This window comes from Pezoporus occidentalis, unplaced genomic scaffold (assembly GCF_034315485.1).
Source record: "Pezoporus occidentalis ecotype Australia unplaced genomic scaffold, CSIRO_AGI_Poc_V1 ctg156, whole genome shotgun sequence".
Taxonomy (NCBI): Eukaryota; Metazoa; Chordata; class Aves; order Psittaciformes; family Psittacidae; genus Pezoporus; species Pezoporus occidentalis.
Window position 1 is genome coordinate 134227 of NW_026913383.1, and position 72089 is coordinate 206315.

Here is a 72089-nt window from a genome sequence, read left to right on the forward strand (position 1 = left end):
TTGTCTGTATGTGAATAAATGCTGTACATTTTTGCAGTATCCTTGCCCAGTGTTTTAGAATTCACAGTAGTTGTGTTTGAGGTTTTACATAAACACTGCGATGATACGAAAAACTCTCATAGGTAACGCCAGCATTTAATTTGGATTATTACAGCTATTAAAATGCAAAGAAAGGTGGTGGGGTTTGTTTTTGGCTTTTTTGCTTGTTTTTTTTTAGGAAAAGAATTTTGTTACTAGCAGCTGTGCTTGTTCCATCAGCAGAAAATTGTCTGATTTTTTTTCCTTGAGATCCTTAAAGAGCTGTTGCTTACCTCAAATAGTTTAGTTGTTGATGTCTGATGTCCTTCCAACAGCCATCATCTTCATACGTATCCCACTGAACAGGAACCTGAAGTTTCTGACCTGGAGCTCTTCAGGATTAGTGTGCTGAATGTACATTCACTCTATGAACTGCCTCTCGTCAAGCAACACCGACAGAATGTTTGCTGCTGCAGCAGGATCTTGAGGAGACAGTAAAAAGTATGCAGGGCTTCCTCTAAACTCAAGCATGGAACAGACTTGCAGCAGAGCAAGTAAAGGGGAAGACTGCAGAGGCGTATGTCTAGTAATACATCCTGAAAACCAGCTGTGGGCAAGTAATTTTTCTCAGATCTGTACTTGTATCACATGCAGTCCCACCGCAGGCACTGCGAGTGGCACCCCTCAATACGTTTCATAGGATGAGGATTAAAGAATGACTCCACGAGGGGTTACTAGTACAAGCTTATCAAGGTGTGGATGAGTCTGAAAGATGTTCTGGCAGCTGCTGTATGGATACTGCTGACAGCAGCCTTTCTGAAAGGCACTGCGCTGCTGGGGTGACACGAGTAAGGCTGGGTCAGGCCTGAGGACAAGCTCTGGCTTGGTGCAGGAAGGTACAAGGCATTTGTGAAGACCTTCAGTTTATCTCACCTGTCAGTTTATCATCTCACCTATTCCCTAGAATCATCTCAACTATTTCCCTAGAAAATTTTCTTACACATAGTCAAGAACAAAATTTTACTCAAGGGAAACAATATCACACTAGAGAATCTTTAAAATGCTTAGAAACTGGTGTTGAGTGGAAAAGGAAGATAGGGGAAACGAACTTTAGTGACAGAGTGACAAGAAATACATAGATAGAAACAAATGTAAAAGAACCAAGACAGATACTGCACAATTACCTGAAACAACCTAATATCATAGGGGAAAGAGCAGGACTTCCCTAATAAGCAAACCTCAAATTTTACTTCCCTCAGCAGGTGCCTTTCCAAATACAGCTTGTGAGACACATGCCAGCAGCCTCCTCTAGAAGCTAAACAGAAATGAGAGGTGGTGGTGGCTGACCAGCTTCATTTGGCCACAGTCCCTTTTGTGGTTTGGACAGAAGTATTTGGTCAGTTTTTAGCTTCTTAGAGGGATTAGGCAGAGGGGAGGGCAATCTTTTTCTTTCTTGTGTCCTCTGCCATAATTCTGCTGCCCCTCGACTATTAAGTGCTTGTGTCATCACTGCATTTTGTATTTTGGCAAGTAACCATTACACAAAAACTAGACCACCAGCTGAAATGAATACACCCGTAACTAAAAGGGAATGAAATAGATTCCTTCTGTGCTTCAAGGAACAAATGCACAAATAATGTTGCTCAAAAACTTACCTGCCATTTCGAGCTGGGTTTCACTTCCCAGCTAGAGCCTCTATTGAAGGTGTGATGGGATGAACAACTCACACAAAACCTTCCAGATGGGCTGTCATTTCAGATGTGCATTATGCAAATGGTAAAAAAAAAGGCGGTTGGTATCACACAGACGGTTGATTGATGACAGTCTCACTGCAACAGACATTTGGAGTTTCCAGACAATGTGTCCATGTTGCTTTGAAAAATCTTGGAAGTCTTTAAGCAGAATTATAGATTGCAGTTGATACAGGTACAGGTACCAAACTGACAAAGCACTAGGAAAGAAGTGTGTACAACTGCAGGACAAGGTAACTTTCTCTGTGGAAAGTAGAAATTCTTCTTGAGGTTGCATCCATTTTGCAGGCCCTACTGAAACAGCAGGTTTTCAGGAGGTGGCACCAACTCTAACCTTCATGTGATGAACAACCTGTGTTTGTCCTCTAAAATGTGAATGGTGAAGATCCACTGTGACAGATGCATGGGTTAGTCCAACAAAACAGTTTTTGTGAAGCCCTGGGTAAGCATTATCCACCAACTGAATTAGAAGTTACAAACCAGAATTACACTCTTCACGTTTAAGAGGAAAGAACAAGAAACTACATTACTTCAAAATCAGCACCTATCAAATGTTTATACTATATGCTAAAAGAGAAAACAGAGTTCAGCTCTCATTTTAGAATGTTACTTATGAAGTTTCTCAACTACCAAAGAAAAATATGTGCGCAAGAGGATTACCACATACTGGCATTTCTAGAATTTAAATACACCGTTTCAGAATGCACAGAAGCTGGAAGACCACCAGCTTTGTGCTGATTGAAGTAACAGAGCACTCAAGTTCCCAGACAAGGAGAGCAGACTAATGGACAAACAAGGAACAACTGTAAAATAGTAATGAGCAGGAAAAAACACAACTGAAGAAAGATATGGTCTGAACAGCATTTTATTTACAAACTTTTTCAAAGAGGCATAAAAACAAACTGAACCAAAATCTTAACACTGGAAGGTAAGGAAGGCATTTCGCAGCTACATTTAAGTCCTTTAAATGACATTTTGTGGTATTCTTCCAATCTTTAGTATGCCTACAGATAGAGTATCTTGATCCACCCCTTTCTTACCTAAATAAAGTAGGAAATGTTTATTTAAACATTTAGATAAAACATTAAGAATGGTTTAGATTTAGATCTAATCATTTAGGTTAAGCATTAGAACTTTAAGTTTTTACAAGCCTTGCTATGCATTTGGGCACCTCTTTGAAGGAGGGACATTCCACAGGCCTCCTGCCCAAGCTGGATGGGGCTTGGAGCAACCTGATGTAGTGGAAGGTGACCCTGCCCATGGCAGGGAGTTAGAACAAGATAGCTTTTAAGGTCTCTTCCAACCCAAATTGTTCTATGATGACTTCAGTGCTTCAATATGAAGTTTCTCCATCAATCTTCTTACCTCCAACATGGTGTGAAGAAACAATGCAGGTGTTTACATATCTTCCACCTCCTTCAGGGGCGCAGCTTTTTTCTTCTGTGCTGTTACGAGGCTGAGCTGTAACTACAACCCACCAGACAGTTTTGTATGTAAGTTTTTGTAAGATCAAAGTATCAATATATCTTCAGTACGGAAGGTGTCATGAAGGAGAGGGAACAAGTACAGGTAAGTGGGCATTTGGGGAAAGCAGCAGAATTCACAATGCACTCCATAGATGACTACTGCTTTTGTTTTATTTGAGATCCCAAAGAATTCAAGATTATCAAAGATTAGGAAAAGTACACTTTCAATACATCTACATAGAATACACAAAGTTTAAACCTGTGCAAACATTAGCCTGTATTTTTTATGTTTCTTACTGAATTACTATTATTAATGATTACAATTACTAATAAGCTAAGCTTATATATATAATATGTATATATAATAATTACTATTACTAATAAGCTAGGATTACTATTCTTTGTAGTCACTGAACTAACCACAATAAAAAATTAATTTCTAGACTCCCTAATAGTGCAGCTCTAGCCTACACTGGATCTAATTTTACAGGTAAGCTGGATACTGTAATGAGAATAGGCAAGTCAGAAAGTAGTCCTCAACTGACAGGTTCAGAATACAGAGAGGATCTGCCATTCTGAATCTCAGGAAATACACGCGTAACTGTTTAGTCTTATGAGAGCTAAAAGAGAACAAACACCTCCTTTCAGATCCAAAAGAGTGGACATGCTTTTAGCTGTACTCCTGGAGACCTCTTTTCCCAGCCTTTAGTGGGAACAGTGCTGGTATGTCTTTTTTGGGGTGGGTTCAGGGGAAGAGGAAGGAGCTTGGCACAGAAGTCTTTCAGTCATTACAGAGAAGCTTTGCCTGAGAGCAGGCAGCAGTAACCTCTGCCAAGCCTGAAGAGGGCAAGGCAGTTCTGAAGACTGGTAGCAAGATCCAGACAACAATTTGGCTGCTAAACATCTTACAAATCTCTTTGTTACCTTTCAGAAGGAGACTGCTAAGGAATAGTTAATTATCAAGGTTTTCAGGAACAGCAAGATCTCTTCTTATATCACCAGTTGACCTTGTTATGACAGAGAACATCTACAGCCAGTAAACACACCTTAAGTTATGACAGTTTGGCAGATACTTGCTGCTGTTAGGGAAAATTTGCCTTTTGTCCTAACTAGACAATTTGGATCTACCAAGCATATTTTGTCTGCAGCTCACATGGGATTCCCTTCCCTTAAAAGGCTGTAATTTGCAAATGAGTTTCCTAAGTCACTGTAAAAAAAAAAAAAAAAAATCCAAAAAAAACCCAAACCAAACCAGGGGGCAGGAAGACCACATTTACTTAACAGGAGACCAACCCGAGTTACAAGTTTGCTTGGCAAATAAGTGAGCCCAGTGTACAACCCCCTTGTGGGATTTGCTTCAAGTATAGCTTGAATAGCATGGAAAAAGAATGCTGGATGTGGAAAAAAACCTACCAAATGTCCAGCAGAGGAAATACAGAATTATAGTAGTATGAGGTTTAGATAATTAAAGACCAAAGTTTCTCTCTGAGGAGAAGACTTTTCATTCCAATATCCCTAATGTCTAGAAATACTGACCAGTATTGCTCAAACAGAGTTGTAAGAGAACTGAAAAAAGAAGGCAGCAACAGTTCAGCTCATTAAGTGATCACAGTGATGCCACAAGGAGGATGTGGCCCTAACAGACATGTCTTGTCTGAAGGTTTTAGAATTACTGAAACATGGACTAGGCATGTTCACTATGGCAGTGAGATACATAGAACATCCCCTTTCTTCTCCTGGCCTAGAAAAAAAACCAAGTTTTTTCTAGTTGGTCTGCACAACTTTCAGTATTTTTGACGTTAAGTGCAAGAGATCTTGCACTTACTGTAGGTAGCTGACGCTGACTGCAGTGAGATGTACTCCTCCAACAATCTCTGGGGCCACAGCTACTGGAGACTACTAATGGAAATGCAGGTGCACAGACAAGATAATTCTGAAGTTTACATGATGCAGGCTGCAATTTGATGAACACTGAACTTGTCAGCCTGCAACTATTTCACACTGTTTCCATGCACTCTTTGTGCAGCCACACAATGAATTGGACCATTGAACTTATCTGGCTGAAAAAAGCAGAGAATTCCCACAAAACAGCTATGCTGCCTCCCATTTTTTATAAAGGCAGTTCTGTAGCCATCAACCCAAGGCATGCTTTGCTTTGTATCAGACTCCCAAGAGACAAGTGTAGACATCAGTGCAACATTTGCTCTTTAGCACGTGAAACCATCATTTGTGACTGCTGCAGTAGGTAAGCCTGCTTTATGTAAGCAGGAGATGGGTTATCTGTCAGAGGTTTTATTCCTCTTTGTTAATTTGCTCCCATTTCTGAAGATGGAAATGATCATACACCTTCATTCACACATTTTGAACTACACAAGCTTAATTTGCATCAAATTTGTTTCCATAAACAAATTATACTGTCACTTAAACATCCTGTCAGAAGGTGGCATTTAACTGAATATGCATCAGTTTTGTCATGATGCACCCAAAACACAAGCTTGTTGTTAAAACTGTATTAGTAAGAATGCACATAAATGATCACGTCTGCTTCAGGAATAATACAAAATGGTTATTTTTGTAATATTCAGTGGAAAGATTTAAATGCACTTGGGTAACATGGTATTTATTTGTTCTGTACCTTTTGAGTTGCCGTAGCTGCCCTCTGTTCTGCCTGGTTTAGACGCTTTTGAAGCCTATTGATGTATTCTCGATATTCCCTCATTAATTTTTCATCCTGTGGAATTGAAATACCTCATTACAAATGCAAAGTTCTTTTTACGGGATCCATACATACTGCAGTGAAGAAGCTTAGAACAAGAGTAACCTCATAAGTGGAACTGTTCACCACTTACAAGACTTCAGACATACAGCTGACATATTATATAAAGAATTTCCAGCCCAAGTATCATATCCTATGACTTTTCCAAACATAGTGATCTGCAGAGAAAGTTTTACTCATTCCACCATCTTGAAGATGCATAAAAGCTGATATTTTAATCCAGGCAATTTAATTCGCAATATCTTAAAATGTGTTTTATTTAGCTATACTTCAACTATACTCAAACAGACAAAGACTACACTAGGTAATACGCATGAGATAATAAACTTGATACAGATATGTTCTCTTCAGCAAAGGGTCTGTATAAAGTCTTTCAGAACTATATTTTACTTACAAAAATCTATCCTTGCATCAGCCCCATTTTTCTTCTCTAAATAATCTAGCATTACAAAAAACAACACTGCAGGATTTACCCTGATTAGAACTGCATGTTATCCCAGGTTTATGAGGCTGACAGGATAGCTGTTTTCTAAAGTGGCCATTATTTACTGAACAATGCAATTCCAAGACAACCCTGCCATTAATCTTTAACGGATACCGCTATATACATATATGCACATACAGTGTAAATTCTACTATAGTAGAATTCTCAGTATGCTGAGAATGTGGTATCTCTGCATATACTACATTATCCACAACACAGTGCCTTCTCCTTTGTAGAGGTATGTGTGCATAGGCAGGCAAAATGACTTTGGAGATATTTCCTGTACTGTCTAAAACTGCCAGATTATGAACCCTGAAAAATGATCGCCTCTTTATCTTTCCTTGTAATTTGAGAGTGAAGGTCATTTGACCTCCTGCAATATGAACATGTCAGTTGGCAGAAAGAGCAGGGGTTTCCTATTATGACTACTTCTGTCAAAAATCCTTAGTTTTTAACAAGCTAACAACATAGCTCACCTCAATAGGTTTCTGTTATTATCCTAATGTACATGCACCAGCTTGCAACTGAAAGTATTTGTCATATCGGTCAATCTTACCTCGGTTGCCTTTTCATTTGCAACTTCCAGTTGAGAAATGAGCTCCTGGTTACAAATTTTTTGTTGACTTAGCTCTCTTCTATTAATCAAAAGTAAAGATGTTGATTAACACACATTAGGGCATCAGTTATTGGAATATAATTTCATATGTTACTTTCTTGCAGTTTAGGCCTTATGGTATATTTTTAATTACAGAATTGCTCTTAAAACATTGATTTCAAAAGCACTACACAGCTAGAATTGCTTCACGATGCGATTCAAAACTATAATGCCAGAGGAATGGGATGTATTCAATACAACTTTGTCAAGAGCATTTGACATTTTACTTTTTCTTTACTGAATCTTATTTTGCAAGAACATTACCAAATATATTGTAAATATAAGGTATGTTACAAGAGTGCATCCAATATTTAGAGCAACATGTTAATTACTGTCCTATAAGCAGACTTCAGTACAGACATTATTGAAGGTGGCCAGCCTGTCTGCCTCACACTGAACACATATTGAAAGAAACAAGTTTAACCGTGTCTACATAAGGAAGTGTGAATGCTACTGAGCCAGTTGATTCATACTGATTGTTAACTGTCCCCCAATCATGAGACTTTAAAATTAAAATTAAGCAGTAACCCCAACTGCTGAATAATCACATCAGGCCCTACTCCATATTGTCTTTATTATGTGAGTAGGAAACAAAAGGTGAGCTTTTAGTATTCTGGCAGACAGGTGATAAATCTGTCAGCTGTATCAAGTACGTTCTGCAAAGCTCTCATATAACATATATGACATGTGCCAGCTGTTTTTTCAGTTGAATTATACTATGCTTCAGTTACTCTTAGTAATTATGAATTTTGTATACTGCCAGTACCTGCAGCTGTCTCTCATCCTGTTAATTTTTTTCTTTAAATGAACATCTTAAAATAAGCAGCTATAGCTGCCAAACATTACAGAAGTATAGCCAAGAATAACGTTTTAGAAATGGAAGAAACTTCTTCATCTCAAGATGTTGTGCAACTCAGTGTATTGTACAGGATGTTGGGAGGAGAAGGCGGCAGTGCTGGCCAGCACTTCATGCACAGGCACCAAAAAAGGTCATCCTTCAGAGGCAGATTCTTTTCACTTATGGAAGAGATAAAACTGAGAACTCCAAAACCCACACACGGCTACTGCTCAGTCAGGGACTAAATGTGACACAGAAATGTTTCACAAGCAGAAACTGGAACAAAAAAACCCTAAACAGCTGCAAAGATGACATAAGCTAAGCAAAAGATTGATTTAAATTTAAAAGCAATGGGGCAAGGATTCCCTTTTTGTAAGTACTGACAATCATAATTTAAGTGAAAATAAAAAGAACCCCAAAGTCATTCAGTCTAGTTGGTTCAAACATAATGGATTCATGTTACCACAAACATTTTGAATTCCCCCCCCCAAAAATAGTTCTATCTTACTGCTAGGGAACAGTGGCACATGGGTAAGATTGTTACTTTACTGATTTACTCATACCACGTACTAGTACTCAATTTTATTACTTTTTTATTAAAGAATTAAGATTTCAGAAGCTCCTCAAATGCTTTGTTACATGGAATTAACTTCTATTTAGTCTCTTTCTCATTTAAGCCTACATTTATAAATTCGCTTGGGTACTGTTTGTTTTGTAAATTTAGTTTCTATTTCTAAAAAGAGAACAGACTTCTCTTACTACCCCTACTCAGGCTAAATGTACCTTAGTTGAGCAACCACCCACAGGTCTAACAGGGCAAAGTAATATTCACAGCAAAGTTGACAGAACTGTCAATTTCCTGTAAAGTTTTCAAGTTTCAAGGATCTACCTTTTTCCCATCTGCAGTTTTCCAGGTCTACTCTACACAAGAGCATTTTGTGGATAATTCAGTTATTTGATTGAATATGAGACTTGGCTTATCCATGTGAATCTGGTTCTGATCCTTGGTACAACCAGAATCATGTTCAACAAAAAGATGCTCTTGGTGTTGGCTACAGGTGAAGAGTTTGGTAAGGGCTTAATGTATAACCACTGGTTACGGGCAAAATCCTCTCTCAATTGCCCAGGTTCTTCCCTTCATTCTCAGGATTAAAACACAGAGATATATGAAAAATACTAATATGCCAATTCAAAAGGATTAACCATCTATTACCACCCGTATTGCAACCTCTTTTCTGTTTAGTTGTTTAACCTACTTACATATAGATGAGTCAAAGTGGACTTCACAGAATGAATGATTTGCCCTTATATTTAAATCTGCATAGAGTCTTTTACATTTTCTTTTAGTAAATGCTGGCTGATGCGATTACCCTGTTTTTTGCTTAAATAGTGTTGTCAGAACTCTCTTTCTCACCCCTTCTCAATCTATCCTGTATTCTTTTGCTACTGAGGTTTGTTTCCTTTCAATTTAAAAATTTCCTAAACGTTCCTTTGGTTTTGCTGATTTCACTTTCTCTCTGTGCTCTCATTTACTCAGCTGAAATCTGAAGAACTATATCGCTTTATATATGATTCTGTAAAGGTAACAAGAACAGTCCTACCCAGTCTCTTCCTCCCAAATATAGCCACAGGAATAAATTTTCTAGATTACAGTACTTGAGTGAAAGCAAGAGCCTTTAAAAATATATGCATGTATTTCTCAATTATTTCAAAAGTAAATTATTTCCAATGACAAGAAACGTAAAATAAGCTGCAAACAGTACTGATTTTTTTTTTTAATTTTTTTTACCACAGCTGTTAAAGGCAGATCACCTACGTCCTTTGAAGTTTTAGGACATTCAAAATGACAGTGATCTAAGAGCTTACAACTTCACAACTGGAAGCTTTACAACCTGTAAATCAGCACCAGAAATGTGGATGGCATGTATCTCATCAAATTCACACAGATTTGCGAGGAAGTGACGCTGAAGATCAAAATAACTTATTCAACATTAAATCTAATTCTGATTTGGTTATTTAGATGACCTCAATAACGTTCCAGATAGAGGGGGAGAAAAAGAAATGGAAACTCAAGTATGTGTCAGTTACTAATTCATGAACTATATAGTTGTTAAATTATTCACCAAGATTTAAAAGCTTTTTGTGTTATGAAAAAATTACCCTGAGAAATTTACTAAATTTATAGAATTTCTGTACTTCTCTCCTTACCATTTTCCATTTAAACCCTTAAATGAATGTGAAAGATTATTTTTTGCGTCTCAGAAGCTCACTTCATTCTACTTATTATTCCTAGTCAGAACTGAACTGGTGGTTCAATCTCAGATCCTTGCAGAGATACAGCTATTAAAATACAAGCCTGTTGAAACACAGCAAGTAACCAAACCAATTCAACTAAAATTAAATGTTAATATGCAGTTTTGTCTCCAAATCCACATTTCTGTCCTTTGGTATTGAGGTGGCTTGACCCAGATGGCAGGTGAGCCCTCACCCCCTCACTCACTCTCTTCCCCGCCAGAGGACAGGGGGAGAGAACTAGAATGGTACCTGTGAGGAAATTACTCATGGGCCACAAGAATGACAGTAAGTAAAGGGGAAAAAAAGGATGCAAAAGCAATCAGTCCTCACCAGCAGAGCAATAGCAAGCCAGTATGAACACAACAGCTACCTTGAAGCACTTCCACCCAGTTTTACTGGTGAACATGACATCATATGGTGTGGGATATCCCTTTGGTCAGCTGGGGTCAGCTATCCCACTATGTCCCCTCCCAGCATCTTGCCTACCACTACCCTCCTTGCTGGGGGAGCACAGTGAGAAACAGAAAAGGGCTTGACCCTTTATTAGCACCGTTCAGCAGCAGCTAAAACACCACTGTTATTGACACTACTATGGTCACAGACCTAAACCATGGCATGCACTACAGAGGTTGCTATAAAGAAAATGAACTCCATCCCAGTCAAACCCCACACAGGTCTTCAAGAAGTATTAAATTCACCTTGATTTAAAATACAAAATTCCCCCCAAATTAATCGGACAGTAATGATTTCTATATGTGTTCATAAACACATATAACCAGTTCTAGATTTTTTTACATACATGCACACTCTTACAGAGGGAAACAGCCTAAATTCAGTAGAAAAACCTTGGGGCAACCCATCTTTAAATAAGTGCTACACTACCTTTTTACCTTTAACAGCAATCACTCATTTAAGTAACTATTTTATAATTGTAAATATTTGCTATCTCAGTTCACTTCAGTAAATGTCATTAGAACTTACAGTACATCTAAAATGGATGCAACCAAAACCCAGAACAGCTTCTTTTCATACTCCACCAGACCAGATGCTTTGCAGGAATAAACAGAATAAACGTTAGTCAGGAGGTATTAGCCATGCTGCCAAGAGCAACATTTTTCTTTGGAATGAGTACCTATGTTGCAAGAAGCTCTGACCTTCTTTAGTTACCTTCAAGGTTGACTTTCAGCACAAGTATATTGAAGCAAAACTGGTTCCTTGCCCTCTTGCAAGGTGAAGGTGAGGTCTACTACCAATAAATCCTTCTAAAAGCCTCTTAAGATACTTAGAGGGAAGAAACCTCTTCTCATAAATGAAGACTGCAATGTATTTTTTATGAAGAAAATGGTGGAATTTAGTCTACAAGTATTCAATGCACTGCCAAGCATTGTTTTTTAATTTCAAGTTCAGTCTTACAGGCAATGATTATGTGTTTGATTTGAACTGTGACCCAGAGATCCAAGAAAGCACAGAATAATTTTCAGTGAAGCCTAAAAGGATCAATTTATTTTTCAACACTATCTACAGCTTTTTCACTGATCTACTACATTCTTGTATTATTAAAAGAAATAAGAAACCCATCACTCTGCAGCTACAGGTTGCAAAATTTGCTTTTCCTTCTTATGCCTTCTTCCTTTATTTAATTAAAAAAAAATCACCTAACACTCCCTGATGTTGCTTCAGTTCTTAGAATTATTTATTTAATGCTTCCTTTATGCATTGGATTACACCTCACAAAACAAAACACTGCAGACTTAAAAGATGACAAAAGAGAAGCACAGAATATGTGAAAGTTAGCTGCCGCTGCTGGGAAGTTCATAAAGAAGCCAAAAGGTTTCAGACACCTTCACTTGGAAAAAGAAAGTAATGAGGATAGAAGTGAAAACCAGCAAGAGATCACGACTTTAAGCCAAAAGAATGGGAAACAACTACAGTAACAAACAGGACACTGACTCAATGCTTATGAGAGCTGCACTAACTGAAAACTTCTGGTGAAACGCAATATAAAATGTTTTATGTAAACTACCACCCCAGTATACCCATATATGACTTTTTTAGGAAGTTTCTGAAACTTTCCTGAAAAACCTTCACTTATAAAGTGCATTACTATGCCAACAGTAACAGCTTCCAGAAAAGGAACAAAATTGCACTTACTCTAGCTTTCTGATCCTAGCTTCTGTAGTTTCAGTAATTTTGTTTGTTTCTTCTTTCCATCGATTTGTTGCTTTTTGCTGGGCTAATAACAGACATGTAAGTTCAGCAGTAGACTTCTGATTGCTGTCTTCCATTTCCTTAAGTCGAGCTTCATACCCATGTTCTCTCACATCACGCTCATGCTCCATTGTGCTTATCTAGAAAAAATACAATTCGGGCACAATCAAGTCTCTAACTTTTTTCTTCCCAACACTTAAGTTCAATTTATAAACATCTGTTGAAAGCATGTAACAGAATAATTAAACGTGTAATTATATGCTCAAAGGCATACATGCTCCCAAGGCCAATTCAAGCAAATAGTGTAACTGACAATGAATGATAATGAGCCGTGTATGCTTATTTTTGGAAATAATCTTTATCCTTCTCTCTTGAGTTTTCTTCAAAGAAACACATTCTTTCTTTTTCATCTAGCTAAAATGTATCAGGAATTTCTTAACTGCATCTAAAATCCTTCGTATGTCACAGGAAAATGAAAACAATAAATCTTATCTGTGACTATAATGGGAGCCTGTCTTGATTACAAAAAGACAAAGATCTGGTATATGTTTTATAACTGCCACAAGACTGTTAAAACTGTTTGTAACTATTACAAAACTGATTCTTTGCTTTTAAACTACATTTGACTTCAGGGTTCTGGAGCTGTAGCAAGATTCCCTATTTAATTTGTCTGCTTCCTTTATCTTGTGGTACAAAGTGGAAACCAGACTTGAGATGATCCCCACTCATAACTTGTAAAACTGCTTACCGTAGTCTTCTTAATTGCTGCAGGTTCTTACATCCCTCTGCAGTATCTTTACACTTATGCAATTAAGAGCAGAGGGGAAACTACTAGCTTTGTATGTCTAGAAAGCACACCAAGGTTAAAAGCTGTTATTCACTCTAGAAGCTAAAGGTACAAATGAATCTGCTGAGCTTACTATTAATTCATTCTAGCACCAGCAGTCTATTCAGGTGCATTTAATGGAACACATTCAAAAAGAATAATCTTTCAGGTAATTATCTTGTTTGCAACTATTCATAAAGAAGAACGTTCTCTGTTCAGAAAATACAGGGCCAATGTTTGACAACCACAGTATTAAATTATTTATTAGCTGCACACTGCACTAACAATATGGTGGACATACAAATAGAGGAGCACTCTAGACTGAAAGTCGTACAGAGATTCGTAACACATTACAGACAGATAAATGAAGATCTGGAATTGGTGTAAATGAAATCACTTGAAGGGTTATTATTTAATTATTATATTATTTAATCTTATCATCTTAAACAAAGAACATTTGGGATCTTATACATATTAAACCAAAATTTAATTGGCAGAGATTGAGTTACCTAATAGATTCTGAGGAAACATGCTACAATGAAGTTGATTTTAAGCAGAAACCAGGAAGCATCCTTAAAACTTTCTTCCTTAAGATAAACTTTAAATGATTTTCTCTCAGAACTGCTGCCTTATGAAGTAATTATCAGTCATGTTAAAATAAAACTAACATATAAACCATACCTTTATGTTAGCTTTTCGTTGAGCCTCTATGACCTGTTTTCTCAAGTCCTCCATTTCTTTCTGCAACTGTTCATTCTCTTGCTGAACCTTTAGACTTTGTTCACTGATAGAGACACTCTTTTCTCTTTCCGATTTCAAAGTGCTTTGCAAATTACAGACAACTTCCTGGGAACGGGATTTCTCCTCCTCAAAGCTGAAACAGAAGAAATGTCTTGCTCAAACTCAAGAGTTGAGCAACCACCACACAAGAGGAAAAAAAGTAAAATAAAATCTGGGACAGATCTTAGGTCTGATCCAGTTCAGCTGCTCCTGTTTCTTTCTGAAAGTTTGTATCAGCTCAGCATGTTTAATGGTTGACAGCTAGAACTATACACAAGTCAGCAAAGAATTTTGTCCTGATGGAATTCATAAAACCAATCTAATGCTGTTAACAATCTTAGTAAAATGATGTAAAACAGAAGATTTTAATTTTTACCAGATTTCCAGCTGAGGATTACTCTGGCAGAGGGGCCTACAAGATGCTGGAAAGGGACTCTTCATCAGGGACTGTAGTGACAGGACAAGGGGTAATGGGTTCAAACTTAAACAGTGGAACCTTAGGTTAGACATAAGGAGGAAGGTCTTTACTGTGAAGGTGGTGAGCTACTGAACAGGTTGCCCAAGGAAGTGGTAAATATTCCATTCCTGGCAGTGTTCAAGGACAGGCTGGTCAGAGCCTTGAGCGACATGGTCTAGAGTAAGGCATCCTTGCCCATGGCAGGGGGGCTGGAACTAGATGATCTAAAGGTCCTTTCCAACCTTGACTATTCTATGATTCAGGATGACCAGAGCACAGAAACAACTAAAGCTTCAAGAGAATCCTGTATTTTCATGCTGAAAACTTCCAAAAATGTGTACTGTTAGCTCTGAACACATACCTGAAACTCAGTATGCTATGTAAACAGTGTTCTGCATGTACTAGGAGATACCTCACTGTAGATGAATTTATATTATTATAAATTCTTCCTATTTCATACTTTTCCTACAAACAGTATTTAAAAAACAGAGTCCAAATAATATACTTTTTTTTTTGGGGGGGGGGGGAAGGGTGGGTCAAAAAATTGCTTACAATTCTTATCTCGTAAAGATCTTTCATTCTATAGCACATTATCCCCTTTAATTCTTTTACAGTGATTCATAATTGCCCTTGTTTCAGAATTGTGGTATTTGGATGCTATTCTGGTTAAAAAGATGTAAAAAAACCTAACACATAATAACACTTTAAATACTCAGACGTAATTTCTGTTGTTTTCCATGCCAATTTCTGTTACATCCATTACTTACTTCATTTCCAGCTGTTTCAGTTTATTTTGTGTTGTCTGAAGAGTGAGCTGAAGGTCATCTATTGTAGTCTCTGCAAGTAAGTACTTCTGATGCAGCTGCTCTAGTTTTCTGTTGTCAGATTCATATCCTTCGTCTTCCCTGTAAATCTGAAGAATAAGCTTATACGTAACATCACCTTTATCTTGCACTGGTGACTGACAGTGTAATACTGTGGTACAGCATAGTATTGTAGTGACAGGATGAGAGGTTCAAACTTAAACAGGGGAAGTTCAGGTTGGATAAAAGGAAGAAGTTCTTAACTGTGCAGGTGGTGAGGCATTGAACAGGTTGCCCAAAGAAGTGGCAAATGCTCGTTCCCTGGCAGTGTTTGAGGCCAGGCTGGTCAGAGCCTTGGGCTGATATGCAGATAGACTCCACAAAGTTGTGGAGTAGGTATGCTTTTATTCAGCGCTGAGGCGCATGGGGATTGCTCCTCCAAAAGCATGTGCACCTTTCCTTCGCCACTCAGTTTGTTTATATTACATATAATGATTACCTAAACATGAGATTGCTTCACGCCTAATACATATGCAAAACCTATTCCCGTCTAGTATTATAATTAGTTTTCTAGCATTCGTCCCATTGGTGTGCCTGCGCAGTGCCTCCTGGTGGTGGTCGTTAGGGGGTCGTGAGGATGAAGACCTGTAGTTCCTCTTCATCACCATGAGTAACCTCTTGCTTTCATGCAGACTCAATAGGGTTTCGGCTCCTATCCAAACCTCAGGTTTGGTACAAGCTGGTTTTATGTACCTTAAAGCAGAAACTTGTCAAGTTTGCAAATTTTGTTACTCTGGCTTTCTTTTGTTCCTTTTCTTTCTAAAGATACTATTTAAACAAGAATGTCTTAAATGTTAAGTTATGAATCTTATCTACTACAATTCTGCCTAGCAGCTGTAACTCTTACAATTCTGCTTCACCGTTCTAGCAACTTTGATTCCTATGGCTCTGCTTCACCAAGCACAGTGACAGCTTAAGCAAGCAGACACAATGTTAACCCTTTATTTCCCGGTATCAGGGTGACATGGTCTAGAGGAGCAGGGGACTGGACCCAGATGATCTTAAGGTCCTTTCCAACCTTGACTATTCTATGATTCTATGATACTGACAAGGAGGCTATTTATTCTTCATTGCACCTTATTTTCCAGTCATTTAAAACAAAACTGAATTTAAGTTTTGAAAAAAATTCATTATTGCTGCTACTTGGGAGAAGAAGTTTCCAAAGGTCTGGCATCCATTAATTTTTCTGTCTATTAAGTTTAACTGGAATATGTGGCAACATTCTTTCAGATTATGTCAAACATCTCTCCGTTCAGTTTTTATCCTTTCCAAAGAACCCTCTTTTTCAGTTTAGTATTACAGCTTTACAATTCTTTCTGGATTACATAAAATCCTGAACTTAAAATGACTGCATGAAAATGTACAATTAAGAAAATCTACTCCTAGAATCAAGTAAGAAAATTAAGGAAAAATCAACCATGAGAAATGGGAAAAAATTATGTAGCTTTTCCTTCTGAAAAGTGATCTTAAATGTGATGTAAAAAAGCATGCAACTGCCTTACCTTTTCAAGTTCTGCTTCTACAGCTTTCTTTTCTCTAATAGCTCGTTCAATTTGACACTGTTTTTCTCCACATTCCTGTTTTTCAAAAGTCATTTTAAGATAAATCTAATAAAAAAATAACTCTAAAAATTCAAGAAGTGTCAAAATTTAAAACCAGCCATTGTAAATGTAATTCTTGCTGCTGATATGAATGCATTTGATTATAATTACCTGCTCATTATTTTCTCTATAGGATCAGTCTCATTCATAATACAGACCCAAGACATGTAAAATGAAAGCTTTTTTAAAGAAATTTAACCCATACATTGTGCATATGCACTGAGCTCTTTTGATCTCCCATACAACTTGTTACAAGTGCTTGGTTCATTCAAGAATGTGATGACTGTAACGCACAGACTTTCTCTTAGCATGTTTATCAACTTTCATATACGTCATTTCTACATACCCAACTATAGATATGATATGGTACAGATACTCAGCTTTCCAAGCTTTATCCGTGAAAGAAACAGGAATACCTAAGAAATGCCATCACATGGGAAATATTTGCTAGAGCACAGAAACTCACTGAATTGATGCTTGTGAACTAAACCTACGTCAAGGAATAAACGTACACAAAGAAATGGGTGGATCTGCAGAACTGCATAATTTTATGCACAGACAGTCAAATTTTCAGGGAAGGTAAGGTACGACTGTATATGCATAAGGCAAATCTGTACATTAAAATGAAGTTTCAAACCAAATATGCTTTATACCTAAACATGAATCTCTGCACCAACTGTTATGACACTGCACATGACTGCTTTTCAAGTAATGTGAAAGGCACTCTGTATTTAATGTCTGGAGTTATGAAGGATGTAAAGTGCTATACAGTAATAAAACACAGACCTAGACAATTACCCATTATTCGTATTTTAGTTGACTGCATTTTAACCAGAATTTAGCATTCTACTTCGTCAACAAAAACTAGAAATCACATTCTGCTATCAAAAATACTTTCATCAGTCAACACCATACCATCTGAAGAGCTGAAAGTTCTTCTTCTAGTCGAGAAATCTGCACCTTATACTGTTTCTTTGCCATGTCTACCTGTGATCAAAGCCAAAGTAGAACACACAAACCCATGAACTATTTTTCCATCTTGTTTTTTTATATATAAATATATATATTTATATATATTCTATATGCGCTGCATATATATAAAAATATCTTGGATTGCAATAACTGACAAATCTTATTGTACAAATGTTAGAAGAATGTTTATTATTAACCCATACTTCTTAAAAAAAAAAAAAAAGGCAGAAAGGAAGACATCACAACAAGGCCTTATATAAAGAACACTAATTCTATCAAGAAAGCTGCTATCAGGTGCAAGATATTTGCAATTTGTGTAACAAGACACTTCTAGATCACATAAAATAAGTATTTGTTAATACCTGGAGAAACATGACAACTCATAGTTTAAAATTTTACTTTTTGTGCCTTTGATAGATTCACTTCTACCGAGACAATTTCAAAATAAGAAATAGGGAATTTCTAAGCTTCTAAATTCTATTCAGTAAAGTACTGTCACAACCAAAGTGGTTATCCTAGTTGCTCTTTAGCTCTTGTACTTCCTCTGAAGCACTTACGAAAGTTTTAAGTAATCCATGCAATTTTTGTGATTCTTTCAGGTAACCATAAATGGAAAGCACAAACTGTATCATCATAGGCTCTGAAAATTTAGGTAGTATGCTCCTGACACCTCTTGAAATTAAAGGATTGGAAAGAAAAATAATCCTTTCATCCCTATACAGTACACAGGCACATTGTGTCACAGAGACAAAAGTTAAAGGAGTCAAAATTAACTACACCACTGAAAACTTAAAAAAACGAAATAATTGCTTTACGCTGTTGTTTACTTGCAACAAAAGACATTGCCAACATATGCTTTTATTTCCTCTGGAGCTTGTCTTAAAGTAAGTCTCTCTGACATGCAGGTAATTACTGAGAACCTCCAGGTAGATTAGTCAGCATTTTAACTGCAGACAGGAAGCAACATAGAGAAAATTAATTTTGTGACTAGTCTTTTATCAGAAGAGCTTCAAGATTTCAGCTGCTTATAACAACTAAATCATAAAGAGACTACAACATCATTTTTAGACATTTCTCTACCAAATTCTAGTTCATGACATTGAGACTTTTGGTTGTTAGCTTTACTGGGTAGAAGAGTCTTACTTGCCTAAATAGGGGAATATTTTTAAGTACTGAGATGCCACAAAACTGGCAGTATAACATTCAACAGGTCCTATGACAAGCATCCATCAGCAACTTCTCAAATGAGGCCACGTGTCATTAATTAAGTAACTTGGATAGCAATGCAACAGTGTGTTGACGTGCCACTGAACACAATCTCTGAGATAAAAGAAAGTGCCATTGTTTACATCTTCACAGTACAGCCTTCTCTACACCACTGTCTGCACAAACATCAACACTTCTTTCTTGAGAAATTTCAGAATATCATTTAGTTTGGAAGAATTTATGTCTAGATAACAAACCTGAAAAGTACAGTAGTGTTGGCATGCTGCCTTGCTATCTGTATTACCCAAACACTTGTAAGAAAACTGCTCATGATCATGCACCATCTACAGCTTTTCATGGTGAGGAAAACCAAAAAATCTACCCATTTCTTCTAAACATCATAACTTACTGCTTTTCTAATTCTTGCAGCATTATCTTCTGCGAATCGAGACATTTCATATTTCATTTTTTTAATTTCCTCTTCCTTTTTTTTCTCCCTAGAGAATGCCTAGAAAAAAAAATCACAACTTGAAACAGTACTGGCATTTCAGTGGTGACAAAGCAGCTAGCACTGAGAGAAGAAACCACACAGTCACTGTTCAAAACACCTTTCTTCCTTTTTGCTTTGGAGTAGCTTGACACTAAGACCCAACTAGAGAACAAGAACAGTGAGCATTTTGCATTAAATACACCTTCTTATACATCAGTACCACACAAAAAGTTAGCATCAGTAGATGCCTTTTTCTCGAGACTTATTATTGGACCTTCAGATTTTGGCTGGGTGTAGAATTACACAGAAGAAAGCATAGGAACTCAGAGCTACTCTCCCATGTTCTCATTTAGGGGCAGATCTGTAATAAAAAATACCCATAATGATGCATAGGCAGTTCTCTGTTAGGAAACAAATGAGATACACAAATCTATGGGGAAATTATGAGAAGGAAAAGATGGCACCAAAGGATTTCCTAAATAACTATAAATACATGAGAAGACTGTAACAAGATGATAACCCCTTTCTGTATATAGCAAGAACAATCACAGAAGTTTAACTACAGTAACATGCAGAACCCTAAGCTTTGTCAATAGTTTATTCTGGAAGCAGGCCAGAAGGTAGCAGGATTTTCTTCAAGAAGCTAGTTCCCTTTTCTGTCAGAAAAAAAGGAGGTAGGTCTGCTTCCTTTGTCACAGAATTGAAATCAGGAAGGGCAACACTAACTTTAATATTTAAAAAGTTAAAGTAAAAATCTAGTTTAGACACTCAGGAGGCTCCTCAGGTTTAAAAAGCAACTTCAGACTAAAAGGGAGCATTTCTCTCCTTAATTGCTCAACGGTTCAACACGTTAGTTCAAATAAAGTAAATTCTAAGATTTTCCTGTTTATTCCCATGGACTTTAACTACACTGGGTTTCACTTACTGATGGCTACAGTCATCAGATATGTGTTAAAGTTCTGTCCTGACAGCAAACACAATTCATTAGAGGTCTAAAATTCTGACTGAAACTGAAGCCTAGCATTAAAAAAAGAGCCCATATTAGACAAAAGTTTTCCAAGCCCTGTAATCTATCCCCAAAAGGGGCAAAGAACAGACTTCTGTAAAGTTAAGAACTGGGAAAAAAAGGCTTTTTTTTGATCAACAGACACATCAAGACTTCCTGGATTAAACCCTGTTCTTTAGGAAGTGTTGGTGGATAGTCCTGTCCTGACTTTGACCATTTTCGTATCTACATACTTTTGGCATACCCTTCATGCTATGACAGTTTAAACATGTATTGTATATAAAAAAAAAAAGTTTAATTTTCTTTGTTGACTTCTCCTACACTTCCTTGTTTTTCCTATGTCTTCCTGAAATGGATTGATCAAAACTGCACATGAAGGTGGCACTATGTTTAAAGACATCTTTATTCACTCTGCATTCACTCTACACATTCTATTCATCATATTGAGGACCACAGAGGATTGTGCAAGTATATTCTTTAGAGACATCCACACTATCTCCTAAACCATTTTTTGTCTGGTAAGACTAAATTCAGCAACCAGTATGGCACATTTGGATTTCTTCTGCCATTTTATAATACATGAATAAACACCTTGGCAAATTCTTCCTGACTGCAAACTTCACCCACTGATTGCTCAGACACTTTTTCAGTTTCAATATCTGAACACAGAACTCACTCTCTTGCTCACCTATGCCCATTGTGTAACAAAAAAGTTCCTTTTAGTTTTAGCTTTTCTTTCCTAAGTTAGAAATTCATAACACAACCTTTGTTTTTATTCTGACAGTCCAATTTGTTTATAAGAAACAAGAAACATCTGTTGACAAGAAACTCTGTAAAAATTTTTTGAAAATTCAAGTTCAGGTACAGTATTATCACTTAGTCACCTTTATCCAGACACTCAACATATTCTTTGAAATTTGTACTGTAGAACAAGTCTAACTAATATATGGTCATATCAGAGTTTGTTATCTTACGCACTATGCACTTGTTGTAATTTTAGTACAACAGACATGCAACTTGGTTGTGTATGCACCGCACAACTGTAAGTGATTAAAGTATTGTAATAACTAAGAAGTATCTTCAACATTTGCCTTACCCAACTTTTTTGTAGGTTAGCTTCTTGTAAGAGGTGTATGTAATCTTGGGTTTTTGCAACAGCATCATGCTTCTCCCTTACTAGATTAGCAATCTTTTTCTGAAGTTCCACAATTTGTTTCTCCCAGGCTGCTCTTTCTTTTCTCTGCTGTTGAGCATCTTGGACAGTAATGCTTAATCTACAAGATAGTAATAATTTTACTAATTTAACAATAAGATGGTTAATTAATACACTAATACTTGCAAACTAAACTAATAAGATGTATTCATAAGTTGCCAAAACTGCATTCCTGGTTTTCTGCTTGTTTTTGGACAGAGTCTTTGAGCTTAATATCCATCAAGTCCTAGAAACAAACAGCACTAAAAGAGTTAACTCAGATACCTAATCTTAGATCCTTAGAAGAATGTTGCTATGCTGGGATACATCACTGCAAATGTTCTATGTTAAAACAGAATATAACAGCCCCAGAAGGCATACAGTTTTCCTCTGTGTAGGAAATGGAATAACTGGATGTGAGCAATGAAGTTGCAGCTATACCATTAGAACAAGAAACTACTGGTAATTTTACAACAGCTTGGAAAATCTTGTTTAATTGTTATTGTCAGTAGTGGTAAGCATGAAAAAGAGCAAGAAAGCCTCAGAGGTATCCTCAAAAAATCTCAAAGTTTCACAAGTACTGCTGGTTCAATGAAGTTCATGGTTCTAAATATCCACTGAGAGCACTTCAGAAAACAGAGACAACCATCATATCTTTGTAGAACCAAAGCCCAATTTTTCCAAGACCAAAAACTTACAGAAAACAGTAAAATGAGCTAATTCCTTCAGACATTCTAAAATAAACTTAAGATCCTCCAAAATGCTAAGGCCAGCAAAATTCATCAAGTAGAGGTAGCCTCACTAGCCTGTGCAACAACTTGAGACAGTACTTGACCACAGATTTACAAGGTTGGTTCCCTAGTAATTATTTGGGTTCTAGAGTTATTGAAGAGTCATGCCTGCAAGGCTGGCCAAGAATGGAAGATGAACAGTCACACAATTATTTCAGTAAGAAACTTACATATTCTTAACTCTCAAGTCATTTGACTAATGTTAATAATTCAACAACATGAATTAACTTCAAGTTTGTGATACTTGAATCAAAAATCACTGTGCTCAGCCAAGTGTCTTATCCTTGAAAATGAAAGGGGAAAAAATTCACATAAAAGCACCCAAGTTTTACATCTTCCAGTAGACAGTGCTGGAATTTAAGTTCTACTCCTTAGCTCAAACTTTTGTAATTAGCATTTATTGTTAAGAAAGGAGCTTTAACAATGTCATTATCTTTTTCTGTGTAAATATTGCTGAACTAACACCTCAAAACAAATCCTATCTAACACAGAGGCGAAAAAATCACTTCAAAACCTTCTAGTTTACATAAACATTTTCAAATTTCAGTGTCAATGGTTTTCTTTAGAGTTCCACCCAAAGCTAACAACAGTTGAGTAACTAGAATTTATGTACTAGAACGAAACATATATGCCTCATTTTTTCTCCATTATAGTCAATAAAATCAGATGGCCTGTTTATCATTTTAAAAACACTGAAATCAGAAGCTATTCTGAAAGGTTGCAGAATATAACAAGATTGAGAGCAGCCAAGCATAAGATACCTGTATTTTGAGAAAACAGAGCTGCTCAGAAACACAAAACCCAGAGGCTGAAAAAACCCACAGCATTTAAACTTACTTGCATGTATTGTGTGATTAAAACCCAAGGAGCGATTGTTACCTTGTTTCTAGTTGTTTTATCCTAGTCTGCATTTGATACAAGTGTCTGCCAAATGCTGCTTCTCTTTGCTGGTCAAATAACATGTTTTCTTCCTAGAAAGAATGTATGCATTATCCAGACATCATCTGACCTTCAATGAACAAAGTAAGTATGTACTAACATAAAACAAGTTAGAGAACAATTTGGGATTAATTTTATGTCAGCATTCAGGTAACTGACTAGCCATTCAATTGCAATAGAAAATATTCCTTTCTCTACCTTTCTCTCCAACTGGGTTTGAAGCCTTTTTGTTGATCTGGTCATTTCATCAACCTTAACATTTGCTGTCTGCTCATCTTTTCTGGCTTGCCTGTATAAAGAAAATAGTCTGTGACTCACATTTCAATTATTACAGGGAAAAAAAACAACCAACAGATCAATTACAACTTTGTTGAAATAGCTGTGAAGTGCAGTCAAATTTCATAACACTGCTCCTACAGGGCAGAAAACTTTTCTCCCTTCTCCTTCTTACTGTGTAGCATAGTGAAAGAGGAACAACAGATTCATTAAACAATTGTTCTGTGAAAATGACTTCTTTAAGACCTCTAACAGGAAGGTGTATGTGTTGATTACATATTTGAGAGGACAAGGCAAACAAGAACTTCAAGTCAAAGTCAGCTTAAATATAACCAGCCACAGATACTTCATAGAAAAATCATTTACAGAATTAGATTTCACTTTTTATAGCAACCTGACCAGGAATTAAAAAAAAAAAATAAAAAAAAAATTAACCACTTCTGAAGAATTTGACTGATGTGCTTTGTAACTTGAAGAGGTTTTACATGAGGTTTAGTTAATGAATCAGATTTCCTCCAAAGTAGAAAAACTTATTGCAATGGGCAACCCTCCTACTCTAACTTGACAGCAGAAAGACTGAGTCCTTCACCTGGGGTGTAACCCAATTAATTCAGGCTGCATATCAGGCTAAATTTAAAGACCAATGATAGCATGTATGATACAGTTAAAAAAAAGAGCAAATATATTAGATAAGGTAATGCAAACTGGAGCACCAATAGTAATGAAAGAAGCTAGAAAATATTTAAATAATCAATATGAAGCAAAACAATCCCTATAGTGACTTTGATTTAATGACATAAAAGACAAGAACCTATTATACCTACATGAAAATCTTAAGCAAGCTATACATAATCCCAGCAATTCCATAGCAAATACTTAATTTCAGCTTAATTAATCAGAAAAGCTAATTTTGTTACAGCTTCCTTTAAAAGCAAAAAACAAAGTTAAAAACATTATTTCCAGACATGTGGTCCTCATTGCAGGTCCAGAAGTTTGATCTTATTCCATCTGAATTATGCACCTTTCTCCTACAAAAAGTACTGTGTTAAACCTATGAGGATGTTAAGCTGCTTTCCTCCAGATATTTAAAATGTGCTGTAAACCAAACAAAACCTTAAAATCCAGCAAAAGGAGAAGCAAACAAAGTCATAAAACTCAGAAAAGCTTAAATATAAAAAATGAATTTTAAGGAACAAATTCAGATTCAGGTAAAATTCAGAGGTGTGTGTTTAACAGGCAACAAATTAATTCAAAAGATTCAGATTTTATTCTTCACTGTGCAATAAATCTTTAACATAACCTTGGCAAGTTCCCTGTTTAAAAGAATTAAGATTCTGAAATGCAGGTAGGCTCTAGCAATGCCTGTTTTCTTAGTTTATATATTTTACCTACCAATATTTAAAAATATTTCATTAGCATATAGATTAAAACATTTTTAATATCCTCAGCAAAACTCAACAGTTCAAGCTACCACAAAGACCATTAGGTCACTGACTGTTAAGCATCCACTCTCCAGAGACAGCTGCTAGTAGTTAATTAAACAGAACAGCAATACAGTGAACTAAATGATTAGCTGTATACAACAGAGCTTTGAAACACTAAAGCACAAATAAATGTTTCAGTAAAAATTCTAGCATATAAGCATATAAGCATATTCAGTAAAAATTCTAGCATATAAGCATATTCAAACCTCAATTCTCTACAGAAATACATCAAATATTACACTGTCTCTAAGAGTGGCATATTATGGCCCTTCAATAGCTAGCATAATCGTACATAAATGGTACAATGTAGTACATTTTAAATTCAGTTTATGTTAACATTGATGAGAAGCAATGATTTAGGTCTTAAGCACTTCTTAAGGAGTTTTTGCCCAAATTTCAGTTTTTTATTTTGGGTAAAGTCTGATCAAAAGAATAAAAGCTAACATCAAGCTGAAAATAACTTCCATCAGAATTCTTCATTTTGTCTTCTTTTTCCCAGATTACTTGCCAAATCTTAATCTAACAGTATTCTTTTAGGCACATGTACTGGAAGCATAGCATGACAATATGTCAGGAGCATGCTTAAAGTGTTTCACGGCTACATGTCAGATTGCATACTTTGATATAATTAAAGTATCTAAAGTTTATCAAAACACATTTATAAATTTAGCAGTATCAAAATGTCCAAAATTACATTCAATCTAGGCCACAAAAACCTAAATCAAACCTAAATTCTCTTATACACAAGTTTGTTTTTTTTTAGGTCTACTTTTCTGCTCCTGACTTTTTACTTTACCATCATAAATCAATGTGTATCTATTAAAATCAATCTAAAGGATTGGAATTGTATGTAATATATGCTATATAATTCATGCACACTACATCTATGTAACTTTGTGTTAAGAGAAACAAGTTGTAAAATATGCCAGATTTTTTTGAAAAAAATCACTGCAGCACTTTTAGACCTATACAGAGCTGCTGTCATTAGCTTTACAAATATAACAGCACCGCTTTCAGGTTTACAAGAACTTCTAGCTGCTCTGAGAGGACACAAGTGCAATCAGAGCCCATAATTAGATGCAAAAATCCTCCAAGATCCTCTTTTCCCAAAACTGAGAATGCTATAAGGGAGTGTAACAATGACAAAGGTTGCTCACTGCCAGCCAGATTAAACAGTTCCAGAAAGACTTCTAAAACAGCAGCTTGAAAGGAAACATTAAATCTCATGACTGTGGGTGAGAGACCTTAGAGAGAATTTAGACATTTACTGAGTATCTAAAATAGGTTCAGTTTATGCTAATTGCTTTCAGCCCCACTTATTACATGAGTCACTGTAAGCATGTCAATGCAAGGGCAAAGATTTACAGATGAATAAGAGATCAAAACAGTAATTCAATACTAATATCCTCTGCAAAGAAAGAAATTCCAAATAAAGTAGGGATATGAAAATGTTATTTCCCTTCTAAGAACAGTAGCACAAGCAAATTGCAAGTGATGACTAAGTTTGGAAATATTTTATTTTGGCAAATACCCCAAGTACCATGTTAATCCTTGATTGCTTGTCATAACACTTGTTTTCCAAAACATGATTTATGAAAACAGTTTTCCCAAAGAAAAATCCTGACTAATAAAAATGAGAGGTCCTAATAAGTCCCTCTCAAAAACACATTTTCAGTGACTGAGATAACCTGGCATTTGTAAGCAGGTTCTGGTCCTACATTTATTGTACAAAAGGAAATGTAAAATTAAATATTGTTTAAAACAAGATTTTTCTAGTAAGTAAACAACACTGTACCAATTGGGGTGAAAGCTTAATAGTGGAAGCAGCTAATTTTTATTGCTCTAACAGCAAGAAAGCTTGGATGCATGCAATCTTAAAAAAAAACCCAACTTTTAAATTGGTTAATAAATATTCAACCATGACCAATATTCAACAGTAATAAATCTATTCATTCACCCTCAACCTGTACCTTTAAATGTGGGTTTTGTGACACAGTAACATTAATATCTATGAATAGTACAACTAGACTCATTAAACAGATGCTGAAATTCATGTAATACCCAATCTTTACAGTGACAACCACTCAGCACTACAACAGATAGCAGTGGCTTTTCATGTAATATTTTGGATGGGTTCAGAAGAGAGGAGAGGGAAGGTCAGATGCAGCCAACCTAGGTTTCTCAATACCAGCACTGCTTGCAAAAACTGCATACAAAATTGAGTGCATGCACACAGAGAGCCATCTTTAACTGTTAACATAAAAATAGGAGTGATTTTTATCATTTTGGGGGTGATGTTCTTTAAAAATCAAAATAGAAAACCACCTAACAAAATCACAGCAGTTCAACTATGTTAAATATTTTAATCACAGTACTGAAGGTAATTACAGTATCTAAAAATCAAAGGAAAATTTAACTCCAAATTTAAGCACATTATACATTTTATGCCTATAAATGTAAATGTTTATTTTAAAGAGCTTATTTAAAGTTTTAGGATAATGCTATAAAAGAAAAAAAAAATCATCACTGGTTGATAACGAGTCCATTTCTTTTTTATTGTCATTCGACAAATCCACTGGTTACTAAAATTTTAGTTTTACCTCAACCACCACTAATTAGAAGGGTTAACTGATACAGTAAACTGGCACTGAACAGACTCTGGCTGTAAATACAAATAATCATGAAATTGTGTCACAGCTATTTTCCTTGATATACTTCAGGAATATAGTTAGTACTTCTCTTACCTCTAATTTCCAAAGAGCCCACATTTTATCCCTCTTTATTGAGAAACAGTAAATGGAAATTTTATTAACACCATTCAAATCTAAAACTACTTTGAACATTCAAATTTCAGAATGTTAATGGTAATTACGTCACTGGATTTTGAGTAAATTGTCTTCTACTTAAAATTTATCTCCAAAGTAAATTTTGCTGTGATATTGACACTTTGCTCTTTTTAAGCCAACAGTCAAATGTTGAATATTTCAGAAAACAGCTGAGACAAATAACACTAACTGGAAATATGCTACCCTAACACAGTTATGCACACAGTTCTAACAAACTTAAGAGGCTTTAACTGAAACCATTGTAACTATCATTATCAAGGCAGTTTACAGTATAAACAAGGCCCATGATATAGCAGCAGGTTAGAAAAAGCTATAGAACAGATAATAATTTTTTAATTGCCTGGTTTATACCTCAGTTGTTTTTGTTGGTTCTGTAGTTCCACATTTTGTTGTGCTACAATTTGCAGAAGCTGTTGATTAGTCTGCAAAATAAGAAGATACATGTAACATGCTCCTTATGGTATTGAAAATAGGTGTTTAGAATTGTGACAGGGCATTTCTACAGAACATAATACCATTAAAATAGCCAGCAAGGTCTATTTAACACTGTGGCTCATCTCCAAGGTTTAGATAGAGTATTTTAGAAAGGCAAACACAGAAGTGATTTTAATTAATCCTCCCCATATTTTGGTAGCATAGAAACTTCCTGAGATGAGAATTGTAATACCTCAGACCAACTGTTTGCGTTTGCATCTAGTTTAGGTGCCTGGAATACCTTATGACAACGAACAGAATAGTAGAACACATGGAAAGTAGAGACAACAAAAACAATGAGCAATTGCTACTCCTTCATTTTTTCTATGCCAGCAAGAGCTGCCATTGTCCTTCAACTGCTTTATCATTTAAGAATCATTTCCTATTTTTGTTATGCTACTAGCCTTTTCTGGATCTTACGTATACTTTACACTGAGATATTAGAGATGACCACAGCTGCAGGCAGCATTCAAGATGCAATTGCGTTTTGGACTTAAACACAATATATTCCTTACCCCATGTCCTAATAATTGCTAACATCCTTGTTGCTTTTTTGACTGTTGCTAAGAATTGTTTTCAGACACTTCCTACATCTAAAATACCTGTTCTGAGTGGTAACAGTTAATTGCAAGACCATCACAGAGCAGGCAAAATGAAAGCTCCCTCTTGCCCACATGCATTATTTTGTTTTTAATACCAATGTCAGATGAAATTCACTCAGATACTCAAGATCATGAGATCTTTCTGCAAATTTCTGCAGTTTAATTTAGTTTTCACTACCCTAAGTAGCTTGACATCAGCAGTTAACACTTGCCCCAACACTGAATCTCATTTAATTTATAAATATGAACATCTCTAATCTGAGCACATCTAGGAAATACAGCTGTTTGACCACAATAAAAAATATCTGACTATTTTCTGACTTTATTTCCTATTTTTCAGTTTGTTAGTTCAAGAAAGGTCATGCTTCTTTATCCCATGACATCTTTACACCTATTGGTTATTTTTGGATAAGAGTATGGATTACCATACGCCTATCCTTTGGATACGACAAATGGATTACCTTTATGTTAACATCATCCGTTTCATCTCCTTCCATGAGTTCACGTATTTTACTCTCTCTCCTCTCCATATCAACTCTTTCCAATTTTATGATTTTAAGCATTCAGTGATTTTTTTTTTAGGTACCTAGTACTGATGTTGTAATAGCAGATTAAAAGCGTGTAACCGCAAAATCCTCAGCAAAACTGCTTCAAAAGCTCATAACTGTATTTGCCTGAGATTTTTTTTTTTAGACAGCTACCTCCCAATAACTCTAAAGAATCTATCTTTACAGAATAGTGAATTTTGAAATGACATAATACACAAGGTTTCTCTCAGACTGTTATTTCGCTTTTATTAACAGGACAGCTACTTGCAAGATACAGTTCCGTACTAATCTGCAATATACTACACAACATTGGTAAGGGCTCAACTGGAATATTTTACTGTTTCCAGCACCACAGTTCAAGAATGACGACACAATGGGAAAGAATTTAAAGGTGAGCTATGAGAATGATCAGATATGTTAAAAAGAAGGTCAAAGAACATTTAAAGACTTCACTGGCTTTGAACAGAATACAAAAGTGGGGAAAGGGAATAGATGGCAATAGAGAAGTTTCAATAACAGAGGCACCATGACAAAGAATGTAATAATCTTTCCTTCATACCTACACTATTTCACACCAAAGAAATTTGGCCAGTATTTTAACAAGAATATTTTAACAGGAGGTCACATCTGAGGAAAAAGGGTTCCAGTGACAAAGACAGAAGACAGTAGACTACCTACAGTAGGTCAGGATTTCACCTTGATTTTTTTACAGTATTCAAAGTTTTTGTTAATCCTGAGAAGTCCTAGCCTAAATCTTAGAGACTAAGGTGTCTCATAATCCAAGTATATGGATGAAGCACTGGTAGATGATCATTGCTCAGAAAAACATTTGAAAAGTTTGACAACAGACACTGAAGCCAGCAGTGCCAAACAATCAGTAAACATGTGGCAGAGAATAGCCTGTATAAAAGGTGATAATTAAATTTTTCCTTTCTGGAGATGGCTTTGGATGTGTGTAACTGAAGTGTACTCACCACATACTCAGATTAGGAGTGTAACCTGACTTCCTGAAGAAAGAGCTAACATAATATTAAGAGCTAGCCTCTCAACCAGGCTGACCAGGTGTTTGGAATTAAGGAAAAAAAGAGCTGTTACTACTTGATTTTTGACTCCTCCCCAGAAAAGTGCAATTCTGAAAGGCACGATTTCTTTTTCAACAAGGTATATATGAAGGACTTTTTGCTTTTCTTTTATACTTTGAGGCTCTAGTAGAACCCCTCCCCCATAATTTACTAGGTCATTTTTCAGAAGTTTTACTTACCAACTCTTTCTTTTCATTGGCTATGCGCAGTTGCTGAGTCAACCGCTGAAAACCAGTCAGCTGATCCTAAAAAGAGAATTCAGAGCTTGCTATAATTATTATCATCATAAAGAGTGTATAATTATAGAGTTTCATAGTCAACTGAAAACATTTCCCCAAAACATATACACACTGCAGGAAATTCAATATGCCTTTGTAGATTTTAATTAGATTGCTTTTATCTGTTGACGTAGTAACCTGGATAATTAGATGTGCTACTGAAATATGTATCCAAGTTTCACTCAGTTATAAATTACCTCCTTCCAATACTCATACATACTTATTCCCAAAATATGAAAACATAAGCAGTGCCTTTAAAGTGCCACATAGACTATGATGCTATTATATGTATTTTTGCTAAGCACAGTAGCAGACCCACCCCTCAATTAAAAACAGCAAAAAAAAATCATGATTTCCAACCCTGCAATTCAAACACATCTACATGCACGACTATCTTGTGTGCATATATATATATACACAGTAAGACTCCATGTCCTCTGCAAGTTCCTGCCTATATATTTGAAATAAAGAATTTTCCAGTCATAACAGTGCATTTAGCTGATGAATCAGTGACCACATCTAACCATGCACCTTTAGGTAACTATTATGGAAAAATGGAAAATAACTAACAGTACTGGTAGGCACCTCCCTCCTTCAATTTGACTACACACACCCCCATCATCTCTACAGTATAGAAAGATTCCAAAATTAACAAGAACAAATTAAAATTACTTTATGCTTTTGCATTTCAACCATGTGAATCCCTGTTTCAGTTAGGTATTCCTGGTACTTCTGCTGGAGTTGATCATGCTCCTGTACTACAGTCTGCCAAAGCTCTACTGCTTGCTCCTTTGCCTGTTACAGAAAAACAGTTTGTATGAAATATTTCATTATAGCACATTTTTACCTTCATCTATCATTCTCTAAAGAGAGGTCTTAACCTCTGTTTTTACTGTACTACAAAAATTTGAACAAAGTATTTCATTAATTTCCTGGTCTGGTTGACTTCCAGATGAAGTCAACTATGAGAAAACACAGACACAAATTAATTCTAAAAAACCTCATATTAATCTAGGAAAGAAGTTCCTTCAGGTCTTTCAGCTGAGAGTACAAACACTTATTTAGCTACAGAACACCAGAACGCCTCAAAAGAGTGTCAAGGAACTCTGAACAACTTAATTCTGAACCAATAAATAAATCAGCTTCCTCTAATCTGCAAAAGCACAACAAGAGAAGTAAAACATTTGTACTGTTTTATCTCACACACTTGAGTTTCCAGTTTTAGTTGCTCTTGAAGGTTTTTCACTATATAATCATCTGCAAGAATATCAGTTCCTAGAGACACAAAAGGAAAGGCGTCCAGTTGCTTCTCAATAGCCTCTTTCAACTCTGCATGCAGCCTGAAATTCAAATAACTAAGTTCAGCAAAGTATTTCTATAACAAGGATTTTTTTAACAACTGAAGTACACTATACCTTCAATCTGTACATACTGTTTACTTCTAAGTCATATTTAAATTTATTTTTATGTTCGACAAACATAATGGACATTTTGAAATAGTTTACCATCTAGTTCTTTTAGATACATAGTTAAATCTCCTGAACATGGTGCTGTAATCTATAGTAAGCACTTAAAGGCACTAACATTGAGCCACTGAACCTGTATGAAATCTTCAACTGTTAAGTAGGTTCAAAAGACTTCAAGGTCCTAGAGAAAAAGCTTTTCAGTGTTTAGAAATCAAGAAAAGCAGAAGTGCAGTTATTTACCTTTCATTTTCTCGAGTGACTTGTTCAAGATTTTGTCTCATCCCTCTCACTTGTACCTAACATAAAAACATGGAAGAGTAAGCACTCATTCAGTTGACACAAACTTTGTTAATTCTTTAAGGAAAGTCATAGGATGCTACTTAAATTAAAGAGCTGCTAAGTCCTGTATATTCCAGGTCTTGTTATATCTAAAGCATTCAGAAGCTATTATGAGCTATTAACTTTAGGAGTTCTTACGGCTCTTACAGATCGATTCTTTATTAACTCAAGCTCTTTTAGAGATACAGTGGATAACTCTCATCTTTCATGCAGTAAGTATTTGAGAAAACAGTTTAAAAATTAACTGAGGACAAACTTCAGTTACACGAGTTGAATGGACTGTTTTGTTAACTAGTGCAACAAAACCATAGTGCTTCTATTGCCTTCTGAAATCAGCCAAGCTTCAAGACTGTGTTTGCATAATCCTTATGATAGACAAATTTAACAAATTAAGTGCATTAAATCAAAACCGGAGGATCCCTTCTGCATGTAGATCACAAGTAAAAATTGCTTTCTGGTTGCCACAGGTTTTAAATATTAAACATATCATTACTTTGCTTTTCAGTGATCATATGGAGCATTAAAAAGTTTATTTTTTTCTGTGGCTGAAAGGTGGACAGCCCCCCTCTACCACAGTCTCCATGATAATCAACATTTAAAGAATTATTAGAATCTAAAGAATTATTAAGAATGAAGAAGGCTGGGTGCATCTACATTTGCAGGACTGAGCTGGACTACATGGCCAAAATCAGACCTGTAAGGTAAGAGAGAAACAGCTGCCTCACCTGAATGTCACCTGGGGAAATACCTGCAACCACATCAGAACATCTAGAGATACAAAGCACGTATGTTTTATTTTACAAAACTTCTCCAAACAGTAATCTGTGCAATTTGGACAATCTCCCAACCTTTTAATTGAAAGCTCTCCATTCATCCATTTTAAGCAGACTGTAGTCCAGCAAGTTTTTGAAGTGTGGCAAAGGCAGACTTTCCTTTACTGACAAAAACTAATAGCCTAGACATCAATACTGTAAAATACTAAAAATTTACAGTCTGAAATGTTAGGAACATCCATACCCGATAAAGCTGCTGCTGTTTTCTCATTTCTTCCAACTGTTCATAATACTCCTTCATCAGAGTTGACAAGCTAAAAAAGTTGAAAAACATGCTAAGTTTTGTAAATGCTGAAACATTGCTCTGATAATTAATGAGTTTTGAAGAATTCTTCATCTAAAGAACAGTCACTTTTCTTTATATCTAAGCTTGACATTCACCAGAATCAAATGAACAAATATAATTACTATTTTTAAAGTATGATCATCAACAGCATATTTCTTCTATAACAGAACTTAGAATATGTAACATTGTAAACTAGCAGTAAGAGAGCATCAGTATTTCATACATAGAATCCCAAATGATGGAAAAGTAGACTGCTACTGCTTTCACATACAACAGTAAAGCAGCCTATAAGACAACATAAAATAAGGTAGTTTCACTAATATCTTTTTTCTTTTTTTTTTAAATTGAGAGTAATTACCTGAAAATTCTGCATTAAAGGGATAATACCTTAAAAGCTAACAAGAAACAATAAGTTATTTTTGTAACAGGAATGACAATAATTGTTTAACAATTTACTAATAGGCAACTCTTAGTTGAAGACTGTCAAATAAGCACTTTTAAAAACAGCCACCTGACCTCAACAGACAGCAGTTACCTGTGTCACCTAGACCAGTACAATCCTAGCTGCACTTCTATTTATCCTCTTAAAATTTAGAGAATTCCTCCATTCATATCTCATCCTTTATTTTACAGATTGCAGAAGAAAAGTCATGTATTTAGTTCACTGAATGAACAGAACAGTATCTAAAAACAACTACTACAGGAACACTTTTACAGATATATAGACAAGTTCAGAGCTGTGAATATATTCACATAAGACCAGGTTCACCTGGCTAAATGTTTAAATGCACAAGATGATTTAAGTACTTCGTAGTATTCCCACTTATCACTTGCAATCAGTTACCTTTCGTCCATCATCCTGGATCCTGACATGACACCACCACCGGGGGCATTTTTCTGTAATGGTATACTTTACATGTTAGTAATTGCACATGACTGCATGTAGTTTTAAATTTTTATATGCAACCCAAAGCTGTTGTTTTGTCTGTACTGTAATAATACACAATATCCCACATGACTGCTTTCAGGTTTACGCTCAAAAATACTTAGGTGGCCCAATTTGAAAAAAAAAATCAACTTTTTATTTTTTTCCTGGAGATGATCTGATATAAAGCATAACTGGATCTGAGGGGGAATCATCTCACTCTTCAAAAAGCAATCAGAGGTTTGTGTAAGTGCTAACTTCATTTCCATGCACCTCAGCATCAGCAAAGGCTGATATGCTAGCTTCTGTTCAGACCTTCAGACAGGTTGACTGTTCCCAGCACAAATAATTCTCTTAACAAGAGACCAATCTCTTAGAAAAAAAATATTAAGTCTGTGAGTGTCTACTAAAGGAGAAATCACGTGTTCTCTCAAGGATATGTTCTCCTGCATATGACAAACTTTTGAAAATGCACTAAATACACCAGAATTTCACTGTTATGATAGTTTTATTCTATTGTTTATGGTTGGAAAAACAACAGCACTAGAGTTGTAGGATGGACCCAATGCAAGTCCAGGCCACTCTGAAGCAGGCTGTGGTCTATGTATAGAAAGATGTTTGTTGCAAAATTTCATTATGAAAAAAAAAAACCTTACTACTTCCTTCCCCAAGTTCACATACCTGGTCAGAAGTAGATCTCAAAATCTCATCTATTTCATGTAGCATACTTAGCCTTTGATCTGAAAGATACCAAGTTTGAGAATAAGAGCTATAACATGGGACATTATCTACATAAACCTGACTGTCAGCCAAAAACGTTTAACAGCGTAGTGCTTTGAAGGCACACAATGTGTCCCGACACGACAAGCGTCAGGAGCGGGAGGGCAGCCCGAGATGCTGACCGCTAGCAGAGATCCCACCTGACTCCCCCCACTGTTGAGCTCAGTAGCCACGTTTCCTGTGGGAAACTTCATCGCCGCTCAATCAGCTCGAAGAAAGCCTGCTCCAAAAATACCGGAGAAACACCAGTTATTTCGCCCGTTCAGCTCACCATCGGATAAAGAAGACGGAATCAATAACTTCCAGACAACGAAGACGCACTTCCCTCACCCATCAGTTCCCACTTCTCTCGCTAAATAAAGCCACAGCTGTAGCTAGGAGAGCCTCCACACACCTTCCCCTCAGCCCGGAGCAGCAACCGCGCCAGTACCGCCACCACCGCCTGAGAAGAAAAGGACTCTGGGCACCCACCGGCCCTAACTGCCCAGGCGCGCCTCAGCAGCCGTTAACCCCGCCTCACGCCGCGCTCACAGACCGCCTGAACGCCGAGCCCCGCTCCCAGCGGCGGCCTCAGCTGCGTCCAGCCGTCTCCTACGGCTGGAGGCGGGATGGCTGTGTGCACGCGCGCGCATCCACGCATGCGCGCTGGAGCGCTGTGGCGGCCACTGACTGAGGACGTAGTGGCTGGTGGTGGGTCGGAGGGAGGTAGGTGGGTGGGTGTCTGCGGGGGTAAGAAGTGCCTTGCTGAACGCATCGGGGGAAGTTGACGTCGGAGAAGGGTGCTCCGAGAGCGGAGACACCTTGAAGCCCTCTGGGAGCTTATGCCTGTGCCTGAAAGCGAAGTCTTAAATACGCTAAAAGCTACTGTCTCTGCTCGGTTTCCGACTTTCCTCCTGTTCTCTTGGAGCAATTAGGAAAAACATTAGGGTAATGACTTCTTGCTTATCCTCTTACTGGCGTGGGTGGGGTCTGGAACGGAAGACGTAAATCCGTTCAGTAGGGAGAGATATGAAGTGGTGGCAGCGGCGAGCTGCCGCAGATTTCTCCTTGCTGCGGGGGTCTGAGCATACCAGCTAGGTGTTCTCGGCATGTGTATCTTGAGGCAATGCAGTATGACTACAAAGTGACTGAGAAAGTACTTGCTGTAAAACTGTTGAGCGTTTGCATGTCTTTACAGCATATTAGCAACTGGTAGAGGTGTAATGTTTAAAGGAGGGTTACCTCTTGTTTTGCTTTTGCGCTATTTCTATGTGTTGCTGGTTTTATTATAATTAAAAAGCATGCTAGTAACCAGCTTAGCTAAATCTGTGCAATGTAATAAACTTAAAAGTTGCACCAAAGGCTACTAATGTGGAAAATTTTGTATTTTCTGTCCTGTAAATTGAGCAACAGATGCTAATGAATGTTTTGCAGTTTCCCATAATATCTGTTTGATTTCTGATTGTTTTAAATTCCATGCTCTTCTGTTCAAGAGTAATAGTGGTTTGCAGCAGCAGGCTAAATCTTCAGTATGTTCATTTAGGTATACTGTGAATTGTCCCTGCAGGAGTTAGTTTTTTTTTTTTTTAACCAAAAAAAGTCATCTATCGTATAGGTACAAATAGGGATGTGCATGTGTGATGCATCTCGTGTCTTGTCTTTGTTTTAGGCACTGCAGTTACAGTAGTGTCTAAAATAGCTTAGCAAGTTATATTATTTCGTTGCCTTTTTCTTTCTTTTTTTTTTTCCTATTAAACTTGCTATGTTGTGACTTTTCTGGAGACAACCTGTCGAATGTTATGCCTAAAGGCAAGCTTCACGTTGCTTATTTCAGGAAGGAATTGCAATAGCTAGTCATGTAATTCTCATGGTTTAAGCCCAGCCAGTAACTCAAAACCACGTAGCCACTTGCACACTCCCCCCGGCTCTTGGAGGGATGGGGAGGAGAATTGAAAGAATGTAGCTCCCACAGGTTGAGATAAGAACACTCCAGTAACTAAGGTATAACACAAACCACTGCTGCTACCACCAATAATAATAATGATAAGGGAAATAACAAGGGAAGAGAATATGACAGCTCACCACCAGCCAACTGATACCCAGCCTGACCCAAGCAGTGATCTAACCCTTCTGGGTAACTGCCCCCAGTTTATATAGTGGGCATGACGTGGTGTGGTCTGGAATACCTCTTTGGCTAGTTTGGGTCAGGTGTCCTGTCTCTGCTTCCTCCTGGCTTCCCCTCCTCCCTGGCAGAACCTGAGACTGAGAAAGTCCTTGGTCAGAGTAAACATTACTGAGCAGTAACTGAAAACATCAGTGTTATCAGTGCTGTTCCCAGGCTGAAAGTCAAAACCACAGTACTTCACCAGCTACTAAGAAGGAGAAAAATGACTGCTACTGCAGAACCCAGGACACTCTGTATTTTAAGGTCTTTCCAGCCTGCTTTTATTAGAAAGCTACTAAAATCTGGTAGTTCTTTCAAATAGGTGTTTCAGGCATTTGCCTTGACCAGTGAAAGCAAATAGTTAAATATATTAGCACAAATTGAAACTGAATGATAGAAGGGAATGTTCACTTCTAAGTGCATGTTAATTTAATAATGTAGTATAAAATGGGTTCATAACACTTCATTGATTTGTTTACATGCACCCATCTTGTCTTAAACTTTATTCTTTTCAGTAAGTAATCCTCCTTATGAAATTCTGTTTTGTTCCTTTTCATGGCAAGTGCACAAGGCACATGTATTCAATTTACAGGAATTCTGTTCATTCAGAAAACATTAGGAAGGGCCTTACCATTTGTGGAGAGTTCATGCTTATGCTGATCCGTGTTTGTAGCTTAAAAACACTAAAAACACAGCTCTTGCCTACATTTTCTGTGGACTAATATTTTCTAAATCATTTTAAGGCTAAGTAGCCCATTGAGTATGTTTCAGCAGCTGTTTTATGTTGTGAAAGGGACTGTTTTTTTAACGTATTGGTCTTTTATTTGGTGGTATACATTGTGATTATTGCAGAAGAGCTGTCACTGTACTTGATTGGAATACCTGACTAATTATCTCTTTTTGTTTTAAACTGTGGTGATTTAGCTTTGCCTGTTTGAGTTAGTATTAATACTGGACTGTGAGCCCTTTTCTGCTGGCTTAAGACTGCTGTTAGGATGCTATGTCTTCCGGTGCTTTGTACAATGACTGCTTTCTCTCAACTTGTGCAGTCAAGCTTCCAGAAACTCACCTGCTACTTGAGTTGGAGCAAACTTTAATGATGGTAAGGTCTTTCATAGTTTCTAGGGCTATTCCAGGTCTCTTGCATAAAGCACATCTAATGCTTGTCCGGCTTATGAAGTTAAAATGCTGATATAAGAATTTAATTAGTTTTCAGTTTATTTAAATGCAGCCTTGTCAAAGTGGTATTCCAATATTTGACTTTCCTTTTTTACTAGACTTCCTAAGGTATCTAATGATTAAATCTATTGTTTTAAATTTTCTCTAATATGTCACACTTCTTTGGTCTCATCATTATCTCCTTGATTGTGAGTGTATCTACTTATGTCTTTGGACTTAGGTCCGTAAAATAGCTAGAAAGGAGATCTGGTGCTTTTCAGGATGACCTACCAGTAAAGAGAAGCTGGCTGGTATGTCTGTAGCAGAGTGTATGAAACAGTTAATGTGCAGTCGTAAGAGCAAGGCTATGGCATATAGAGAAGTGTGCTATGTGTAGTTACATTCTGTCTTGTGCTACATGTTGATAATACTTGCAGAATGTGGTAAGCTGCACTTACTTTTCTGTGAGTCCCAAGGAAGTAGGTAGTGAGGCAGAGATTAAATGATCCAATTTAGTGTTTCCCACTGTGGTTACAACTTAAGTACTGAGCTAGCATCTTTCTGGTCACAGGCTATGTACTTTCTGCTGGGCTATGTACTGCCAGGTCACTTCTTGTATGGCTAGATGTGTAAGGGAACAAATCAAGGATTGCTTTTGTGGATAAAAAAATAACCATCAATATGGAATGAACTCATAATACTAAAGTGGAGTATGGCTTCAGGGGCTTTAAAATTGTTTGGAAACTGGGCTCTACTGGTTCTTTTGCTTATTAAATAGACTAAGGCTATTCCTAAGGTTTGTACATTTCAAAGTGGCAACACCTGTTGGAGTGCAGTATTCTCTGTTCTCGCTCCTCTGCAAACATTCAATGTGTTTAATATGAGCTTGCAGTTTTGCTTGAAATCCTTTAGTTTGGCTGGTTTGCAATGACTGTGAAGGAAAGCTTTAGCTGTTTCATTTCCTTGTATCTCATTCATGAAAGGCCTTTCTCAGTCTGTTTTTCTCATGACACCAAATCATCTAAGGTCCTGTAGTGGAGTCTGTGTTTTCTTGATATTTTTTATGGCTTTGGAAGGTGTTTATTTAGGTACATACTTGAAATACCTTAATCACCTTTGGTAAGAGTCGGGATGATTTGTTACCATGCAAGTGTAAGAACCTATGAAAAGCATTCATGTAACTGCTTATTTAAGTTGCTTTGAAAAGTGAAACTGTTTCAGTTCTTTTAATATCTAAAAACGTGATTTGGTGATTGACTTTGTACAAAAGTGTGCTTTTTTTCCTGGCCAACCAAACAGTGCAGTTGGTGCTGAAATGGAATTGAAAATGATCATTGACAGAACCTTCCTTTCTCATTTATGTAGTGTATGAAGATGGAATTTACAATTAAACACACATGGGATGGTTTACCTGTGAGCCATGAGCCGGCAACCATTTGGCTGAAGTCAAACAATGTGGGACTGCTAATGGAAGTTAGCGCTCCCTTCTTTAATGACCCTCCAGCACCACTTGGAGAGCCGGGGAAACCTTTCAGTAGACTGTGGGACTATGAGGGTAAGCGTAACTGTTCTGCAGTTGTATCTAATTTGGGTAGCAGTAATATTCCTCTGTAGGTCTTTATTTAAGAGTCTGTGATGGTTTTTCTTTTTTTTTTTTTATCTGATCTAATGGCTGTGAGTGTATGACATCTAGTTCAGTTTCCTTGGTCACAGTACTGCTTGTACTGAAATGTTAAGTAAAAACTTACTATGCTGTTGTATCCAGAGCAGTCCAGGAAAGAGTTTAGTTGCGATCACTGCCTTCTCCTTAAGCAGCTCTTTAAGTAACTACAAGCCTCATCCTATATTCAGCTGAAAACTACCCCAAACTGTATAAATAGCAATGCTCTTTTTTTAGTCAATGAAATGATTTTCATCACTAGCACTGCTGACCATATGGTGAGTGGTTGTTTTATAGTACCGCAACAATAGAAATGACTGGGAAAAGAAGCAAATATGTTATGTCACTCAGTGGCTGGGAAGAAATGGAGTCCAATGAGCTGGATTGATTTCAAGAATGATGAGGCTGACTCTCCCTAGTCAAGGAAGAGTGTTTAGTCAAGTGCCTAGTGTAGGCAATCAAAGTTAGTTTCTGAGTTACTGATATAATTTGTGGAATAACAGGGGCTTAACATTTGAATATCAAAATAATTTTGTGGAGTATATGTATATATAAATGCCTTTGCAATTGATAAGTAGAAGTGAAATCCTAAAGATTTCAGATGGGTTCTGCTTTTGCTTTAAGAAGTAGAGAATCTATGTCTATTTTAATTGGTTTTCCACAGTCTTATTTGAGGACTGGGAGAGTGTGAAATAAATAGATAGCAGCTTATAAAATATGATTCAAGACTGTTCCCAAATGGAATGGGGAATATTCTTATAGTAATGCTGTTTTCCTTGTTGCTTCCTGTCAATACTGTCACTTTCACCTGCTTTGAATAATGCAAAAATTTGTTTCTAGCTGTTCTCTACTTCCTAATTATTGAACTATTCTGATTAAAGCCCTACTAAAAGAGTGTTAGCACCTCTCTGATATGATTATACTAAGTAGGCTTATGTAAAAACAAAATAATCATAATTCTAACTGAAGCTTTCTAATAATGTCATTGCTGTTGAGAAACACCATTATAATTCCACTTTGTGTTCCTGAAAGGTGGTTCAACATGGCTTTCAGGTACACCTGGAACAGTAATCACTTGTCTCAGTGCTTTCTTAACTATTTCTGAGGTTTAGCAGTCTTATTTATGAGGTGTGTGGTCTGCTGTGAGTATAACTTTCTCTTTTATTTTTTATTTTTTTTTTTATCCTCAGGCTACCAGCAAACACAAGACTTCTGCACTTAAGTACCCTTCCTGGAGTGCGTGCCATATGATTGATTAGGATCAGTTTATCTTGGTCAGCTTTGTTCACAGCAAGCATACTGGATGAAATAGCTGTGTGGTGATGCTTTTCTTATTTTATGGAGAGCTAACATGAGTTAGTAGGCCATATTTTTCTGCAACATTGAGATGAGTGTTTTGAAAGTTGAAAGTGGTAAAGTAAGTAGATTACTACAGTGCTTTTTAAAGCACTTTATGATGATAAGCATTAGAAATAAAAGCTCTTGAAGTTACAGTTACAGCTCAGCATTTCAAATAGTTAGGAAGCTGTCAGTAGCGTGTACACAGCTAGTCAAGGTCTGGCATGGCATAGGCCAAAAATCATGAAACTAGGATTGTTTTAGGGGGATAATGAAAGTCTCAGGGTATTACAAAATAGTTAATATAAAATACTGCAGTGTGTTTTGGTGTTTTTTCTTTCTTTTTTTTTTTTTTTAGTTGTAGAAGCATTTTTCCTGAATGACAGAACTGAACAATACTTAGAAGTTGAAGTTTGTCTGTGAGTACAGCACTCTGAAAGTTACATATGTTATTTGCATTTTGAGTTCTAGTGCTTGTAAGGTATGTGTATGGGGAAATTATTTATTATATGAGCAAATTGTTCCAACATGGGGAGTGTACGTATTTGTTGCAGAGCACTGCACTAATAATTGTGCAACTGGCATAATTTGAAGAAAATGGTGCTCTGATTTTTTTGACAGCCATGGGCAGCACTTGTTGCTGCTTTCTGGCAGAAGAGCAGTATGGAAAGTAAGTGGTCAAGTACATTCATAATGTACAGAAAACCTAGTTACATTTAGGTACCTGTTGCCCGATTAGAAGATGGAATTACCTCTCTTTATTTTTCCTGTCTTTAACAGGAAGAACTTTCTTTAGAGTTTGAGGTGACCAGAATGAAAACCAAATGGGAGGGTAAAGTTCATCTTCCTTGAATTATTTTCCACCGTGCATTAATAATTTCAATGCATTTGCAATTCATGGCTCAGGAGAAGAAAGAAAATATGAAGCGCTTTATCCGGTACCTCAACGTGAACTACAGGAAGGACAGAAACCAGATTTGTAAGCATAAAATTAGCTTTTCTGTAATATATTTACACTATTTCTGGAATACTTAAAGAAAGCTAATCTGGCTTTCTTTGAGTGCTGCTATTATTTTAATTACACTGCTTAGCCATGGATCCATTGGCACTGTGCTTTCTATAAAGCACTGTGGCAGATAGCTGTAATTAGTGCTTCATTTCTGTATTATCATCCCTTAGATGCATAGAAAATGATGCGTTCAACACTGTGGGCATCTGTTTTATCACCTTTCTCAGTTAAGTCACAGAGAGCTTGTTCTGCTTTTTCCTTTCCTCCACACCTCTCTGATTTAATGTTCGTTTTACCAGGTACACTTCCAGGAGACCACTTTTGCTTCTCCCCTACTGTTCTAAGCAACCTTACCTCTACAGATGGCTCCATATTGGGAAAAATTTGAAAAGGCAGACTAAACTGAAAAATATAATAAAAGGATATCCAGTATCAATAGGAAAACTAGGATATCTTGATTTTTAAATTTTCCTTTAGGCTTACTTATTTTTTTCGACTGTAAGGCTGATATGATTTGATAAAAACTGGTACTTCTGGGCATTTTGTATAAATGAACTAGCTTTAGTGGGTACATCGTAGTTCTTAATGCAAACTTGTTACTCAAAATACATTGGCAGCCAGGTAAGGTAAATTTAGGTAAGTTGCCCTTTTTGTCTTTATTTAAGATAAACTTTGCTTCTGCAACTTTTTATTTTAAAAAATTTAAGCTGTTGCTAATAACTTCCCTTTCTTAGTGTTTGTAAGAAATAAATACTATTTATTTTTATGTGGTAATCTGGCTGTAATATTTCCCTGTTCTTTCTATAGCACCCCTTTCAAAGAAACCCTTGACTTTTCAGACATTGATAGAAGATGCAATTATGTGAAGAGGTTGCTCCTTGCTACTTTCATTGCTCTTAGTTTGTCTTTACTTTTAGAAATCTCTTCCGAATAAGAGAATTCCATTTACCTTTTAAAATGATGAGTTTAGTGTCAGATGTTCCATCTACTGTTTGTCAGTTGATTATTAATTAGCAGTTGGCTTCAGGTCTTCATTCTGTTGTTTCTGTGTGGTAGCTTAAAGGAGAAGTTCTTAGCAAGAACTGATTCATAATGCTTAAAAGAAAATAAAACTTTTAGAGGGAAAAAATGTTCTCTAGCTTCGTTATCCAGTCTTCCCCTTTTTCTGTAAGGGAAAAATATCCCTGTAATACAACTTTTCAAATGGTTAGGAGTTGCAGATTTTTATTCTATTGGAGTGCAGGTAAGTCGTAAAGCAGGATATCACTGTGCGCTTGCTCTGACTGCAGTTCCAGGCAACATGAGCTGAGGGAGTTTAAAAGGTGAGCGCTTTAACTTCACTTTATGCTGTGTAATGCTTGTTTGTAGCTGAGAATTTTGCCCTGTGTTTTTCCAGTATAAGATTTTCAGAAACATGGTAGTGGGTTTTATTTATAAACTTAAGTTTTGGAAAATCAACATGTGGAATGCTGGTTATGTTTCTGTCCAGGAAAACCTGAAAATAGAGATGAGTTAAACCTATTGAGGATATTGTATCTTAAGACGCATACTACAAGAATCACAACTTTTTTTTATTTTGCTTTTCTTTGCAGTCATCGTCTAGAATTTTTTGAAGATTTGAACTTGAAAGGACTAATGGGAGAAGATTGGAAGCAGCCTGAATCAGATATTTGGAAATCTCTCAATAATTAAATGGATCAAGGCGTAAATTTTTATAGCATTAAGGTTGTATGAAGCTGTATGGAAGCAACTTCATTCTGAGCAGAGTCTGTAAATATCAGATTCCTAAGGCATTTCCTGACATCAAAATCATTGATCAGTCTTAAAACCAACTGCAAAGTATCTGAATGTACATACTATGCAACAGCTGTGCTTCGGTTCATCTAGGTGTGGAGTTTTTCGTATGTGGTGAATCTGCTCCTACCAATGAAGGGGAGAAGTGCTAAAAAGAAGTGCTGAAATTACAGCTGTGGTTTTGTGAGAGATCTAGCCTGAGAAGGCCAATATCTGGCTTGGAATCCTTCAGTTTCTTCTAGTTAGTCCATTTCTGCTGTATTTTCTTGTTTGTCATTCTGTTGAATGAGTCTTATGTGCCTGATTTTTTTTTTTTTTTTTTTTTTTTTTTTTATTGCAATCAGGAGAAAGAATACCTCTTCTGGGAACAGAAAAGAATGTTGCTATCATGGCATTTGTGGCCCAGTACTTGCATTGCAAAGTGCTGTGGAGGTATTGCACTACTCTCTCTTACACCTTACTATGCAAATTTTTCCTTGCATGGTATTGAAGAGAAACTTAATCTGTGTTAGTTTACTATCAGACTTCTCTCCTTCAAATTCAATGTGGAATTTCTAATGATATTTACGTATGGACAGTAGATCTACAAAAGATTTCATGTATTCCAGGAAAAGTGTCTGGGACAAATAATGTTTAGTATAACCTTTTGATGTACCTACAAAAGCTCATTTGTTCCAAGACCTTGTCACATCACCTTAAGGATTTAGCTCAGACATAGGAGAATTTTGTATGTGTGCCAACTGATGTTAGAAATACTCTAATTTTAAATGCTTACATTTATTTTTAACAGTCGTGAATACTGTTAGGTGACAACATCTAATTGTAAATTCTCACAATTTACAAGTGATATGTCATTTTTTTGTCTAGTGTAGTATGTGATCCTTGACTGTGGCTGCTAACTTGATCCTATATAAATTAACTTGGGAAGCTTGCCCACTAACTAGATCTTACATCTGAAAAATAGGTGACTTTATAATCTAACTTCTTTGGTTTATTTCAGAATGAGGATTCAGACCAAGACATGGTCCTCAGTCCCCTCCTAGAAAAAGGATTTCCTACATCTTGTTGAAATGTCATCATCAGAGGCTAAAAGGTCATGTTCTCTAGTTTTGTGAGAAGGTTTGTTTTGTGACTCTGGGAGGATACAGCTCAGTTATAACTGAGGGAGTTATAACCCTGAAGATGTGGTGTTGGTTCGCATCCTCTTGTGTTGCAATTTCTTCTGAACAATTTAAAATCCTACAGCTTTCTAGAAGGGACTGATGTTCCTGTAGTCTGACATCCCACTCAAAGCAGGGCTATTGTTGAAGCTAGGTGAGATCACTCGGGGCCTTACTGAGTAACTTGAATAACTCCAAAAAATGGAGCTTCAGGTGCTCTCTGTAGCCTGTTTCAGTACTTACTTACTCATTTCTCATGACGCAATGTCTGCCCATTGCTGTTGGTCCTTTCTGTATGTCTAACAAGAGTGACTTTTTTTTTTTTACGTTGATTTATAAGTGGCTCTAAAAATCTGTGTAGCTTTAGATATCAAAACACCTGTGAAATTCTGCACAAGACTGCACTCTCCAAGTAATATTACTAAAAGGATTCTCTCTTCTATTATGAGCTTGTATACAGTAATAGCTATAGTCATGTTTCTGTGTCATCTCTAAATTTAACTCTCCCATCTTCTCAGACAAAATTTACAGGTAATATGCTTGCCTTTGTGAAAAACATCTCTATGTGATTAATATCTGAGAATGTTCCTTCAGAGTTTTTGTTTGGCTTTAGATTCCTTATTTGTACTTTCAGTAGAAGGTATATTTCAAATTTATAGAGGTATACTTTCAAATTTAAGGGTATTGGGCTTTTTTGGATGGAGACTTTGGCATGTTAGTGCACTCGTACATCAAATTGTTTTTGCTCTCTCTTAATTAGGCACTGTAGATTTCTTGATATAAAGTGCCATCTATTGAAAAGTATAAGTATTGTACATTCAATTGTTTGGTTTCTTTTCTACCTTCCATCCACATACAATCTTCTAAAGGCTGCCATCAGTCTGAAATACTGAATTATCCAAAAATATTAATTAAAACCACCTTCTAGACACCAACATCTCAAAGCGGCTTTTGAAATTTTGGTTAAAAAAAAAAAAAAACCCACAAAAAAACTTGTCAAACTTTTAGTCTTTGTTTTCAGTAGTTTCTTAAAAAAAAAGTGTTTGCAGAGGGTCAAAATGAGATTACTCCTTTTTTTCGCAAAGGTGTTTTTCACATGATGAATAATGTTTTGTACGTAAAAAACAATAAATCAAATTATTTATTCAGAGCCTTGATCTCGTATTCACTCCCACTTCAAGCTGACTACTTCAGATTTGACTTTGGCTGCAAATTATAAACTTTGAGGGAAGTAGATTAATTTCCCTAAATAAGTATTTTAAAGCAAAATAATTGTCTCTGCAGTACAAAATTTAATGTTGGATGCTTCTGAAAATGGGAATTATCATACAGACTTTATTTAAGGCACATGGTACTCCACTTGTTGGAGTCACTTGTATAATTTTAAGCCTTAACAGTCTGAGCTGTTAAGTGCTGGCTTTCATCAGGTTTCCATATGTGTTCATGGAGTGCAGAGCTGGAATTTGTACACTGACTTGTTTCTAAAGTTTTAAGTTAAGTGAATCCCTTGATAGGAAGTTACTTTAGGAGACAGTCTCTACATGAGGCACATGTTAGATGGAAGCGTGGTTTTCCAGCACGTAGTAGTGAATTCATGGCTCATCAATGAATAACACAATGCTTGCCAGCATCACTTAAAGCTCCCAGGACTTTGCATGGATGGCTATCAGTGTTCATTGAGATGACTAGCTAGTTGGTGGTTTTCTTGCACTGATCTGCTTTAAACTGGACCTTGTTTTACATTGTGGAGTCCAGTTGTAGTCTGCCTTTCCTGAATTTCTTCTTTTTGACAAGAGGAAAAGACAGAACAGACTGTTCTGCATGAGCTCCATCTAAGTATGTGTTCATTAATTATTAATCTCAGTATAGAAGGAAGGTCATTCAATCCAGTCTAGCTAATGTATGTGTGTATATACATGCGTACATATGTAGGCATTCAGTATTGTGCTGGTTTTGTATGTCAAACATGTATGAAGAATAATACAGATAAACTTGCTAAATTGTCCCACTAGATACCCTTTATATGGGATACAAATTTGATGAAATGCAGGGCTGCATGATAGAAAGCAGGCACTCTATCCACAAATCCATTTCATTTTGTAATGGATTTAAACACTTAAACTCTGTAGGCACTTCTTATCCATTGCTCTCTTAAAAAAAAAAATAAAAAATTCATGTGGATAGTATTTGGTTTTATACCAGTTGTATCATGTGATGTATTAAGTCTAAGATGCAGGAGGAATTTTGTTATTTAGGAAATGGGAGAATACTTACTGGGAGTGCACAGTGTTTTTTATCCAGGCTGTAGGTAACGTTAAGTGTGACATTTTCTGATGTGAAAAATCAATGTTGTGTCAATTTTTAATTATTTTACTGTATTTAACCAGAATTCCTAAGGAAGTGAGGCTGTTGGCTTATCACTACCTTCCTGCCTTTCTGGCAATTTTGTCATCACCTTTCTGCCACTGCCACAATTTTTATGTCCATTAGACAATTTCAGCTGAACTGAGGGAGCATACAGCCTCAAAAGATACTGGTTTCTTGCAAAATCTGTGTATGTGAACAGCTGGAGGCATACGAGTTACTGTCACAGCTTAGATTTCACAGACCTGTGTCCTAGTATTGTTTTGAGGTAAGAAGCTTATGAGACAGTGTACGGATGCAAATTTTTTTTTTTTAATTTTTAATTTTTTTGAAACTTGAGGAAATAATTCCCCTGTTCTTGTCCTTTTTCAGGAGAAGATTCCACATAAAGGATAATGGATGGAGTTTCCCCAGGTTTAATGCCAGAGTTAGTTTAAAACAAGAACATAATGTCAACTTGTCATTTCCTCTGAAAATACACGTTTGGTTTAATACATTTTCTATTTCTGTTCTGTTGTGACTAAGGAGAAGCAGAATACAAGCTTGAAAATACTGCTGTTACTTAAAATTGCTGTTGAGATAATGAATTTATTGCTGTTACATAGTGCTCAAAAGTGGTTTGCAGAAACTTTTAATTAGTTCTTATGTTCTGCTGCAACCATCCCCCTGTCCATAGGGCTATAGAATTACCTGTCTTAGTTCACACTATTGTTGTATTTGATTTACTAAATTTAATGAAATACTGAGCAACTTTGATGTAATTTTCCCCCCTCTCTTCCTCCCTGCCATTCTTCTTAGTAAATACTTGAGCAGTTGAGGCAGAATACAGCTTTGGATAGTTGCAACCTTTTACCTACAAGATGATCAGGCTGAATAACCTGAGTGAGTGTGTGTATGTGTAATCAAATAAAAAAAAACAATCCTGAGCTTCATGAAAGAAAAGTATACCTATGAAGAGAACTTAGAATTGTTGAAACAGTTTTATCTCGTGCTTTTTTTTTTAAGCTCCTTACACTAGTATGTTTATGGCTTGTGCAATTAAACATGAACACCAGAATTCTACAGAAACAATTCTATTCTCAGTCCTTATAATGTCAGCGAATCTTACAGAGTTGGTGTTTGAAAACACCTTGTGACTGTACTTCCAAAGACCTTGTTTTTTAAGCTTCTTGCCGCTAGGTGGAAGAAGAAGGTTATCAAAACTATGCCTTGGTGCTACCAGCCCAGTTATCCTTCACCAGATCCATTCCTTCTTACTATATCCTTGATTTTAGAAAAAGGTGTTTCAGTCAAGCTGATGATGGCTTATTTTGTGTTTTTTTTTGAGACATCTTTATTAAAAGAAACACTATGCCAAGCTGTGTATAGTTCTAAATTTTCTTTTCCTACAGGAGTATTTCTGTAATTTTGAGACAAAATTAGCGGAAGATAGATTCCATGAGGTGACAGTCTGTAATATAAAAGTGTTATGATATGCAAACTTTCAAAAAAGGCTGTGTTTAATTCTGAAGGATTTTTGGTTTTTTTCTTTTGTGTTTTTTTTTTTTTTTCTTTTTTCCCCCCTTAATTTAAATTTAGCCTGGTTTGTGAGAGATTGTGCACCCCTTCAGGAGTGAGGCTTAACTGATGTGAATACTTTGGAATGAAGATTAGAGAATAATGTGAAAAAGTGTGAAAACTGTAGCTTAAGAGGGACAGAAAATTGCTGTTCTTCAATACAAAAATGCAACTGAAAAGTTTTCTTTAAAGATAGCTTGAGTGGTATTGTGTCTTGCTGGCACAAGTGATTTGTGCCTTAAATGCACAATGGAGCAACTTAGGCTATCAGGTTTATCATGGTAGGTGATAAAAATCTAACATTTCATGAAGTGACTGCACAGTGGTGTTTTTTTTTTTTAATGCAAAAACTGTGAAAGGGAGTAAAATTTTGCTGGTATCTTTGTATACTTTTAAATATTTTAATATTTTTCTCCAATATGCCATATTAGATGTTAGAGCCAGTAAGATGTAATTTTATGCTGGATTATGTGTTTTGTTAGCTATGACTGGCGTAGCTACTGTATTATCTGTTCTAGTTAACTTGTTAGAAATGCAAGTCAGTTAATATTTGTATTGCCCAGCAATATGATACAATACTGGTGAATAAGTACTATGTTGCTTGCTATTTCATTTTCCCAGGCTGAGGTGTTTTGTGCCTCTGAAAACCACAGAACAGAATGTTTGTTTTATTTTAAATTCTGACCATGTAACATACTTTCAAAATATGAATAGCACAGAGCATAGTTTGCTGCACATAAAATGTAAGAGTATTCTTTCACACTGCTAGAGCCAGCTCTGAAGTGGACTTCACTGCATTTAATTTTGGTACATTTATAGTAATGCTATTCAAGTTTGATAGTTAACCTGCATTTATTTTATTGATGATTGCTTCCTTTTGCTTTCAGTGAATGCTTTAGCTTACTACAGTGTCTCTGAACAGCAAAAGTACTGGCAAGTGGTTTAAGCCTGATTCTAGAACCCTTATTTATACTGGTTGTATAATCAGATATACACAGGCTCATACAAATAGTCCCAGTGAGATCACTGCAACAGTTAACATAAAGGGTATGATAATTATGCCTTTTTCCATCTACTTGTCTATTTGTTGAAATTAGTATCATCAGGAGAATTCAGTTTTAGAAGCTAGATCTATCCAAGTATAATGCTTGGCACTGCTGGTTTTCTTTAATCTGGTTTAAACCAAGCAAAAGCCTTAGCAACAGGGTCTTTGTGGGGGTTTAAAGTGATGGTTCAGGAGGCACTGTTTGTATCTGCGCTAGCTATGAACGTACCAAAATATGTTCATGATTCATTTTCAGAAATAGTAGACTACCACAGAGTATGTGTAAATACTGTCAGATAGTTATGTAGTTTGTGTGCAAATACAAAAGTATTGTTACATGTGTGGTAAACCAGAACTAACTAAATTGTGTTCAGCTATGCACCGAAATAAAATCTAGATTGCCGTGGCTTCACAGCTGTATTCAAGCCAACTTAGCTAGACTAGTTCAGTAGCTTTATTGAAATACGCAACAGATTGGTGGGCGGTGGAGGGGAGGGCATAGGAGAAAGCAATTTTCAGATATCATCTTCTTAAAATACTGAACTTCCCTCCATATGTTGTTTTTTTTCTTTTTTTTCTACTTTGTCTTTCGTTTCATGACTTCATTCTGGTTGAACTAAGTCACTGCAGGCGCTGAAGTTTATAGCTTGTTGCTAGTAGTAGCTGTCACAAAATTATTCATCTCCAATTCTAAGCAGTGTAATTGGTTCTGTTACTCTTACTGCTGAGTTTGCTTCCATCAGCAAATTAAACATTTTGGAAACTGGCACTTTTTCTCAGTGCTTTATATCTTACACAAGTCATGGTATTTATATTTAATTGTGCCTGGCACTTTAAATAATTTTCTTGTTTTAAAGTTGCGTATTACTTTTGTAAATGTTAATAAGGTGATCTGTAACCTTTTATGCTATTATCTACTTCCAACCTTTTTTTAATTTCAGCAAGGTACTTAGCTGTTTCAGAGAGAGGTAGTTAATAATTTCAGAAGACAAAAATGTGAGCTTGTACCTCCTTAAGGTCTTATGACTTCTAGAATGAAATCTTGAGACTTGGTGAGATGTTGATATTGTTGTCACGAGGAGTCTTTTGTAATCCCTCTGAAACAACTTTCAGGAACTTCAAAAGAACTTTTTCAGCTTGGCAGGAGAACATTCTCTGAACATTCTGCTGGGAGTGGGAATACACTGTTGGCAGATGGAATTGCAAGTCTTTAACTCATTCAGAGTTGAGTGGTCCTTACGACTCCTAGTGACAAGTTACAGGATAGGGAATGCTCCTCTATGAGCATCTACTTGCTAGGCTAGGGCTGTCTTCAGCCTGGAAGAGGAAGTTGGAAGATGTGGTAGAGGGCTACAAATCTCTGTAGAGAGTTTGGACGGATAAAGCTGTAAAAAGAAGCTGGATAGGGGTTGTCTTGGATGGACCATCATTCAAAGCTAGTGTGTGCCATGGTCAGAGTAGAGAAAGGTACTTTTGATAACATTATATTGCCACTGTGTTTGAGAATTTTCTGTGAACTCAGTGAGAGTCTGGAAAAGGTACTGGGAAAAAGGATAAAGTGGAGGTTTTTAAGTATATAAAATCAAGTTAAAGAAACCCCTTCAGCTGAAGGTAATGGGAGGTTGGGAGTGTACTAGAATAAGCATAAGCTTTCTGTATTTCCTGTTCTTATTCTAGGGATAACTACTATAGTTTAAAATGTTGGCAAGTGTAAGGCACTTAGTTCCTTTGTAGGAAAGGGAATTTTTTGTATACTAGAAGTTCCTTCAGGCATGAGTCAGTTTCCAAATGTTGCTTCTCTGAAGTGTCAAGACTTCATATTCAGCATTCAGGATTGGAAAAGAGTATCTGAGCTAATGAGAAATGGATTTTTTTTTTTTCCTTTCTTATTATTTCTGCACCTGCTTAGTTAGTTTTAATAGAGAAATAAATTGACTGCTTTCCATTTTAGTTAATCTGTGGATTTGATGCTCGGATGAGGCTCTCCAGATTAATTAGCAGGCATAGTACACCATACAGGGAAAAGTAATCACATTCTGCATGTGTTAGTATCACAGTGCCAAGTCTTTATTTTCATCCTCCTGAGTCTAAAATGCCTGAAGTGCTTAAAATCATGATAGCATTGCTTATAAGATGCATAATTTATCTGTTAAAATGGGGATTATTGCATAGATTACATAACAAGCATTGACTGTATTCACCCAATTTTGTGTTCACTGTAATGTGATATGTGGAATTTCCCTCTTTGGTTATTAACACCTTCCCCCTCCATGATTCTTAAACACATTCTGAAAGCCCTCTGTACTTTTAAAAAATGAATGTTTTTTTTTTTCTGCTGAAATCAAATTTTTTTTTTCCCCGATTAGCAAGGCCCAGAGTAATCTCCTTAAAGCAGAACTTGGTCCAAAGATTTGTGCAGCTCTCTCCTTTTTGTTTGCCTTGTGTATTATCAACATTCACAGTTCAAAGCATTGGTTTACCCATTACAGCACTTAAAAATTGGATTTTAGTCAGAGGAATTGTCTGGTCCATTTAAATTTAACGAAACATCTTTGGTGTTCCCCCCCCCCCCCCCCCCCCCCCCCCCGAAAGATGATTTAATGGAAAAAAAAAATAAAAGTCCTAATTGAAAATCATAATGATTCTTTCAAACTATTAAATATACTGCTCCTAAAAGCAGACATTTATGGGTACAAGTTAATAGCTAGTTTATTAGGACTACAAGTAGTTTAGTTTTCTCAGGAGCTGTAGTGTAACTAATTATGGTCATAAGAACTGGATTGTTTAAAATAAATTCAGGGTATTATACAAAAGGAGTTTTCTGTTTTTCAGTAGGCCACATAATGGGAGCCTCCTAGCATTGCTTTCACATTTTTTGGCACTTGTGGTCTTTTCTAACTTAGTTGTGATGTTCCCTAAGCAGTATCTTGAATAGAATTAATTGTGGATAGTTGTGTGTCTTTCAGCATCTAATTAGAACATACTAATTACAAGCTGTTTTGTGAAGCCTAGTTTCCACTGGATTTGTGTTCCATGTTCCCTAAACCCTTCTGTCTGCATTAGAAATCACTTAAGATTCTTAGGTCTTACTAGAAAAAGTGACAGTTAAGGAGCTTGTAGTTGCTGTCAGACTCTGATTGAGCTGACTGTCAGTCATCTGTTTCTCATAAATGGAAACAATAGGAGTATGTTTAGTTTTTATTTTTTGTGGTGAAAAGGTTAGCTGTTTGCTTACACGTACATTGTCAGCCTTCAGTAAGGTGTGTGAGCTTGCATTTGACCTCTTGGGAGTTTTTTTGAAACTCCTAAGATGTCAAACGCATTTGCCAAATGCATTGTCATCAGTACAATGGTGTTACTTTACGATGGCATTACTTTAATGGTTAAAAGTTAGCAGAATATGAAGTGGTGTGTGGGGCTGAAAGGCTGGGTGTTAGGAGACATTGTGCACTAGAAGAGCTGTATTTTTTAAGAAACAAGTGATGCTGCTTGTTACCCACTCTGGCATATTGATATTTATGATTTAGATATATCAGGCCGTAAGTTGCAGTGAGGAGTACTGTACAGTACAGAATGTCCATTTGGAATCAGTCACTCTTGAGTGCAAGTTAATTTGAAAACTGAAACCAAAAAATTCATACCAAAGCTCACCCAGGGTGAGGGAGGGCATCTGTGGTAAGATGGTGAGGTTGTAATTTCAAATGTCTGTTCTGGCTTTGTTAAATCAGCTCTGTTGGTCAAAAAAACCTTTCTGCTGGAATTATCTTGCTATATGATTTGCATATTGATATTATTTAAGGTATGAATGCATCTGTAGTCTGAATCAAATTTGGGCTGAATTCTGAAATTTGCTGAGCAGCATTTACAAGTTTGTTATTAGCAAGCAGTCCAATCTAGTATTCTAGCATCTGTGGATACTTCCCCTTTGATAGGATCAGCCCTTGGTTACAGAGCCATGCTATTAAATAAAACCACAAACATACAAATTGTATGCACGTATCTCCATTATTAACCAAGAATCTTTCGTCACATACTGATTGCAGTTTCTCAGAATGTAGTTTCTTTACAGTTTAGTTTTCTGTGCCCTCTGTGCCTTACTGTCCTTTGTCTATCCTAAGCAGAAGATTGTTTGCTCCTGGAGCTAAGCTGATGCCTAATTTACTTGATATGCTAGGTACATTAATCAGCTGATTGACTAGCAACTGCTTATTAAATAAAGTGCAAATGGCTAAATTGTACCCCTGTTCTCTTCATAGGGGATGTAACAGGAGCATCCTTCTCACTCTTCACTTTATCACCACAAAAATTTTAAAAGCTAATAAGCTTTTAAATAACTGTTAATGCATTGCACCTCCCCTACCTCCCCCCACCCCCGATTTTAGATGAGGTTGTTCCATGGATTCAAAAGTAATTAAAACAGGACAGATACACAAGTAGTGCAACTACTTAAGCTTAATTTCTGAAAAATGAGTCAGAAGTTCATATAGCTGCCAAAAGAGAAGGCCATTGCAAAACCTGCTTGGTTAAAATGCCTTTACTAGTTTTGTCAATAGGAATTTTTATAGCTTCATTCACTGCAGCTTTAAGTAGGGTTAAAGCTTAGTTTCTGTAATGGGCATTGCACTGATTATGAGGTTGTTGATTGCTGAACTTACACTTAACATTTGTATATAGAATTCTTTACCAGTTATATACAGTACAATGAGCAATTAATAAAATGAATGCAAACATCTGGTCCTTAAATTTGTTTCCCTGTTCAGTTATTAACTTCTGATGGAGCAAAAAAGTTAGCTAATGAAGTTTTGATTTATGGGGTGTGTCTGTGTATAATTTAAGTTCAGATATTTTAATTTGAACTGGTAACTATTGTAATTGCTTGCATGAGGATAAAAAGCCACTGTCTTTTATGTGACTGCATATGCATGTGGTTTTTGTTACTGATGGAAAATTAGGCTAGAACAGCCAAGCTGCTGGCGGAAGAAGAAATTAGATATGAAGTTAAATTCAGTATTTAATGAATGCTAACTGAGCTTATTTCAGAATTATAATTGAGGTTTGACTGAATGTGGGTGAATTCTCTCTGGAGAAGATTCCTTTGGAGTGAGTAGTATCCTGCAAAGACAATGAAATGCCATCTGAAACTAACTCATGTGCCTTTTCTTGGCATTTTTATTTTTACTTAATTTTCTTAAGAATTAAAGGCTTCTTATTTGTGTCCTTATTAATGAGATCTGAGAATTTTCAGGGAAAATAAGTTCAGAATGGTCAGGTGTTTGGAAGGACACAGTTCACAATATTTTCATGTCTTCATAGCCTCACAAAGGGAAATGCAGTTCCTAATTAAACTTACACAATAAAGCCAGACTGCATTCTTGAGCTTTTATTGAAGGTATCCATATGGAGAAAGTTTTCTCCAAACAATGCTCCCCTTTTCTGTAATTTTCTAGCAAATATATGACAAAAGTAGTTATTTGCATGGAGAAGACAATGAGTTAAGGAAGTCTCAGAGTTCTGGGTGTGCTCAGTGATTAGAAACAATTGAGATACATGTGGAAAGAGTTCTGTTCAGGACAATAGATGTTAAATTTCCCAAAGTTCTGTCAAAATCCTCCATTAAGGGTCAGTAATTGAATTATAAGTAAGTTGGATACAGCTAATTGGGTATCATGTCACTAATTTCATAGTGTTTTCTGTAAGTACATTTCTCTGTAAATCTTGCATAGAGTTTGGATTAGATTGTGCCTTGCTGTAAATTTTCAGGAGGAAGTGGAGCCCCTGTCTTGTGTCTTTATTAGCCGCAGACATGAGAGGGACTCCTAGTAATTTACTGTTCTAGCTTCTTGTAAGTGGAAAGTTGATGGTTATAGGTTTTCATCCTATGAAGTATCACAGTGATGAGTTGTGAATAAAGAGGGGAAGTACGTGGGTTGAAAAGATATTCCAGTATTCTAATGTTAATTGTAGAGAAATACAGGTACATGATTTCATCTTTGTATGTTAACCATTCTGCCCACACATGTACTTTTTCACGTTAAAAAGAATTTTAATAGTAAGTAAATTAGATCTAAAATATTTTCCTTGGTAGATCACTTTTAAACCAGATTTGGTTAGTCAGTTTGGGTGCCTCATAAGACTGAGGGTTTCTTTAAGGTCAGTATTAAGTAATACTTTTCTGAATTACTTTATATGTAAGAGCACTAGACAAAAGGAAACTCTTAAATCTGGAAATTCTTACTTATACACAATGTTCTCTTTTAAGTGGAAATGGAACTATTTGATCTATTTTTAAGGGTAGCTTTGTTCAAGAACAATATAGCATAAGATCCAGGAATATGTTAAATAGTTTTTATTTTTAATAATAAATTCTGACCTTGCTAACTATTCTACTCTTTAGGTTTTCACATAAAGTATACTTTCTTCAAGGTTAAATGCAAGTAAATTTTTAATGATGTAAATCATGATAAAATCAATTTCCATCTTGTTTTTCCCAGTTGTTCATTTACAGAGAGGTTTGCAAATTGACATTTGTTGCCTTTTTCTGTTTTTAACTGTCTTCCCCTTTATGACCTACCCCCCATTTGGTTACTAAAACCTGTACATCTTCATTTGTTTTAGTGTCCTAAAATAAATCGCTGAAATAATGCAATTTGAGTAATGACAGGATACTTTGTATCGCTTGTGAGCTGGCTCAGGTTATCTAGTTGAGCAGAAAACTGTGAATATCTCTATATTCAGCTTTATGGGTACTCTGTGAAGACCAAAACTGTGTTTTTCCCTAGTAATTATCAAAAAGTCCAGCCTCACTTTAACACACTGTGCAGAACGTGAATATATTTTTTCAATAGCTCACACTTTCAGCTAACTGCACACTTAATGTTTTAGAGTAATAGGCTTTCTGTAATGTAAAAACATTGGCAGGTAGTGTTTATAATGTTTGTATACTTCAGTGAAGAGTATTAATTTAAGGCAGAAGTTATGAGAATGGTTAGAGTGCGTCACCAAGACTGCAGCAGCTTTAGCTGATTATAGTCTTGCATTATACTTTTAAGGTTGTAATATGGCTGCTGTTGAATTGAATGACAAAACTCATAGGATTTTACCCTGTGTGATCAAAATGTTTCTTGTACTTAAGCAGCAATTGCTCCTTACCTATGTTTGGTTGGTTTTGTTGCGTGTTTTTTTTTTTTTAAATACCACCTGCTATTAATGCAAACACGCTACTTCTTGCTGTTGAGGTAAGGATTTGGCATGGTGGCTGTACCAATGTGAGTTACTAACTTGATGCTTTCTTTTTGCAGCGTAACAAAAGGACTTGCCTGAAGTTGGGCAGGTGAATTAGTTGCAATTTTGTCATTTCAGGTTCATCTGAGGCTTGCTTAGCCATTCTTTGATAGGGAAGATAAGCAGCAGCTTCCTCCGTGATGGGCTAAATTACCAGTTGGGATTGGACTTTACGTTGTAGTATATCCAGTCATCTGGTCAGGACCCAAACAGATTTTTTTTTTCTGAAAATGCTAATTTGGCTGAGTTGAGTATATTGTTTTCCTTGCAAATAGAGGGGAACTTTTTCTTAATTGCCCCAATTTAGGAATCCAAGATATGCAGCCACTGCACATACTGACCCTATCAGTGGCGGTTTGAGGAAAGAATACTGTTAAAAATTACAAAGTAATCAAAAGCAGTGTCTGTATTTCAACACATGCACTTTAGTGCTTACAGTGATAACATTCACTAATTCTTTTCCATAGGTAATCCTCTGTATTTCTGAAATTCGTATGTTGAAACTTGTGTTGGTTTAATTGTTTAATTTTGTTGGTTGATTAGTGCCTAAATAATAATTAATCATGAAATAAAAATGAAACTTGGAGGTACTTGTCTGAATAATGCAGATAATGAAAATATTTAAAGTATTTGAATATGCTTTCATTCAAAGTACTTTGCCAATATCACACTACAAATGAGGTTGAAATTATAATGATTTTCTTTTAAATGCCCTGCAAAGGGATCAATCTGCTATCAAAAGTGGATATAAGCTGGAGCAATTCAAATGGTGCATCATTTATTGAAAATATTTGCCACCTGAGAATAACAAATTTGATGTTATCAATGTATATATCATTGGAAAAATTTATGAGCATCGAAGAGATTGAACTGGGTCAGGAGCCTGATTTGTGAGTATGAACAGCTTCTTTTTGCCAATAAAGCAAAATGGGGCTTCTAAGCATGAGGCTGATTTATAGTGCCCAGTGGCCCTAATTTCAGAATTGAAGCAAGATGTTGTTAGAAAAAAAAATTGCAGAGGCAACTTTTTGTTCATTTTAGGCTTGGTGGTTCTGTGGTAGAATTTTTTGGCTGCCTGAAGGCCCTAGTGGTCTTTATCATAGCATGTTTTCTGATTTACTGTTGCAGCAAAGGAATGGGAAATTGCTCTGTCCCTGCCAAAAAAAGCATGTTTATTTAACGTTTTTTAAAACTTAGTATTTTGTTACTTAACTAATTGGGAACATAATGACATTCATATTATTAATATTATACAATATTACTATACAATCGCTAATATGCAATATTAGTTTAGTTAATGCTGATAAACTCTTGATAATTGCAAAACCAACTCAAAACTTCATTGCATTTAAAGAAAAATTAAATTTTGCTGCCCAGAAACATGTGGCCAGGACACAGTTGTATCTGATAAGATCCATACATATGTGGCCTTGAGTAACGTGGTAGACTTGCAAGTGGCTCCCTATGAAAGCCAGAAACTGAATTCTGCTTTCATCACATCTAAGAGAATTGAATTTTAAAGTTTAAATTATTAGTGGAACTCATAACATTTACTTGCATACTGTTTTCCTCTTCATTATTTTCTCCATTAGTTACTGTTTGGTGTATTTTAAAACATTAACTCAAAAATGGAATCTGGGAGAGAGCTAGGAACCAGCTACCTTACTGCTGTGGATAGAGATAAGTCAGTTCCTCCTATCAAGTGATCTTTGTTTGAAAACAAAGATTTGTTCTGGATAGCTAAAACTATGTTGTCTTCTGTTGGAAATCACATTCAGGCACACAGGCAAGTTCTGTCATCTAAGGGACTACACTTCTTTACTACTTAGGCTTGGCATTGATTATTATCAATGATGACTGTGGAGTGGTAACCGGTGGTTTAAACTTCTCTTCCTGGGTACAGTGTGCTTTCCTAAAACATCTCTTTAACAGAAAATATTTGAAATTATTTTGACCAATCTTGTAAGTAGTGGTGATACTAGTATAAAGCTATAGCTTAACCTCTGAAATTCAGAGAGACTTGGCTCATGTTCTGTTACCACCAACTGTGAACCCATGTTTTTTGTGACTAGTTGGAATATTTATATAAAATAACTGTTACCGGTGTGCACATTCTTCAACTGCAGAGCAAAATTACTTCCCAGAACATCAGAACATGTTGCAAAACATGCTCTTTGTTTTTCAGTTAGTCATACTTGGTAGTCACAGAAGCTGTTATAACTAATCCTCTTGTAGGGATGGAATAAATCTGTTGTAACAGCTACAGTTTAATTATAGCCATGGTGTACCTGTTCCTTTTGGATCCAACTTCTGACTTTGCAGATTTTTATGTAATGTATTTCAGAGTGATGCTTGTGAATGATCTTGTTGACTGCTAAAATTGGATTCTTTCAAGTGGCAGAAATGGAATTCTCCCTAATGATTTTTGTCAGAACAATGGAGGGACTGCGTAGGTTCCTCACTACTTGTAACATGCATGCAGGACTATAAAGGTAAATAAAATGACAGTGTGAACTGTTTATTCTAGACAGCCCATAACTTATGGTTCATGATAATGTGTTGACTTTTCTTAGATGTATGTGGATTTTACAGGATTTATATATTGTGGAGTGTTTCACTTTGTTCTAAATGGAACCTTTAAGATGAAACACAATAAAGAAAAAAAAGATTCATAAAATGTTACCCCCCAAAATAAAAGCATGACTTCTTTATGTAGACAGTCTTAAAATGTTTTTAGTAACTCCTTAGAGCAAGGATTTTATATGTGGTTGATAAGAATGGTTCTTTCAATTAAAACAAAAAAACCTGTTGAACATTAATTGTATATTGCTGGATATTATTGTTCTATCAAAAATCAGATATAGGTATCTTTATTAGTGATGAACCAGCTGATGATCATCTGATTTGCTACAATTAGGAGCACCTTTTCACTCTGACCTTTTATCTTTTTTTTCAGTTGAGAACATTACCCTGGTGATGGAGTTCTGCAATGTTTAGGTCAGTTTCCAGGAGAAACAAAAAAATGGAAATGTGTTTAGAAATGTTGCTGTGTTATCTTCTGACCTATGGCTTGGGTCAAACCTTGTCTTGGACTTAATAGATGTGTCTTCAAGTCAGCTGTGCGATTGAGTGTGGCTTGAAGTCTTGAAAAATATTTTCTGAAATTCCTTGTAGTGCCACTTTAAATGTAAGTTTGGAAACTTTAAATGAAAGTTTGTAAAGTTTTGTTTGCGTAGTGTTATTAACTAGAGGGATTCTGGATTAATTTAGCAGCCAGGTCTCTTTAGCAGCCATAAACCATGCTGTCAGGGAAACTTAATTACACTTTAAGTGGGATGCAAATGAGTTGTGACACTACATCATTTCACATGAAAGGTTCATTGCTTACATTAACTGCACAATGCTCTCTCCTAAGCATAGGGCTCATTACAATTTTTCTGGTTTTTAACATGGCTACATCTGAGTATGGCTTTTACTTTTAATATGTCTCTTCTTAGTACATCTCCTCTCTTTAATTGTTTAAGCTTTAAGCCATTGAGTTTATTAAATGAGTTGAACCTGAGTTGCATAGAAGGTACTAAAATAAAGACAGACGTTAATAGGCTTCCAAAACTTTCACTTTGAGTTAACTTGTTATCTTAAGAGTTTTCACATGTGCAGAGGTGTTTCATGTGTTTTGATACGAGACATTTCCCTTAATAAGGATGTTTGTTTCTTGCTTCTTTCCCAGAAAAATTAGAAGCGATACTATTATTCTTGGTGATTTACCTTATTCATTGGGTCATGGTAAATAATGATGAATCTTTTACAGTGGAATGAAAAGTGTTTATATTGACTCAAAACCAAGGAATTTTGATTCATTAGTCATTCTCAACTGAGAAAATAACTTACAAGGGTATGTCTTAAACTTCTAGACCAACTCCATAGTTACCCAGTAGGTTTGCACTATCAACCAATTGTACGTGCCTTGGTGAAATAGGTCGAAACGATGTTTGTTGGAAGCAGTATTTAGCTGTCTTTAAGTCTTAAAAAGACTTGATTTTCATCTTAAGTCTCCTCTACATATCTTGCTTTAGAAAGGGCAGGGGGTTGTAGAAGAGAATTTTGCTTTTCTGGCACAACAGCAAGTGGTCATGTAAATCCATTAACTATTTTTTCTTGGAAGAATATCCTATCAGTAATGACAGGATATTCCTCAAGTTTTATCTTCAACTTGCATAGTGTAGCCAATTGATAGCACTTTGAAATAGTGTTGAAATTGTCCATTCTCAGGAATTTCTGGTGATATGTTTGATAAGAATATAAAATCTTTGGGCTTCTTTTATTATCAGTAAACTTATTTTGTTTGCATGTTCACACTAAGCTAGAGTCTAGTTCAGCCCTTTATTGCTGCTTAGATAGGGTCTTGAAGGCAAGACTCTCAGGGACTATCATCACTTCACTGATAATTTGATAATTACCTATTAGTCTAGTAAGCCCTATTCCCTTTCACTGAATTTAGTGCTCATGAAAGATGCCAATATTATATCATTGAATATATCTTTAAATCCAAGGTCAGTGTTTTTCTGCAGCTGTGTTTTGTATAAAGAGCAAGTTTTTTGTCAATTCACTTGTGTTCCTGAGGAACATGCTGTAACCCTGGCTGCAGAGGGTGAAGCAATGATTCTGTCTCACTGCTTGCTCAGGTTGTTGTCAGTCGCAGAGTTTGAATTCATGCTTTGGTAGCATCAGTTATCCTGCTTAAGTCAGAGAGGTAACTATGGGACAGAGTGGGACTATTCCTTGAAATTAGTAGGTCTTCCCTAGGTCTTAGTTTAATTATGACTTTGGTAAAAACAATACCTGAAAAAGCTCTAATGAAAAGTTTATTACATCAGCAGTCTACCTCAATTTTAATTTTATGCATCTCTGAACTGTGTGTATCAGTGGCTCATTAACTTCAAAACTGCAATTTTAAGAAGGGTATCCAAGTTCATAAACACTGTTTGGCATGCTGCTGTGGACATAAGCAACAAAAAACTTGCTTTTCCTTAGGGGGACAGAAAAAAACCAAATTTCAGATCTTTCAGATCAGCCTTCAAATGTTGTAGCAAAGTAGCTGTAAAAATATTCCTAAGGAAAAGTGTCCTGGGGGGGGGGAGGGAATGGAATACTCTGTGTCATTAACAGTTAAAGGTCTCTAGCACTTCTGTTCCAATACAGAATTGCACCTGGAGTTATAAATTCAGTACAGTCGCAGGGAAGTGCAACATGTAAAACAATTTTGAGGAATAAAAAGTATACTGATAAAACACTTGACAGTGTAGATAATAGAATACTGCATCATTTTCTATCAGCTGAAGTAAAGGTTATACACAGTTGTTTACTCAAATAGTACAATCTTACTGGAATGTTCAGCATTAAATTCCATGCTTGCTGAGGGCCAGAATGCCTGGGAGTAGATGGGCGAGTGTTCTTGAGTGCACTCTTCTGCGTGATTGTTTTCCTCTGCAGTCCCTTTCCTGCTGTTTTGTCTGTTGCCTTTGCTGAATCAGATGAGTTGAGGAAAGTGGGGAATGGACAACACTGTAATTTAGCCTTTGCTGTACCTGCCTTTCTAGCTCATACTGGGGAGGGTGGATGTGGGGAGGGGGTGGCAGTTGGGAAGCACTAATATATTACTGATATAGTTGTCTTGAGACAAAAGGTAGCAAGGAAATAATTATTTCTAAGATCCTGCCATCATTTCCTCCTGAGTCACAGCAGTTATAAACTGCCTGATTGATTATTTACAATGTGCTTTTGCAAGTGAAATATTTTATGTTTTCCTGCAGTTATAATTTCTGAGAAAGATGCCGTGGTGTTTAGTAACAATAATGATAGCAACATTTAAAAGATAATGCTTATTGAACTAAGGGGAAAAAAATTACCTTCCTTGAAATCTTCAGCTGTAAATATTATTCAGAATGTTCTGAATAAAGTGTGGTAAATAAATCGCTTACTTTGCTTTGAATAGTTATTTGTGATTTTTAATATCTTTACATTTTAATAGAAACACTAGGGTACTTAAATGTCTTTACAACTAATGGTCTGTAACTAGAAACACTTTTTCAGTAGCCTTTATAAGTAGTATTTTGCTGCCATGAAATGACACAGAAGGTGGGAAATGTTGTAGATTAAGTTGTGGAAGAAAGTTGAGACTAGACAGTGACACCATTATATTGAGTGGTATTTTATGCTGAATTATTTTAAATGGGATGTCTTGGGCCGCTTATCTTGATAAGATGTAGCCTGAAATAAAAGTTGCACTGTGCCCACAGTGGTCACCAATTTGATTTTTTTCCTTTGTGGCTTGTCTTGTTTAGGGTTTTTTCATGTGTTCTTTGTCAAGAATGTTTTTCCTGTGTTCAGAGCATATTGGGAATCTGACCCCTTTGATGTTTTGGGGTGAAATTATGAATTTCACCTTCTTGTTTTTTTTTGTAGGTGCTGTGATCTCATGAAAACTATTTGAAAAGCAAGTATAGGGGAGCATTAAATCCTTCTTTTAGCATGAAGTAATACTGTTTCCACTCAGCCTCATGTGATGAGTAAGAGCCTTAATTCTGTCTGGTTTAAAGGTGTCAGAAATTGATCCATTCTCCACATGGAAGACTCGAACTCTTTCTCCTATCTATATGAGCTGTCAAACAGCAGTGTAAACTATTAAAAAAGGCATTTTTGTATTTCAAAAAATGAGACTAGACTTAAGCTGAAAAAAAGACATTGATGATACTACATGGTAAGTGTAGTATATAAACTCTTAGGCACATACATGCCTGAAAACTTGTTACCCTTTAATCAAGATGGCAAAAGCAGCTTGATACAGTATTAAAATTTCTCTTGCTCTTCAAGACGTGAACACTCATCTCATGGTGTGTTTGCTTTGAGTAGTACATTGCATCCCTGTTGTGGAGCCTCTGCTAATATCATCCCTCTCCTGGATGTGCAAGTGAAAGCATAAGAAAGTGTTTAAATCAATGAAACAAACAAATAAACAGCATGTGGCTGATGCATGGCCTGTAAGTTAGAAAATACCATGTGTAGGGCATATTGATGGCTTCTGGTGAAGAACCATACTGGATATTGACAGCAGAAGTCTGTATGTGATGAACATCTGATTGGGATTATGTTTACGTGGAACTATAGCAAGTTGACATTTGAGAGGAAAATGTGTCCAGGTTTCTGCTATGAAAAAACTATAAAGTATTATAATAGTAATGGAGTTAATGTGCTCTAAACATGTTTTAAAACTTAAATTCAGCTATAGAGACTATATGAACCTTTTATTTCTGTTCTATGTAAGAAAAAACATGGTGTTAATAACAATAGTATATCTTCTCAGGAATTCTGAATTAATTTACCATTTTTGTATTAATTTCTAGCTTCCTTTTGATTTCACTTTTTAAAAACATAAATCCTAAGATTTACAGAGCATATAAAAAGCAAATTAAAAAGCCAGAGGAAAACGATCAAAAAAATCCTTGTTACTGCTAAAGTGATTGAATTTCTGTTAGCAGACACACCCTTGTCCAAATAATCACACAAATATGCCATGTTGAGGAGGTGCTGATATGCTATGAATTACTACAGGTTTCCATTTTGAACAAAATTAATTCATTTTAAGTTCTTCAGGATGGGAAATATCAAAAAAGGTCTGTATTATGATTCATGTCTTTTTAAAGGAATTTTCAGGAAGTGATCCTGTTAGTTCAAGGTTCCAGAGCAGTTGACTGTTTCAGGTTACTGTGGATGAATATTTCAGGCAGCTGAGTCCTTATTCCAAGTGGAACACTTCTACTTTGGTATAATTTCTTCAATAGTTCTGAAGTATTCCTAAATGTTGACATACAGTGCACCATTTTCTGGATTACAGGTCAAATTTTATCAGGTTACATACATTCCACTGAAGTTTTTATCTTGTCTTCCTCTCAAACTACTGTCTTCACCTATAAAAAAATACTACATTCACTGTGTACAAAGTAGTAACTACTTCAGATTCTGATCAGATTGGAAAGCAAGTGAATTCTGTCTAAAATAAAGGAAATGTAATTGAGCCTTTTGAATTCCAAAAGGTAATTATAGTTTAGTATTGTTGTAAATGCAGTGAGCACCTATTCTATGTGTTTTTATGGCTCTGATAGGTTTGAAATGATCTTAGTGCAGGAAATCAATAAAAGTCATAATGCTATGCTAGCCACTTCCTCTGGCAGGATTGTTGCCAAGTAGTTTTAGACTAATACAGTGAACACACATCTCATCTTTAGCAACTGAAGTCATTATTTAAATAACTGCAAAAAAAAAAAAGTTAAAATGGAGCCAAATAACTTACACTGTATACATAATTTGAATGATTTGTGGCAAAGCACTTCAGCTATAACATGGAAAGATGTTTGTATGAGTTAGTGTTGTAGCTTGCCATCTACTTGGCAAAAGTCCCCAAGGCAGAATTTGTACAGAAAAACTTGCCACTAGGATAAACTCTGCAAAAGTCTTAACAAATTAAAGACCCTGTTTAAATATCACTACACTTGTGGCTTCTACAATCTGTAGTACCTATGCTGATCTTTTCTACAAAGAAAAGGTGTGGCAATGCTTAAGCCAGACCATTTCTGCCATGGGATGGGATTTATTCATTTGCCCATAGCTACAGTTAATCAATGACGGAAAAATCTGGACTGTAGATTCTAGACAGTGGAACTAGGCTGCATCCTATACTTCTCAGGTAGAAATATTTGTAACGGAAGACCTATTAGGGTATGATCTAGTTTTCACTGAATGTTATTTTTTGATAAAAACTTATCCCAGTATCATCTCTTTGGTGAGCTTTCACTGTTGTAAATTATGACTTCAAGATCTTATGTTTTAGAGATACCAAGAAAAAGTATATAGTATGTCTGCACACAGAACATGGTCTTAACAAGTTCTGAATCATTTTAAAATGATGATAATTAGATATATCAGGAGTTAATAAATATTATATCATAGCCAGTTAGGACTCTAGCTTGGTACAAGTCAAATTCATTTACCTAATGACGGCTCTGTGAAAGGCCCAAAAGGTGGTTAGGCAAGCAAGGGACCGTTGAAAGCAAGTGTAGAAAAGTCAGTATGTTTTGGAAATGGCTTGATTAATGCTTACCAGTGTATTATCAATGTGGGTGTAGCTTTGGGATTATGACCACATGAAAGTGTGTGGCCAGTTGAGAGAATGTAGTACAGAATTAATATGTTGATCTAATGTTAGGAAATATGCAAAGGAAGGTAACAGGAAAGATAAGGGATGAAAAGTTTTATGTATATAAGAAAACAAAAATACTATTGTACATGGCTTAACATAGGTAAATATTTCTAATTGTATGGCATCTTAAAAATTTGCTCTTCTCTAATGTTAGTCTTGATTTTAGGGCAAATTTTCTATAGTCCGTTGTGTTCACGTGTACACTGTGAGACTTAACACCTCATTTCAATTTTTGGTCAGATGAATTTCTTAATGATACCTGATACTCCACCCACTTGAACTTGATTATCTCATTAATAGAGGAGGACAATACAAGTACTACTTTTGATTTGAACGTTGTTTTCACACAGCGATTCTTGACTGCTTCTAGGGATTTAGTAGCGTGCCTTGAATGAATTAACAGTTAAGAAAAAAAAAAAAGGAAAAATAAAAAGTCCCAACCCTGTAAAATACTTCCATTTAAGAACTGTTTACCCCCCCCCCCCCCAATTAGGTGAAATAACAATCACAAAAAACTCCTTCAGAATGAATGTATGCCATAAATACCATTTTATAGGGTTTCCTCTGCTATTTAGCATTATGCTAAATAGGCTATTATTTTAAAGCACCATTTTACTTTTCTAACAAGAAGCCTGCAGCTTTTGCATCTGTAAGCCATCATGACACCCATGCTTGTGAATGGTGTCTGCAAACAGATTTTGGGGTGATTTTCTTTTTTTTTTTTTAAATGAAACTAAAGCTATGTTTGCAATTTGAAATACTGCACCTCAGAGCAAAAAACTTGCAGTTGATTACGGATTTGGGTTAACTTCGTTTTATAATGACAGTATCCTGGAGGTGGCAGCAAAGTACACACAAGAAAAGTAAAAAGGAACTCAAACGCATAAACAAGCAAGAGATTAATGATGCTATGCAGTACTGATGATGAGTCTGACTAAATGCATCAGCTTCTTCTAGCTTAAAATGACAGTGCAGGTAAATAGAGGATTGATGTATTTATCTCTCTTTTTTTTTTTTTTTTAATGGGTTTCATCCAGGTGCACCAAATTCCTCATTTTACATCTCCATTTTTAGCAGAACATAGAAGTTTGTGCATCCCTTCATTTTCAGTATTGTTACAAGCAACTAAGGCAAAAAGCCCTTTTGATTAAATTTTTTTTTGTGCACCAGTGCAGCACAGTTCAAAACCTGTCTTCACTAGTTTGCCTAGATTTTTCAAATAGCTTCTCTTAATCTGGAAAGGTACGTTTCAATCCCTCTTGTTTTTCATATCTTCAGCATTCATAATTGTATGATTAACTGGCAAGGTGATTCAAATTCTAATAACAGATTGCAAAGTGCATTATATTGGACATCCTAAGAGCCCTCTTTACTCCAAAGTATACATGCAGTAATGCCCCAGAGACATGAGTTATGGCTGTTGTACCTTGAATAACAAGAACAGTGAATGCTGGCAGAAACATTATTAAAATGAAAGAGAAAACCCTGGCTGCCAAATTGCAACTGTTGGTTTCAATGCTAAACTTGTTTGTCAAAATACAATTGGGTGGAATCAATAAAAGCTGGAGCCAGAGTGTTCTACAGGTTAGAAGTCTAATGCAAGACAGTTTGGTTTAGATCGATCTAAATGGGAAACTTTTTTGTAAAGTATATAGTGTAACCTTTTGCAAATGCATACCTGGCTTTGTTGGTTAAAAGAGAAGGCCTGGAGCATAGAGCAATTTATTTGCAGACACAGTGCAGGCAGTAATGGAACAATTCCCTGCTTTACCTGTTATGCATAAATCCCAGCTTGTATGAAACGCTTCAGGGGATCGAAAGATGTGTTCAAGAGAGACTTCACGTTTTGCCTCTGTGAAACGATATGCACACGAAAGGTTCGTTCAAAGTGAAAGGGGTAAAGAGGGTTGTCTCTGGCTATCATGAGAAAACAATCTTCAAGGTCTTGCTTCTTTCCTTTGACTTCATTAGTGAGTGACAGAGCATCAGTTGTATGGAAGTAGTGGTAGTGGGGCCAGCACGTACACAAGTTACAGAGGAGGGGTCTGTATGCATCTTTTGCAGGAGCTTCAGTGAAAGCCTTCAAGGAAGTCAGAAAACAAGAGTCCATTCTTGGCAATGTATGGATACAATGTCCTTATCCTCAACCCTTTAATATATCCAAAGGGAAGGCAGTACGTGGTTAAGTGGTCCTGTTGGCTACTGTGGGACTACACACAGTACAAAATGATTCATCTGAATGCTGATGTTACAGTTTGCCTCACACCATGCCAGTTTGAAGAGGAAAGAAATTATGTCCACTTCCTCATCTCCTAATGTGTACCAGTGAAACTGGAAAAATCTACTAGGCTTAAGCAATAGGCCAAATATGTATAAAAAGTGAGTACAATTATTTGAGCAGGCAAATATAAACTGATACATTGTCTTGCTTTTGCACATTCCTTTTTCCCTTTGTTAATCAGACAGACCTAGAATTCTTCTCGGCGGTAAACCGTCTCCCTGATCAGTTACCATCTTCTGAGCCAGGTGTGCCCTGGGTGCATGTGGAATGTTGGGAAATCTTTTCACGCTTAAAGAGATCTGAGTGACTAGCAAGAATGCAAAGATATAATGGACATTTTATTAAAAAGGAGTGTTAGAAATGAGAGTCAAAATAAGCAGTTCTTTATGGCTACTTTTCTGTAAAGAAAAATTGTTGAACACAATTGGAGAAATTTTGATTTGAAATGCACTCCATAAATGTTAAAGAATTTCATCCTAAAATCAAGAAGAGGATGCTAATACAGAACAGTGAAGATTAAGCCAAGTCATTCAGCCATGACTACAAATAACAATGACTACACCAGTAGGTTGTAAAAGGAGCAATGGTACAGTCTTTATTTGATTTATTTTATAAATATGTTGTGGGTCCTGCAAAAAGCACACAAACAGAAAAATCCACTGCTTGCCATGCAAGCACAGATTATTTTTAAATTCTGGTCTTATGCTATTAAATGCTCTCTCTCCTTTAAGTCTTTATCGTTTTCCTTAGTAAGAGCTCAGACTTTTAACTTGACACACATGATCTCAGCTATAGTAACTGACTCCCTGCACATTTTCAGTGTGATAGAAGTGTAAATTTAAATGTCTTTGTTGTTTGAGCTAACAGTTTTGTTATGTAGCTGGCCAAAAGCATGCAGATACACTGTGACTAGTGCTTAGCTGATTAGTAACTCATTAAGCTATGGGAGTATAACTCTGATCTTTGAATTCATGGCTGGTAGATGTGTATACTCTCCTTTTTCTCCGTATTTGGCCTCCTTTCTGCAATGAGTTGCTCATATTCCTAATTATGAGTAGCAGATAATAATTGTATATTTATTTGATTCTTTGGGCTTCCTACTCTATTTCTTCTGTACCTGGTTTCCTCACTGAGAGTGATGAATCAGACACTTTGTAGAAAGAATGACTGTTAGAGGTTAGCAGTAGTGTTAGAGCTAATATAATGAGCTAAGACAATGCTAAGCTGTATCAGTCATCGTCTTCCTAATAGTCTGTGTTTTGTATGGGTTCTTATTTATGAATGACAATTAAGTGAAGCTGGAATTCAGCAGAAAGTCAAGAAGCAAATAGAACCAGTTAGGCAAGTAGAATGGCAGATTGCTTATACAGGCTGAAATAAGGATTGCAAATTATTTGCAGTTTTCAAAGACTTTGAAGCATTAATCTCCTGGACCTTAATCCTGTGACATATAGAACCATTTTAAAGGAAAGTTAAAAAACTTAGCAAAAATATTTTTAGTAATAAGAGACCAAAATTAGAGTAGGCAATCTTCATACCATTTTTACAAGTTCTTATGAAAGTCTTAAGCCTGTAATGCTATAATGATGATATTTCTTGGCTAATGACCTCCTACTGGTGTACTCCATCTGATGAAATCCATTTGTATGTTTTCTTGTAAGACATGCATTCAGACTTTTTTTACTTTTACTAAATCTCTACTGATTGCAGCTGTCTTTATGCGAGTAGGAAGCATCAGATCAAATCTGTATTGTTGAGAGGTGTACTTTAAGAAGGTGTGCTTGTATTAAGGTTGTAATATGTTACCCCTCATACCACTCAGGGTCCACAGCTGGGAAAGGTGGCTTTTAGGTAAAAGGTGAAGCTGTAGCTTCTGGCCAGGGACGTAGTTAATGGCAGAGCCCTGTCATGGTCTGATGCTTTGCCCAGGTAATTTCCCTGCCTCACAGCTTTATAGCCAGTTTCCAGGATCTGTGTTGTGACTACTTAGGTAACTAGTTAAATGTGAAGAACTTACATGCCTTCAATATGCTGATGTTATACATTTCTGGTTATTCTTTATCTCATGCAAAAATGCTACTGCTGTGAAGATTGTCAGGGGTTTGGTGAAGCACATTCATGGCTGTAAACCAGCTAAAGATGAAACTAAGAATCAAATAATACTGATGGGTACAGTAAAGTATTTTGGGACATTTGTAGATTTGGTGTGA

At 36.2% G+C, this 72089-nt stretch overlaps 2 protein-coding genes across 3 annotated transcripts; one reads left to right on the plus strand and one right to left on the minus strand.

Moving 5' to 3' along the window:
• Nucleotides 1-2616: 2616 nt before the first annotated feature.
• Nucleotides 2617-36324, minus strand: SCLT1 (sodium channel and clathrin linker 1). 2 transcript variants are annotated; one of them, XM_062611717.1, is made up of 22 exons: nucleotides 36301-36324; nucleotides 35974-36099; nucleotides 35735-35793; nucleotides 34973-35025; nucleotides 34027-34096; nucleotides 32911-32966; nucleotides 32412-32544; nucleotides 31877-31999; nucleotides 31106-31171; nucleotides 28572-28642; nucleotides 23813-23903; nucleotides 23555-23646; nucleotides 21789-21966; nucleotides 19606-19704; nucleotides 17934-18005; nucleotides 16920-16994; nucleotides 15322-15467; nucleotides 13999-14191; nucleotides 12435-12631; nucleotides 7052-7130; nucleotides 5871-5966; nucleotides 2617-3230 (listed from the first exon to the last, which is right to left on the minus strand). In XM_062611717.1, the coding sequence occupies exons 3-22, from the start codon at nucleotides 35777-35779 to the stop codon at nucleotides 3168-3170; spliced, it is 1998 nt and encodes a 665-aa protein (XP_062467701.1). In that variant the 5' UTR covers nucleotides 35780-35793; nucleotides 35974-36099; nucleotides 36301-36324; the 3' UTR covers nucleotides 2617-3167. The 2 variants fall into 2 exon arrangements, with proteins under 2 accessions (XP_062467701.1, XP_062467700.1); XM_062611716.1 differs by lacking the exon at nucleotides 36301-36324 and adding an exon at nucleotides 36228-36299 and having other exon boundaries at nucleotides 2617-3236; nucleotides 35974-36053.
• A 4169-nt stretch (nucleotides 36325-40493) lies between these two features.
• CUNH4orf33 (chromosome unknown C4orf33 homolog) lies at nucleotides 40494-45598 on the plus strand. The gene is given in 6 exon segments (XM_062611718.1): nucleotides 40494-40689; nucleotides 42491-42551; nucleotides 42754-42802; nucleotides 42913-42979; nucleotides 42982-43111; nucleotides 44734-45598. Coding segments are annotated over 6 exon segments (594 nt in total). The 5' UTR covers nucleotides 40494-40502; the 3' UTR covers nucleotides 44834-45598.
• Nucleotides 45599-72089: the final 26491 nt, after the last annotated feature.

What these genes read in the sequence shown, in the direction of transcription:
- SCLT1 (XM_062611716.1), bottom strand. Translation starts at nt 35,779, where the DNA reads ATGCTACATGAAATAGATGAGATTTTGAGATCTACTTCTGACCAG. An exon ending in AACTAAAACTGGAAACTCAA is followed by an intron (nt 32,000 to 32,411) that starts GTGTGTGAGATA and finishes TTTCTGTAACAG; the next exon opens with GCAAAGGAGCAAGCAGTAGA. An exon ending in AACTTTCAGCTCTTCAGATG is followed by an intron (nt 16,995 to 17,933) that starts GTATGGTGTTGA and finishes TTTGAAAAACAG; the next exon opens with GAATGTGGAGAAAAACAGTG.